This window comes from Phoenix dactylifera, chromosome 14, assembly GCF_009389715.1.
Source record: "Phoenix dactylifera cultivar Barhee BC4 chromosome 14, palm_55x_up_171113_PBpolish2nd_filt_p, whole genome shotgun sequence".
NCBI classification, from domain to species: Eukaryota; Viridiplantae; Streptophyta; class Magnoliopsida; order Arecales; family Arecaceae; genus Phoenix; species Phoenix dactylifera.
The window spans coordinates 16298775-16370863 of record NC_052405.1 but is presented as its reverse complement, the minus strand read 5'-3'; the positions used below and the strand labels follow the sequence as shown (position 1 = coordinate 16370863).

General features: G+C 38.5%; 4 protein-coding genes and 1 long non-coding RNA gene across 9 annotated transcripts in view; 2 read left to right on the top strand and 3 right to left on the bottom strand.

Moving 5' to 3' along the window:
* LOC103701551 (norbelladine 4'-O-methyltransferase-like) overlaps window positions 1–4636 on the top strand; it is a 9515-nt gene extending 4879 nt beyond the window's left edge. Inside the window, exon 5 of one of the 2 annotated variants that reach the window (XM_039133834.1) lies at window positions 4376–4636. In XM_039133834.1, coding sequence (XP_038989762.1) covers window positions 4376–4564 — 189 coding nt within the window. In that variant the 3' untranslated portion in view covers window positions 4565–4636. Of the gene's footprint in view, window positions 1–3465; window positions 3934–4375 lie in introns of those variants that run through there. The other variant, XM_039133833.1, reaches the window with a different exon arrangement.
* A 7411-nt stretch (window positions 4637–12047) lies between these two features.
* LOC103701550 (exocyst complex component EXO70B1) lies at window positions 12048–14585 on the bottom strand. The gene has a single exon (XM_008783666.4). It carries the CDS (start codon window positions 14349–14351, stop codon window positions 12303–12305), a length of 2049 nt encoding a protein of 682 aa, XP_008781888.1. The 5' UTR covers window positions 14352–14585; the 3' UTR covers window positions 12048–12302.
* A 25514-nt stretch (window positions 14586–40099) lies between these two features.
* On the top strand, window positions 40100–40905 carry LOC120113164. Its single transcript, XR_005514980.1, has 2 exons — window positions 40100–40505; window positions 40591–40905. It is a non-coding gene; the product is annotated as an uncharacterized LOC120113164 (long non-coding RNA).
* A 5358-nt stretch (window positions 40906–46263) lies between these two features.
* Window positions 46264–48125, bottom strand: LOC103706541 (cytochrome P450 94B3-like). Its single transcript, XM_008790673.4, has one exon. It carries the CDS (start codon window positions 47891–47893, stop codon window positions 46286–46288), a length of 1608 nt encoding a protein of 535 aa, XP_008788895.2. The 5' UTR covers window positions 47894–48125; the 3' UTR covers window positions 46264–46285.
* Window positions 48126–55623: 7498 nt separating this feature from the next.
* LOC103706511 (ATPase family AAA domain-containing protein FIGL1) lies at window positions 55624–71540 on the bottom strand. 4 transcript variants are annotated; one of them, XM_026804452.2, is made up of 14 exons: window positions 71209–71540; window positions 68664–68802; window positions 67406–67876; window positions 65830–66074; window positions 59621–59748; window positions 59391–59509; window positions 59224–59316; window positions 58067–58168; window positions 57886–57988; window positions 57486–57569; window positions 57310–57405; window positions 57087–57214; window positions 56828–56962; window positions 55624–56065 (listed from the first exon to the last, which is right to left on the bottom strand). In XM_026804452.2, exons 1-13 carry the CDS (start codon window positions 71496–71498, stop codon window positions 56861–56863), a joined length of 2100 nt encoding a protein of 699 aa, XP_026660253.1. In that variant the 5' UTR covers window positions 71499–71540; the 3' UTR covers window positions 55624–56065; window positions 56828–56860. The 4 variants fall into 4 exon arrangements, 3 of the variants coding, with proteins under 3 accessions (XP_026660253.1, XP_026660252.1, XP_008788859.1); XM_026804451.2 differs by lacking the exon at window positions 55624–56065 and adding an exon at window positions 56198–56702; XR_003385624.2 differs by lacking the exon at window positions 55624–56065 and having other exon boundaries at window positions 56198–56962; window positions 57486–57633.
* Window positions 71541–72089: the final 549 nt, after the last annotated feature.

Below are 72089 nucleotides of genomic sequence, written 5' to 3'. Positions count from 1 at the left end.
TCGAGCAAAGGAAAAATGTTTTATATGATAAATAGAGCTAAGCCAAAAAAATATAGATTAGCATAATTGCCAAATTTATTAAATCATTTTATGCCCACTTTTAAGGAGAGATCTATCAAAACAAAAGAGACCCATGAAATAAAATCTACATCTTCCTTTTGTTACAAATAGATATGCATGTTTGCATGAGTGAATAGGTATCTTGCTATCTTGCTATTGCTTTTGGATGACTGCCATGAAATGGGATGATTTTTAAGTAGATAGAATTATTATATAAGGGCTAGGACTCTTCTTTACTTTGTTTTTAAAAAAGGGTTAGAACTCTTATTTATGTTAACTTTGAGAAAAGATTATGACTCTTATTGATATCTCACTCTCATTATCTTAAACCAATCCCTTCAGTTGCAGTTAGATAATAGAGAAGACTATGCAATCCAACCAATTAAAGTTAAAAAATTTAGAAAAAACAATTGACTCCTAAATTTCTCAGTCTGTAGCTCATTCCAGTGTATCTATACTGTGTAAGTCCTAAAATAGGTTAAATCTGATGCATCCTCATTACAAAAGTATCATGGTGTAGCATAATGGTCTTCATAATATAATCTTAAAGGAGTGCTTGAAGTTACAAATACCATAATTTTTCTATTTTATATATTAATAATGAACCATTTAAATAAAGGCAATTATTTGGCTGTTATTTTATTATCATAGCTGTTATACAACAGGGATAATGACCTTTTAGACCATTTTCCATAGTGACTAAACAAAATAACCTGTTATGCATTTGATATTTTTTATTTTGCTAGTTGACCGAAAATAGGTTAACATTTTATATTGGGTTAACATCTCACATGCAGCTTGAATCATCCATTTGGAGACTATAACAGGTATAAGATGACATCGGAGTTGGGTAATTAATTAATAATTGGCTTGGACGGATTTGAATTGATGACCTTCAGTAAACTTGGTTTTGATATCTTATCATGTTAATCAATCTTCGATGATATGTAGAACTTGTTAGGCTTCTTGTTCCAAAGCCATTTGCATAAGAGCAAAACCAGAGCTTTATTTTTCCAATGAAAATTCTATCATTTCATTCTTTCCATAGGGTCCCCAATAGCAATTATCAATTGGTCCCAAACTGTGTTAATCATTTAGAAACTTGAGTTTGTAATCTTTTGCATGATATAATATGTTGTGAATTAGAGTGTTGCAACTCCAAAATTATATATGCTTATGTGGATGCTTGTTTTTCTAACTATACGTATTTACTCAAATTTAAAGGTTGTTTTCTTTGTAGAATGTTGGCACTTGTCAATATCCTTTGTCGATAATTAAATATATTTTAATTGATTGAAATTTTAAGTCAATAAAGCATACATATGGCATACATCAAGATATCGACTAGCCTACATACTTGCATAATTATGATCAAATTGATAATCTGATATCTTTTTTTGACTTTTGCATGTGTATTTCATGTGTCAAAAGACTAGTAACATAAAAATCATGGAGGAAGCATAGAGCCTCATTGCTGAAATTTAGAATGGTAGCACCACACAAAACAATATATTATTTTACTACTAAATACTCTCTAAATCTATACTGCTGAACTCACTTTTTATATAGACTCTGACACACAGCCATTCTCTTTCCACTTAAACACTACCAAGCCAAGTACCATTCTATTCACATGGTAAGCTCTTCACCACTTGTATCTCATTTGTCATTTACTTATCCAAGATTACATTCCCATCTTTATCCAATAAAGAGCTCAAAACATGGCCATATGACACCTCTAGTCTGCGGAGGTTCATATTGATAACAACCTTTCAACCACTGCACAGCCCAAACTAGATGACTTAATTCACCAAGCCATTATACCTTACCTACTCTTCCTAAAGAATGAATGTTGCTCTGGCTCAAATGGTGGGTTTGGTACACCTCTATATGCTATAATCAAAGGGTACTCTTGAGGTCATGCTACAACCGCCAATCGTTCCTATGACCACATGTCGTACCAACAGAAAACTCATCCACTTGTAAATTCTGTGTAATACGCACTCGTAAATGAAAAAATGATTGGTGTAAGAATTTTTCACTAATCAGGTGTGATCAGTCTCATCCGTGTAAGAATTTTGAATTCCCCTATGACTCAAGACAAGATCTTCTCAAACTTTTAATCTAAGTTTGAATTAGACTCCCAACATAAAGTCTATTTATTGTCAAAGAGTGCAAAATTAATTTATTTTCTAATCATTTTGTATTTTATTTATTCACTAAGTACTATCTTTACTTAAAGAGTGCATTACAAAAATCTCTCTCAGATTTGGAGTAAATACATTTACACACCCAGTAGTATGAAAAACCTACGCTTACGGCTTACCCCTTTGAGATTTATTTTTATCCAACACTTTAACCTATAACCTAATAGAACATTAGTCAAACTGTTAACTTTAAATGAGATCCAAATATTATGTTAGAAAAAAATTTATTATAGCAAAATAACTTTACGTGACATAACAACGACCCAAAGATTTAAGAAAATGTCTATATCCTCTTCCTTATTCAAGGACAATTTTAAAAAGGAATCGATTTCGTGAAAGATGGGATCAGTAAATGGAAAACTACTGATATTTCATCTTTGTGAGATCATCCACTCCACATCTTGAAAAGTAATTTGCACAGGCCATACTGCATAGTCCATTTCACTTATTTTTTTTTCTTCTAAAGATAAGTGCTGAGTATCTTTCATCATTGAATACGGGTATTGTTTTAAATGCCTCAATTATTGGCTTGTTTCTCAGCTTTCTTATCGCCATTTTTTTAATGGGAATAATCAGAAAGTCTATCAATGAGAATTCTTGAATTGCTCCTTCTTTCTTCCGCTTTCCCTCAATAGAGATTTTATAAAATAGATTTACGTAAGTTTTTCCTTTTGGATTCACTAACATCGTTAATTTAACAGGGTGTAAGTGTAAATTTTACAAACTACTGGGTGTAAGTATAATAAACATAAACCTCAGAGGGATTTGTGTGATTTACTCAGTTAAATTATACAAATAATAGCTGAAATGTAGGGGTCTATTTTGTCAAGCCTGGATCAAATTACTTTGAAATCATCTTATCTTAATACCACCACTATACAAAGTAAGCATAAAAATTACCATTCTCTTCGACACTCTTCATATATGCTTCGAGCTTTTGAAAAATATGTTGCCCTCATCTCTTGACAAGCAAGCATGTTGCTTCTATTCTGATTTGTATTTTGAATGTAAACCTTTGAAGAACCTAACAAAAGTGGAATGCTTGAATGGAAAACAATATTTTTGTCTAAAACTACAATGCCACCATATGGTTAAACTATCATTGGGTTTTCAAACAAGATAATTTGTAAGTGAAACTCTCTATATAGGAAGTTACTGCAATATGATCATGATAACGAAATTCCACTGACAACTGTAGGTAAAGGAAGGTGAGTTGTTTGATTATGCGTTTGTTGATGCTGACAAATTAAACTATGGAGAATACCATGAACGCTTGCTTAAACTCGTGAAGATTGGAGGAGTTATTGTCTATGATGATATTCTTTGGTCTGGTCGTGTGGTTGCTCCAGTGGGTACTCCAATTTCTGAGTTTGATGCCGAAGTCAGAGACTACTTTTTGAAGTTTAATGATTTTCTGGCTACTGACTCTCGGATTGAGATATCACAAGTTTGTGTTGGTAATGGACTCAACATCTGCAGGCGTCTTATCTAATTATGTGGTTTGATTATACTAAAAAACTTAAACTATTGGGTGGAGATCGACCCAAGCTTGTGAAGTAATGTGGGGCATCCCATGACATGTATCTTAATTTACATTGCACATATGAGCATACTCTGTTTTTTTTTTCTCTTGTTCCAACTTAGTATCAAAGCTCAGATTATTGGAGAATGTGAGTTCAAATCCCCCCCAAAGGAATTATTTATTTAGTCAACCAGGTTCTCATTTTGACCCAACCCATTTATCCCTTAGAGTGCGCATTCCAAGATGCATGCTAGAAGATGGATTTACTAAGCCTAATACGATCATAGCTTAAGTTTTTAGGGTAAACTAAGGTTGTTTACGTTGTTGCATTACTAGGAGCTTATATCTCTCCTCTTCTTCTTTGCTTAAGCTTAGAGCATACTCTGATGCTAGCTAGGCCAGTATATGTTATTAACTGCCACCGTATTATTAGTTATTGCCTTAGTGATTCTTGCATTTCTTGGAAGCTTAGAAAATAAATCTCTTATTTAGGTGATAAAGTAGAGTATGGTGCCATTGCAATAATAGTGTAATGGTTGCTTGATTGAAATAATCGCTTGTTGACATGGGTGATTGTTGTTGGCAGACCCACCTCACTACTTTGAGAACTCGAGTATTGTTCGAAGAGCCAACAGTTGGTTCTATGATGGTGCCAAGTATATTGAGATTGATTGTTATTTTACTTGACATGATTATATTACTCATACTCTCTCTATCATATATCTTCTCAGGAAAACAAATTCTGGATTTCTTTATGACGTTGTGCATAGCATAGAAATTCTCCTTCCATGTGCAAACTTTGATGTTACAGTTATACATATAATGCTGTGCATGATATTTGGTTGTATATTCACCTTGGTGGTGACAATATTCTTTTATGTACATGTGTGTATATGTACGTAGGGGTGCAAATGGATCGGGTCAGACGGAAGGTCGGGTGACCTCGACCCGACTCGGTTCCTTATTCGGACAGGACAAAACCAAGCATGTTTCAGCATATGAGTTGCATTAGTTATGCTATCAAAAGAAAATAGTGATTGATTCTTAATCAAAAGGTATAAATATTTGAACTGGCTGTAGGCCAGGTCTAAACCAAGTCTATCATGACCATGACAGAACTTGGTTCGATTTTGCCAAAAAAAAAAATTGAACATGGTCTAAATCATTGGCTCATTAGCCGAGTTAGTTCAAGTTACTTGAAAAGAGAAAATAGGCTATGGAGTTGACCAAAGTAGAAGGCCAGATGGGAAATAAAGAAATCACTGCTACTTTTTGAAGATATTTCTCACGCAATCATTGCTCACATCCATATAATGAAGCATATGACCAAAATGGCTGTTCATTTGTTTCGTCGAGGGGGAAAAGAAAGAAAGAAAAAAAAAAAAAAAAGAGGCTTTAGGTTTGAAAGGTAATCACCAATTTCATGTTCCATACAAAGACCATTATGGTAAAGAAAGGAGAAATCGTCCCTCTTATCTCTAATATCAACTCTAGTTGACAACTACCTCATGTGCACATAAAGACTAAAATAAGGTAAGATGAAAGGTTAATTAAATAAATAATTGACATGAAGGGGTTTCAATGTCATGACCACCAATAACTTAGGTGTTGATATCATCTTGCTTAATCGCTAAATCCTAATGCTTAAAATGATCAGATGTAGTAACTCAGCTCATGACTGCTAGGGGACACTACAGCATAAGCTTTTTTTGGAGCTGACCAGTTTTCCTAGTGAGAAAGCTAGAGTTTTAGATGGGAAAAGTATATGAGAACCTCTATGGGCATATATTTAGTTCTATATTAAGTGTGTTAAAGAGATCTTGGATACTTAAGTAGGACTGGAGATCCCAATTGATAACCTTCTAGCTAGTTCTTTTTTCAGATAAGGCCATGGATAATTATAAATTATATTAGAGCCAACTATCCCACAACCTATATAAGTAGGAGTTGCGTCAGAGGCCCTTTTGGAGCTAAACAAGAGCCTGTGTGGCATTTGTACTTGGATCCTTCTCCCGGTAACGACACTAGCCTAAATAGGCTGAGTATATGAGGATCCATGTGTATATATGTTTAGTCCCACATTGTATGTGGGTTGAGATCTTGGATACTTGAGCAAAGCCAAGGATTTCTAATTAATAATAATCTTCTAGCTCGCTCTTTTTAGGAGATACTATAGCATTATATAAGAAATGTCTATGCTAACTAACCAATTGAACTTAGAAGGTTAAATTTTGAGAGAATGAATCGATACCACATATTAGGCTTACTCTTTTTGGGGTGAAAGGAAACATAAGTTGTACATTGTATGCCAATCTCAATAATATAAGTTCAAAAGGATCTTGCTGAGGCCTCTTCCTTGCCCTAAATCATTCCTTCTCATGTCATTATTGACCATGGTTGAAGTTGTTGCTCCCCATCATCATTGCCAGTAGCCTCCAATTTACCACAATACAATATCCTCCGATCTATTACCATCTACCATGAGTAAGAAACCTATTGATGGAGAGAAAATAGGGATGAAAGAGTTTTGAATATGTAGTTTCATATCCATTGATCAATATCTCCGGACACATTGGTTTAAATTAGTCAAAACAATAACAATCAAAATACTATATATGTCATATCAATTAGTAGTAATACTTATATGTATTCTACCAATGATCCAACTAAGATGAAACCATGCCTTAGTTATAGGTGAATGAGTACTAACTATAAGGCTCTCCAAACCATAATCATAACAATCCACATTTTGGCCCCTCATTTGCCAAGAAGTCTTAATTAGGGCCATCTCTGATGCTAGGATTCTCTACATCCTTCTTCACAATCTCCTACTATGTTACTTTAGATCTTCTCATCTTTTTCTTATAATTTTCACCACAAACTATATTACTTCTTTTTACTAGAACTTTTTCATCGTTACACATGTCTACTATGTCGTTACACAGCTCCTACAACTTCTCTAATATATTCACTTCTTAATCTATCTTTTCTAGTTGTACCACATATTTATCCTAATATTCTTATTTTTCTCATATTTAATTTATTTTCATGAATTTTAGTTTTTGCCTAGAACTTTGAGCTATACAATATTTTACTATTATTCTACAAATTTTTCTTAAGTCTCTAAGATATGTGCCTATCATATAATATTCTAGTTCCACCTCTTCAGTTTACCCAACCAATATTGATACTATTGCATATATTTTTATCTATCTCTCTATTATTTTATATAGTAGATCTTACAGAAAAAACTGATCATTTTATAGTGATCCCCATCCAGACACATTATTATTGATAACAGTTGCATGTCGGTGGTTTTTTTCCATATACCACTTGAGCAACAAACGATACCACTTGGGCAAGTACTCTACCGTACAAAAGATCCTATTTCTATTGCAAGCTAATCTTCCTAGTGAGCTTAAAGAAGACCAAATCAATTCAGTTCATAATACTATTCAAAATTATAGGCATGCTGGGATTCGAGATAGGATCCTTCATGATATCAATAAGATTATCTGCAGCTTTATCTAGAAGAAGGGTGCACAGAGGAGAGATGTGCATTATATAAATTGGAACAATCTCTAGAATTACATAAATTGGAATAATCTCATCCATCCTAGATCTCATGATGGGCTTAGATGATATTTTGTATTTTGATATTCGGATGCTAGATGCTATTTAATATTTTCAATATGTAGTTGACTGCTTTGAGAGTCTGATTTAATATCTACTGGTATAAAACCATTTTCCATCATGAATAAGTAGGTAATCTGATGCAAAAAATCACCAAATAATATCAAATTGCTCTAAAAATTATTTTATGAGCAAAATAATGAGAAAAATCATTACATATTTTATTGAAATGAAATGAATAGATAGAAAAAAAGAACAGGGTCTCACCAAGTCAGGTCCTGGTTTGGATCACAGGTTGACCCAACCTATTAGGAAGCCTAAGATACAGCAACATCCAAGAACCGACAATGATTAACAAACTAAATCCAACCATCACGTGTCTATCGAATGCCAGAACCTGTTTCAAGTGATGAGAACAACCTGACCTAACCAAATCTTTTGCTTGATCTAAGAGTCTCAGCTATTCCTTAGTACTAAACCAGGTCACAGAAGAACGAAGTGTCACAGCTTTAAAACTTCATGGTAACGGTGTTGGAATTCCCAAGTCTGATTTGCTAATGTCCTGTTTGGACGCTGGAGCATTTCATCTGGCAATAAAAGATGCCTGGCAGATAAGAATTACTAGAGAGAAAATTAGGATCTCACATTTCGAAGCATGTATTAGCTTCTCATCCTAACCTGTGGCAAGCCTGATTAGGATTCATGATTAAAACTTTTACTTGATTGAGGATGGAATGGTATAATCCTAGGTTTTAGCTGAATCCAATGCATGAATTTTGTTACTTCATAACTACTCAAGAAGTATTGTTATTCTATATAATAGGTAGGGGAGGCAAAAATTGAACTGACCCTGACAATTTCTAACATCTAATGCACTAGGCCATCTAACCTCTGGTACATCATGAATGTCTATGGATCTCTGTCACCAATTGAACCTAAATTTCTAAAGGGCTTTCTTTAAGTATCTTATCCAAGCATATATATTGGATAGTTTAGTCTGAAAGAGTAATTCAATCCTCAGAAACCATGAGCAACATATGTGCGACATCGATCAAACCATATCATGAAGACTGATCATATGGTAGAAAAGACAACACATACACAACTACCTATGATGTGGAGCAAAACAATTTGATCGCGGACTCGCTAAGAGCTAGTAAATTGCACTTTTGCTAGCATAACTTTGTGTAGGCGCTAGGCATTGTTTGCCTTTTTAGATTATTTTCACCAATATCGCATTCACATTTTTAATACGACTGACAAAATCGATTACAAGACATCGATCTTTTAACTTTTAATTTTTCACTAGATGGTCATTTACCACGCAACAAGGAGATGGATCAAAAAGTAGCAGTAATATGGTACATGCCCCTTAGCATGCAAGGGGTTCTCCATCTGGTCCTGTCTAACAACATGCTACTGCATTAAACAGCTGATGTAACACTAACAAAGAGCAAGACTTCAGAGACACAGTTCAAACTCCAACAATGGAAACATAGTCCAAAGTCTCGTGTTCTGTTTCTAGTTGCATAATTGCATATGGCAGCTTCTTGATAGTTACTCCAAGAGCATCTTTGTCCTTGTACCAAGACAAAGTTAGTCTTCCAAGAATAACAACTAGGGTTAGACAAACTAGGATAAAAAGATTTTGCTTCAACAGTCAAGCCCTGAACCCACTTATTCAAAATACTCTCAACCAATTCATCATCTCCTTCATTAAGAATCAACCTTTGATGAAGCCATATATGATGATCAATGTTTACCATCAGTACAACCTCGTCAGGTTTAAACACCCAGGGGACTTAAACTAACATCAAGCATCCTTCCTAAATTGGAAACCAACTGGCTATTGCATTTTTTAATTTCCATCTGTCAGTAATAAATACATCAACTATATTGTCAATCCACATATACAAAACAGTACCATTCTAGTAATACAAATTGGGTCCCCTCAACAGATTAATCTTCCCAATTAAATAAATCATATTTTCCTTGTTGTCTAATTGACACCCAAATTGAACATCAGACCAACATAAGTTCTTATTTTGTTCCTTTAGATGCATGTCCTAAGCCATTCCATCTGGCCCAGCAGTCTACAGAATCTTACCATTACCTCAGATGTTCTAACCATTATTCAAGGCAATCCATGGAGTTGTTACAGTTATATTACTAATATGCTTTGTATGAAGCAGTGGTCCACAATATCCTCATCAAACCCACAAATTAGACAAGCACCATAATTACATCAAATTTTAGATTCCATTTTCAGTGCTGGGATTCTTCACCAAAGCATACTTTTGGATCTTGATAGAGACAGGAAGCACTTTAGATGAATACAAAACAGTCCCTTGAGAGAGAACCTAGGATGCTAATCAATTACTAAACTAGGTGGTTAAAATGGTAAAGTCAAAAGTATTTGTTTTAGCTGTTTCCTTTAAGTATTGAAAAAAACAACACATTCTTTTATTGCATGAACTTGATCTCTCGGCATCTAGTTTCACATAATATCCTATTAAATGTTAACAAAAAAACCTTAAATGAGGACTAAGAATGATGGTCAACAGTTGATGTGTACTGATGACATAAGGCATTTGAGGGTGAACGGCACTAAAGTTGCATCACTCGAATAATGAAAAATGTTTAATGTTAAAGAAATGTATAAATTAAGATATTGAAAAGGATAATTCTCTTTTTATTATCAAGCAAAAAAGTTCTCATTTCCTTAGCCAAAAAAAAGGGGCCTCCTCTTGCTTGGTACATTATTTATTTCCCCAAAAGCTTTGAGGATATAATAATGATATTCTTCTCAGTAAATAGCTGAACTACCAATTGAGGATACCCATCAAACCTTTCAAGATCTCAGCATTTTTCCCCTACCAACAAGCATTTATGTGGTTTTTACAGGTCTAGGCACTTACGTATCACCTTCCTAATTCCCAATGTCTTCCTAAACCAAGTAATAAAAGCATGATTAAAATCTCTAGTAATTTCATTTTCTTAAAAGATCGGAGAATCATAAATTGTCAAGTATTGTACCCATTAATTGGCTCCTCAATAAATGAAGCTAGGAAAAGAAGAGTGAAACAAAGAGCATTCATTTAAAAGAAATATCAAATGCCTGTAGCCCAAGAAATGTATCCTCACAACCACATGTTTTACTCCATATAATGCAAAAGGCTTAGTATCCAGCCATGCGAGATTGGCATGAAGCCTCTAATCATTCCATTTAAGTGGCTAGGATTACACATGGCCATAGCCTTTCCCACCCTTTCCTAACAACTCAGAGCTCCCCTATCTTTTTAGACACTCCATCATAATTGACTACAGCCTCTTGCTCAAAACTTTTACTGTCTTTGTCCAGTAACCATGAACTGCACCAGCCAAGAGTAGGGAAACTCTTAAAAATCAAGTTGCATAAATAATAGAGAAAAATCTGTATTTGCCTGCATGTCACAACTACTCATTCTTCTCTCAATATGCATCACTCTACAAACAAATGCAGCATTAAGTTGAAATAGCATTTAATATGCTTGAGGCCTAGCATACATGAACCATGTCCTTTATAGCCTAAAAACAAACCATTTAAAACAAATGACCTGCTTTTATTATTATTGTTGCCTTGTTGCACACAGGAATCTGTTTACGTGTTTTCAAGGCACACATGGTGCAACAAACTATTTTTATTATATAATATCACACTTAATTATATTGTTCTGACAACATATGTGGATATACGTCTACTTAAGCATCAAATAAGCAAAGAGAAAGACTATGATATGAGAACATTATAAATATCTAACATCTAAGACTATAAACTTGTCCCTTGTTATAGGGACTAAGTCTCCTTATTACAAGGCACAGTACCTTGCTCATAGAAAAGGCAGCTCCTTGTTTCCTAAGCAGGTGTCTGATGGAAATTGCAAGGTTCTTGTATTTTAAGGATTGATTATAACAATGCAAAATCAAGGCCTAAGTCTGATACCAACCAAAACATGATATTTTTCCTTTTGTTGCATCTTGGTTTATAAAGAATCTAGAACTAGCCTAGGCAATCGTAGCACTAGGTGGTGGTTTGTGAAGTGACATGGATGAAAAAGAACAGGTTTTCATGCATATTTAGTGAAAAGTCATCCGATAACTAAAGAGTAAGCATTGAGGTAAATTAGAATCAAACTCATCTTAGCAGATACATTAGAGGTGCAACTTACAGATATAAACAAGGAGATCTTTGAGGAAAACAACTTCCTTGATATTTATAAAAGATAAATTGTCAAATTTAACGATCATCTTCAATTTCCTATCATACTCAATATCTTTCTGCGAAAAAATAAAAAATTATCTGCACAATACTTCATAATCATGCTGGAAGTTACAGAGATAAAAAGTCAATAATAATTGGTCTGCATGAAAAAAGGAAAACAAAATAAAAATTAACAACGAATATAAGCTCTGAACTTAAGAGCTGACCATGCAGCAAATCAGCACGCAAAAGAAGAAGAAAAAGAAAAGGAAAAAGAAAAGAAAAGACAAATCAGCATGTTTTGGCATGCAAAAGGTACTACTCATTTCCGACAAGCTATAAGCATAACCCCAAATGGCCCAAATACGAGTTCACTGTCTTCATGTAATGTAGCAAAATTCAGAAAGATTCTTCATTGAGAAGTAATATACAAATGTATTATCATTACAGCACATATCAGAAGTCAAGGAGGCAGTATTTATAATTCTGTAACTACATCATAACATAATACAGTAACTCAAAAAGAGCAGAAGATAGACATAAAGTTACCATGCTTACATTCAGTGAGGTACCTGAGTTCCGCAAAGCCAAGACCCTCATAAAAAGTAGAGCTTACCAGAGACGAGAATCCTGTCAGCAACTAAGGCTTTCTCCTTGGATGGTTTGCTGGCCCAGGCAACCCTTCAAACAATTCCAGCAGCAGATTCTCCAAATCCTCAGGAGTGTACTTTATGTACTTTGCTGCATGACGCCCCTCCAGTTGACCTCCAAACCTTCCCATAAATGCGCGGTATGCAGGGATGACCTTTTCCGATATAGATATTCTCAGTTCTTCTCTAAGCTGGGGATCCGGAACCTTCCAAGTTGCCTGGACCCTGTATATTTCTTCAAATGCCAAGTTAAAACTCTTGAACCTTTCCTTGAGAGCCATCTTGGAAACACTATTAGAGCTCCCGCTCCCACTTCCAAATCCATCATCCTTTAGATAAGACAACACTTTGGTCCAGGAAGTTCTGAGGTAGCTCGTGTCATACTGCCGGATTTGGCCCCGTCTTTTACGTATCCAATGGTCTCCTAAAAGCCTCCGAAGCTCAGAATCCTTCACTTTCTGAACTATATAAAGTATATTGTTCATCAAAAATATGTACTGCATCGCAGCATCTTCATAAAGTTTCGATTTTTCTTCAAGATTAGACTCCAAATAAGAGATCAACAGCAGGAGACGCCTGCCCAATGGAGTCATACTCCCCAAATACCTGCTATCATCACTCTCACCCCATGCAGAACGATCCTGATCTGCACCACCCTCCATTCCACCGTCTTCCAGAAGCAAATTCAGTGCGTCACTATAGTCAACCAGCAGTCTCACATAATTCATCACATACCGTGTCAAGGGATGTATCTCACCGGACTGCATTGGCTTCCGAGATGACTCTCGCTGAACTGCATTCTCAAACTCCAAAAGAGTGCCCCTCACAGCATCTCCCAACCTCCTCAGAATCCCCTCAGCCTCGCCGCATATAAGCTCCCTCGAGTCTGCCGGGAACAAGGCCTGCAGGTCCGGCATCACATCAGCAAGAGCTTCATACATGTCCAGTATCCGGAAAAGCTTCTCCGATGACCGCTGACAGATAGTGATGGCATCCCCAAAGTTGAGCAGCTGCATGACACAACCCTTGGCGGTCTCTGCGAAGCACTGCTCCCTCAGCTCTTCACAGGAAGCGTAGATCTGGTCGCAGAGCCGCCTCTCCTCCATGAGAAGAACCCTGGCGACGATCTTAACAGCCTGAATCCACTTCTTCATCTTGTCATTGAGCATCCGCCACTCCATCCTCTGCACCTCCTCGATGCTCATCCGGTCGACACCGAGAATTATGAGGCACTCGTCGAGAATGTCACGCCGGACTGTGCAGTACACCTGGCGGAGCTCCCTCCCGTACTCGGCCCAGATCATGCGGTCGGCGATCTCTTTCAGGCTGGCAATGGCTTCCGGGCGGATCAGATCTACGCTGCGATCGTCCGAGAGGCTGCTTCCACTCCTGTCCTCGGGACTTCCCTCTTGCTGCTGTGGCTGCTGCTGTTCTTCTTCGACGGAGCCCTCCAAGTCCTCGATGTTCTCGCCGCTGTCGGAGGCGAAGGAGAGCGAGAGGCGGCGGATGGAGCCGTGGAGGCCGTCGGCGTTGAGGGGGACGGTGTTCTGGATCATGAGGTAACGGAACTCCTCCTCGAGGCGGAACATGGCGATCTGGAGCGCGCTCTCGGCGCGGTAGCGGAGGTCGCCGGCGGCGGAGGAGGGGGAGGAGGAGGGGGAAACCTGGGGGCCGGCGGCGAAGGAGATGACCTCGTCGACGGCGGCGAGGAAGTCGGCGATCTCCTCAGGTGGGGCCTCCCAGAGGAGGGAGTCGCAGGAGGAGGGGTCCCAGCGGAGGAGGACCTTCTCGGCGGCGTCGAGGCGGGCCTCGGCCTCGGAGGGCTCCGCATCGCCCGCGTCGCCGGCGGCGGCGGAGTGGGAGTCGTCGGTGGCGGGCGGGAAGAGGTCTTCGTTCATGACGGAGAGGCGGTTGTCGAAGCCGGAGAGGATGCGGATCATGTCCTCGGCGGCGTTCTTGGAGGTGGCGAGGCTCTTGACGATGTGCTGCGCCGCCGCGATCACCTTCTCCTGGCCGTCCACCCTTGCCGCCGCTGCCATGTGCCGCCTCCTCCGCCTCTGCGATCGGATAAACTCCGCCTTGGACTAGGGTTTTGCAGGGGTCCGACAACCGGATCGAAAAAGAGAAAGAGAGAGCGGGGGGCAAGAAAAGATTAGGGTTTGGATTAGGGGTAGGTTGGTGGAAGGGAGAAAGAGGAGAAAGATCGCGGATTCCACCGTCGAAGGAGTGCGATTTCTTTTTTGTCAGGCTTGAATGCTTCTTCGTTACGCCAAGTAGTGTCTCTCCCTCTCTTACCGTTGATTTATAATTTACTCCATGATTTTTACTGCGTTGCGAAAGATTTACCGCCCTTCCTCTCGATATATATATATATATATATGCCAAAGTTGACCACGTACACATCAGGTTAGACATGGGCCCAGCCCAAAGTTGTCGACTGAAGCAGGTTGTCGTTTGGGCCTGGACTAATAGAGTTTAGGTCAGGTTCAGGGTTTGATTTTTTTTTTTTTTTTTTTTTGGCAACAATTCAAAACCCTACTCAGAAAGAGCAGCACTCTCTTTTACAAATTTGCTCCAAAGACTCAGAAAGTAACGCTGCAAGTGGATTCGATTGATCCGTAATTCAACCTGATCCAACCCATTCAGGCCTGATCCAACCCGTTTTAAAGGATCCGTAGAGCCAATTCAAATTCTAAAATTAGACTCATTCTATTTTTTGGATTGAGTTTGAATTTACTAAATTCCGATCTAACCTAATTTGTTTGATTTCTGAGTTAATTTTAGATCTTCTGCTCAATAACACGACCTAATTTGAATTTGGTATACCGTTGGGACCCATAGGGGTGGTTAAGTCGTTTTCTACCCTCCCTACCTGACTCCATGACTCCATCTCTACTCTCTTCACTCCTGACTGAGTCCACATATGCTTCCATATTTGCCTCTTGCTTGATCTCCCAACTTCATCTAACAAAAGTTCATATGTATTTAATGCAGTCTCCACTGAGGAAGGCATAGGCTTCTTTTTTTTTGTTGCAGCTTCAGAGGGTACATAACCCTGTTACAGAAAGGAACAAAAAGGAACAGACACCTGATGAGACACTTCTATCATTAGCTCACTTCTTTCTTTGTATATGAATGTGACAACATAACTGTCTTCAGATAGAGAACTTGGTGTTGATAAGGCTACATGTCCGAACTGTGTTAATCCATGTGCTTGTTTGGAGTTTGTATTTGATTACACTATCAGCAACCAAATATTATGGAATTTTAGGCATATGATTTGCCCAGCAGAATCTTTTAAAGTTTAAAATCTCGTTTTTGTTGTGGGCGTGTTCATGAATCCTTTATATAAAATTCACTCAAATATTTAATCTTTCAAACAAGTTAAAGGAGATGGTTATTATGGAACCCAATCCGAACCTGGCCTAATTCCAAATTTTTTTGGTTTGGACGGGTTATACATCGATCTAACCCAACCCGAATGATCCGTTAGGTCAAAATTTTTGGTGTGGACCTGACGCGACCTAACTCAATTCTCTATTGGGTTGGGTTCGAATCCAACATTAAGATCCAAACAAGAAATCAAGTCGGATTGGGTCACTCATGCCCCAGTCTGATCTGACCTATTTGCATTCCTACTTGAAAGTCTTGTAGGAATGAAAATGGATCAGATATCAAACTATCCAAATCTATATCTTCTTTTGATTTAGCAAGTACACATGCATATTTGTATTTGTTTCAAATAAATTGGATATAAATTAAATATTGATAAATACAAGTAAGTCGGACAGTTAAACTCTATAGCTACCAAATCAAAAATATTGTTGAATGGAAGGTTCATTAAATTGATAAGTCACTTATTTTCCTTAAAAATTTATAAGAGCTATAAAAATTAAATAAGAATAAAAACAGATTCGGATATTCGGATATGGATAGGATAATTTTCCATTCATATCTATTTGTCATTGGTGGACTCATACATGTATAGATATCAGTCAGATGCTCAAATTTGTATCCATTTCAGATATAAAATAGATTCAAACAAAAATTATTCGATCCAATTTCACCCTAAAATACTGATTTATAAAGGCAGGCCATGGAAGAGAGATAGTTTTAGCCCACTAAAAGCCCATCGGACTGACAAATAAGAGACCCACTAAGTAGCCTCCATGAATCACCAACAATTCTAGAAAGGAGCAAGTGCCCATCTATTTCTATCCTCATACATCTTCTACCTATTCTAATTCACCATTTAATTGTCTCCTCTAGCCAGTGTATCCAAAGAAAAAAACCTGCAAGCAATATGGAAGCTTCTCCCTCTTAGCCAACAGCATTGATTATGATCAAGTTCATACCTAAATCTAATTTTTCATTCATGCCTTTGATTGTTCTCTTTTCTCTTAATATCATCATCAACAACAAGAAGAACAATGAATAACAACAACAACAACAACAATAACTGCTACTAATAATACTCCCTACGTCTTGACTAAACCCAGAATGTCTAGTGGTTTTGGCCGAATCACTTGCTGCACCCAACTAGTGGAGAGAATCGAAATCATATGGCTCCACCTCCTTGGAAAGGATCATATATATAACAAGAAATTGAGTGGAATATTGTAGGATTTGATCTTAAGCTCTTAGCCCAGACCATGGTTATTTTAGCACTATCATGGCTATTCCATGGTTATGGAATATATATTCACTGTTGACATATGAATCCACCACTATTTTAACCTAAAAGAAACTCCAAAACCCCTACTATACGTTTTATTGCTGCATTGTGCAGTTGCCTTTAACACTTATAACAACATTTAATGGCTTCTAATGACTAAATAATCTTATTACAAAAATTGCACACTAAATATTATTTTATACAATATTATTACAATTGAAAGCATAGTTCTGAAAATCTAATATAAAAATACAAAATTACATGCATAATAACAGTATCAGACCGCTATGTATATATGGAGTCCACAAAACAATGAAGCACTAAATTCATGAGCTAGAACCAAAATATTTACTCTACTAAATTCTAGATCATCTCATGCTTTTTGGCTGGACCAAGTCACAGAAAGTAGGTCAAGATTTTGGATCCAAGAAAGACCATGAAGAAATCCCTACTAAAGACACCACCTACAGGTACTGATACAGCTCTGGAAGCAAGGTCTAGTTCCAGATATGCTCCCTTGATGAGTGACCACTCCAAGGAGTCACAGATCCCTTACCAGATGGAAATCATGGTGTCATTGATGGCTACAATGGTATCAACTGGGACTAAGGAAGTGAAGGAGAAGAGGAAACGATCTCTGCCTAAACATCTGGAGATTCATCGAGCATCTAGGTTCGAGTCCCCACCTCAAACAAAGGCGTTGGTCTTAGAGGAATCTAGCTGCCAAGGTGCTAATATTTCAAAGCAGCAAAGTTCTTGTAAAGAGGTCAGGAAGCTAGTTGGAGTGGCTGTAGCAAGTCAATTGGCTATGTAACAACTTAGGATCTCACCCAAAATGGCTAGCCGGAAGTTACTATTTGGGTTCCTTGATCCTGTATAAATACCCAAGATCTACCCAGCGAATAACCAATGTGGAACTAAACACACGCTCGCACAGGTCCTCACATACTCCCCCCGTTCAAGCCTCAACGTCCTCATCAGGCTAAAGGTTCAAATCTATTCAAATCTAATCACAAACACCATGATCGGCCCGTGATCAGCCCCAATGGATCCGTGCTGCAGTGTCCTCTAGTCCACATAGGTTATGGACCAGGTCCGCTCTAATACCATTTGTAACAACTTAGGATCTCACCCAAAATGGCTAGCCGGAAGGTATTATTTGGGTTCCTTGATCCTGTATAAGTACCCAAGATCTACCCAGCGAATAACCAATGTGGGACTAAACACACGCCCGTACGGGTCCTCACAGACTATCTAGAGCCAATGGTGGAAGCTGCCCAGACTACTGATCAAGATAATAATTAAAACTCATAAAACCTATTTCATGCAACTGCAGCATAAGCTTGGATGCATCTCAGCTCATGAAGGTGGGTCCAAGCACATTTCAGAAAAGAAATCCTCGACTAATAGTAGAGTTGCGAAGTTGGATGTCAGTCTATTTTTGACATCTTGCACAGTTGATCAATCGCATCAAATAGTATCTAAATCATGAATATTTTAACATGCATGGAATTATATGGGAGCAGCAAAAGCCCCCTCTGTAAATTATACTAGATCTCTAATTCAGCAAAATAATTCTGATATTTGTTGCTTGTTGGAGACTAGACTTTCTGAACAAACTCTAAATTGAGTTCACAGGTTCATGGGACAGGTGTGGAACAGCTATATGATTTCTTATCTGGGCCTTTCTAGAGGTATAATTGTGACCTGGTGCAAGGAAATGGGTAGTATCAATTTCACACATGTAAATAGGTAGGTGGCATTTGGAATGATATCTTAGGACCATAAGCCTACATGGATCTTGGGGGCTGCCTTAGCTAGTACTTTGTAGGCTTGAGCATAGAGGACTATGGGTGGAAGCAAGGTCAGTTATGTCCTTAAAATTGCCATTAATTCTCATAGGGGACTTTAATTGCATAGTGAATGCTGAAGATAACAAGGGGGATGCCTTTTCATGTGGATCGGAATATCCGAGAGTTTAGGTTTTTCCTTCGTCGGACTGGTCTCATTGATCTAGGATTTCAAGGACTAAATTTCACTTGATGCAACAACAGACTACGTCTGGCTAGAGTTTGGGAAAGACTGGACCGTGCCTTTGCTTCAGATCACTAGCTAAGCCTTTTCTCATAATCTAAAGTTTCTCATCTTACCATATTTGCTTCGACCATTGCCCTATTATGTTATCTGTATCGAACAGTAATTCTCGAGGAGCCGTGCTCTTTAGTTTTAAGAAAATGTGGTCGTACACAGAAGGTATTCATGATGTCGTGTGACAAGCATGAAGCATGGCATTATGAAGGCAACACCAGAAGAGCTATCACATGGTAGAAGAGTCACATTGGTAATATATTTAGAAGGGAGAAGCAATTATATGATCAAATCTATCAACTACAAATGTTGAAAGGGCAGCAAGCTGGACTTACATAGCAACAACACTTGCATCTCCTGCCACTTCTACAGGTATACCATAAAAATCTCTACCTGCAAGAGATGTTTTGAAGACAAAAATCTCGAGCCACTTGGTTGAAGAAAGGGGATATGAACATATGATTTTTTTCATAGGTCCACCATTCTCCACTGATTGGCAGAATAGAATATCAATGTTATAGAATCATCATGGAGATAAGGTAGAAGATCAAAATTGAATTTGCAATCTATTACCTCACTATGTTCAACAACAATAGGCAAGTCAACTTGATGTGGAGGAAATGGATCTTCCTATGATTTCATCGATGGTCTCAGATGATCAAAATGATAATTTAACAAAATCCATGACAGCGGATGAAATCAAAGAAGCCATTAAAAGTATGAACCTATACAAGGCTCCTAGGCAGGATGGTTTTCCAATGTTCTTCTTTCAACATTTTTGGTATTTAATCAAACAAGAGGTAATTCAAGCCATTCAATATTTTTTTGGCCTTGCTATGATGCCCGAGTTATGGAAAAGAACCTACATCACCCTCATGCTGTGATGTCTGGCCACTCGAAGTTCTACCCAAACTCAAATCCATAGACTTCTTTCAACGAAAGAAAATAAAGGGGTTTGGAAATATCTCGGAATTCCTTTGTCAAGAAGACCTCTAAGCTTGGCGGATTTTATCTTTCTTAAGAAAAGGATGGCAGCTAGGATTGCAAACCGGCAATGGAAGGCTCTATCACTGGCACTACAAAAACACTTGCTTTTTTCTGGCGCTTTTTAAAACCTATACTGACGCTTATAAGCTTCGGTAATTTTTCCACCGATGTTTTTTAAAACGTCGCAAAAGCATCATCTATCCCTCTCTATTGCTTATCATGCATTCATGTGCTCATGGTTATCCTTAATAAGTTCGAAAAAAATATCGGGCTTTTCTTTGGGGCCACTCTATAGAACAAAGGGGCCTCCATCTTATTGCATGGGAAACTGTATGTACACCAAAGAATCAAGGAGGGATTGGAATACCTTCACTAGATAGTAGAAGGAAAGCCTTTTTATGTAAGCTAGCTGCCCAAATCATTACTAAGTCCAATTCCCTTTGGGCCAAAGTAGTTTCAACTAAGTATTGTTTTACTAGATCTTGGTCATCATCCTATATTAAACAACGATATTGTTCTACCATTTAGAAGAAATCTGTGATTGTGGGCCTATTATCTACGATCGATTTCCCTTAAAGATATATACATTTAAAGTGCCTGTGAGGGTCAAATTCTTTTGGTAGAAATTGTTATGAAATAAATTACCATGTAAAGATGTGTTAATTAGAAAGGGAATCACTGGTGATGAGCATATGTATTGTGAGTTATGTGGTTATTGGATGCTCTTTTGCTTCGAGTTGTTGGCGGCAGTTGAAATGTGCCTGGTCTTGTGAATATTCAGTGAGGATCCATGCGGGCTAATACCTTCCAGCTAGCCATTTTGGATGAAGTTCTGGATTGTTACATCTTCTGTCTGCAACTGAGTAAAGGAGTACTGAACTTAGCTAGCAATTGTAGCTTGGCTGATTTGGACAGCTCAAGATGAGAGGATCCTTCAAAAATATCACATAGTCCCCTACCTAGTTAGTAAGAAGTGCCTATTCCTATCTTTTGCACTTAGATACATACTGCAGAATCTCTAACTTATTTTCAAGACTCCGTTGAGGAACTGAGATAGCTGTTAGCTGCTTAACAATGGCAGCTCATCTAATCACAGTATGTTCTGACTGCCCCCTTCTTTGGAACCTTAAAAGTAAATTGTGATGCTGCTGTAACCACAAACAAAGCAGCTGCTAGATTTATAATTCGTGACGGCCATAGTACATCATACCAGCTCCAACCGGACATATACTGTAACATACTGGTTTGGTACCGGTAATCGGTACGGATGTCGGTGTGCCAAAAAAAATTCGTATCATACTGTACCGATACTGTGCTAGTGTAGCACCGGTACGGAATCCGGTACCGAGACGGCGAATCTTGGTGACAACAAGAGCTACTTTATAAGAGCTGGTGGCAAGGCTTTGTTGTCCTATTCAATTCCTTATGTCTCGTTGTTTGGATGGAGGCTTCATACTACTGTAATTAATTTTAAAGCTCCAGAAGTGTGGCTGGAATGTAACCCTATAATTGTAATATCTTGGATTGCTAATTTTCTGAAGGCACTGTGGCATTAGTTTGATCTATTATCTTCGATTTCTCATATCATACTTTAGTTATTCTACATACGTATAGCCTGAAGGCATTGTGATATCAGTTAATTTGAAGGTTTCTATTGCAATGGAGTGCTTGTTAAGGCTTTATTTGGCAAAACTTTTAGAGGGCTCGAAAGCACTTTTTGGCCTTCCAAAAGCACTTTTGGATAATATAGTGGTGTTTGATAAAAAATCGGAAAACTGTTTTGGCTTTGCCAAAATATTGAAAATGTCTACTCGAGAAAAACTCTATTTTGGAGCTTCTTCTGAAAAGTGTATTGTGACTAATGTCGGAAAACTATTTTGGTTTTAATAAAATTTTTTGATTACTAAAATACCCACCAACAAATCTCACGACTACATCTTATATCATGTCATACCATAATATATTATTATACTATAAATATAATAAAATATAATAATAAATTAGTATTATATTATAATAGGATAATATATTATATTATTCTAGTAATACATAATTATAGTATAATATATTCTTATATTTTAGTATAGGCATAATATAACATAATATTACAATCATAATTTTATATTATTATTATAGTATTAATTATATTATGATAGTGTAAGATATTTTTATTATAATAATATTATAATATACTATTAGTAATATAAAAGATAATATATAATATTATATTATATGAATATTTAATAATAATATTATATTATTATTAAATATATAATAATATTTAATAATAATATAATATTATTAAAATAGAATATAATATAATCTATTATTAGATTAGATTCTAGTCCATTATATTATATTACATTGCTATATTATTTTACATTGCTATATTATATTACAATTATATTATATTATATTATATTATATTATATATTATGTTATAATTATAATCATATTATATTGTAATAATATTATACTATTAATAATACATTACTATATCATATCATATCATATCATATTATGTTATATTATTATGCTATAGTATTCAATATTATATTACACTATATTATAATAATATTATATAAAATAATAATATTTTAATATAATAATATATAATATTATGTTGTATTCTACTCTACTATGCAATACCATACAATATCCACTAAAATATTTTCTCATTTTGGTTACCAAACATCAAATAGCTTTTAATAAAAACTCTACTTCCGAAAAGTTCTATTTCTAAAAGCTCTAAAAGCTTTACCGCCAACAGCAATTTCAAACAAAACCTAACATATATTTCATACTGCTTATTTGATGCTATCACTGGTGATTCAGCAATATTAATTTTATATGCATAGTAACAGATCAACGTGTATATCGGCTCCAGTTCATAAGGTGAGGGTCCAGTGACTCCATTTCTCTTTGCATTAGAAAAAAGGAATCACTCCATTACTCAACCCCCAAGGTGCCACTTTGGGAACTTCTCTTTCTCCCATCCTGTCCTCGTGTTTGACAATGCCATAAAGAGAGATACGTATCTTGTTGCAATAACAATCTCAAACAAGACTTATTGTGCTCATCATTAGCTTCCCAAGTCAAAGCGTTCCCATGGATGGTGATGGCATTTTTGTTCTCCATCTCAAAAATTAACATGTGTTGAAACTCCTAAACCTAGTTTTCAATTGTGTGAGTAAGATGCGGCGCCGACCAATTTTATATATAGTCCTTTGCCCAATTGACCTCTCCTCTTAAGCTCTAGCTACTAGATCTTTCATCTAAATCATTGTACAACTTATGATAGCCTTGAGTCTTGTTCGATCTAGACCTCGAATCTTCTATCCGATTGCATAGCACCAAATTGGTTCGAGCCAAGATACCATCGATTAAGCATGCGTCTAGAAATAGTCACCATCATGACAATGAGGCTTCATACTTGTGGGCTAGCTTGCACCATGTAGACCACTCTCTTTGGTGATGTTGACATGGCTACTCTAAGATGAATAAAGTGAATGGACCCAAGTTGATGTAATGTTTAGCCTGATGGAATGGAATGGCCACCTTGAAAGGAAGCTCAAGGTATAACCTATGCTTGAATTGTAGTAGTTGCCCCACCTCAAGAAGTAGATGTAGAAATTTACATTATGGTGAAAATGTTTTCTATGTGAATTTAAAGCAGAGCTAAGAGATATACCATAATTTAATTGAAAGACACTGAGAATCACCTTCCTGTGTGGCTGAAATAAAATTTGATGGTGTTGTTAACAATAAAGGTGCTCCTGCTGCATTTTCAATTAGTACAAATACATATACATATATTGATCTAAAAATTATCTCCATATTTGTTTTAAATAGATACGAACATAAATTAGATATTAATAATATGGACATGGAGTCAAATATAAATTGGATATTTAAATTTTATGAACCATCCAATCAAAAATATTATTTTATGGAAGTAAATTAAGTTAAATACACTATTAAGGTTGTTACTTATTTTTCTCTAGAATCCGTGTGAGTTCCATAAGACTAGGATTGCAAAGGAAACTGGATATTCGGGCATGATGTTGTCTTAATTCTTCTTTCTACAAATAGATCTAAATCCAAGAATATGCTGAAAAAAATGTGTTTAAATTCCTCAAGATCTAAACTCTTTGTGGTTGTTCGAACCCACAAAGAGTTTGATGACCGGTAGATACCATCTAAATGCACTATGCCCGTTGCATAAATAGGCCCATTTATATCCCTTGATAACCATATAACTAGAAAATAAGAAGATGTGTATAACCAACTGATCAATAATTTGATAACCATTATATTATATTATATTTCTATATTCTAGTATAATATTATTATATTATATTATATATTATATTATATTATAATTATAATCATATAGTAATATTGTACTATTAATAATACATTACTGTATTAGTATACTATAGTATTCAATATTATATTACACTATATTATAATGATATTATATTAAATAATAATATTTTTAATCTATAATAATATAATATTATATTATATTATACTTTATTATGCAATACCATCCAATATCCACCACAATATTTTCTTATTTTAGTTACCAAACATCAAATAGCTTTTAATAAAAACTCTACTTTTCAAAAATTCTACTGCCAACAGAAATTCCAAACCGAGCAAAGCATATATTTGGTACTTCTGATGCTATCACTGGTGATTCAGCAGTACTAATTTTATATGCATAGTTACAGTTCAACGTGTATGTGGGCTCTAGCTCATAAGGTGTGGGTCCAGTGAGTCCATTTCTCTGCATTAGAAAGAAGGAAAGAAAAACTCATCCAATCACTCCATTACTAAAAGACTCCCAACTTGCCTTTTTGGGACCTTCTCTTTCTCCCATAAAGAGAGACACATATCTTGTTGCAATAACAATCTCAAACAAAACTTCTTGTGCTCATCGTTAGCATCCCAAGTCAAATTGTTCTCATAGATGCTGATAGCATTTTTGTTCTCCAATCTCAAAAAAAAACATGTGCTGAAACTCCTAAACTTAGTTTTCAATTGTGATGAATCTAAGATGCGGCGCCGACCAATTTTATATATAGTCCTTTGCCCAATTGACCTCTCCTCTTAAGCTCTAGCTACTAGATCTTTCATCTAAATCATTGTAGAACTTATGATAGCCTTGAGTCTTGTTCGATCTAGACTGCGAATCTTCTATCCGATTGCGTAGCACCAAATTGGTTCGAGCCAAGATACCATCGATTAAGCATGCGTCTAGAACTAGTCACCATCATGACAATGAGGCTTCATGCTTGTGGGCTAGCTTGCACCTTGTACACCAATCTCTTTGGTGATGTTGACACGTTTACTCTAAGATGAATAAAGTGAATGGACCCAAGTTGATGTAATGTTTAGCCTGATGGAATGGAATGACCACCTTGAAAGGAAGCTGAAGGTATACCCTATGCTTGAATTGTAGTAGCTGCCCCACCCCAATAAGTAGATGTAGAAATTTACATTATGGTGAAAATGGATTTTATATGAGTTTAAAGCATAGCTAGGAGATATACCATAATTTAATTGAAAGACACTGAGAATCACCTTCCTGTGTGGCTGAAATAAAATTTGATGGTGTTGGTAACGATGAAGGTGCTGCTACTGCGTTTTCAATTCGGACAAATACAAATACATATATTGATCTAAAAGTTATTTTCATATTTATTTTAGATAGATAAGAACATAAATTAGATATCAATAATATGGACATGGAGTCAAATATAAATCGGATAGTTAAATTTTATGAACCATCCAATCAAAAATATTATTTTATGGAAGTAAATTAAGTTAAATACACTATTAAGGATTGCAAAGGAAATTGGATATTCGGGCATGATGTTGTCTTAATTCTTCTTTCTACAGATGGATCTAAATCTAAGAATACGTTGAAAAAAATGTGTTTAAATTTCTAAAGATCTAAACTCTTTGTGGTTGTTCACACCCACAAAGAGTTTGATGAGTAGTAGATACCATCTAAATGCACTATGCCCATTGCATAAGCCCATTTTTAGCCCTTGATAACCATATAACTAGAAAATAAGATGTGTATAGCCAACTTATCAATGATTTGATAAATGAATTACCTATGGCCTTGTTAGAACCAAAAATAAAAAATATAAAAAAAAAGAATAAAGAAACTGCTCAACTATTCAAACCCCCATATTCTTTCGATCTTCGTATGTACTCTCATTCCCATACGATCAATCTTCTTGCTTTTATACGAGGGCGAAGATAACATGTAGTACTATCATGAGTCATGAGAGCCACAAACAGAATATGTTTTGCTAATTAATCAATAGCTTCAATAGACGGCAAGCATGGTGATAGATGGTGACAGCATTTTTGTGACATCCACCTCAAAATTATCATGCCCTAAAACCAGCCCCTATGCTTAATTTCAGGGTGTGATCAAACCGGAATGCGGCGCCGACTAATTTCATAGTCCTTAAGCCTAATTGACATCTTCTTGACTTCTACTCTTCCATCCAAATCATCAAAGATTTTTGCGATAACCTTTATACAACTGCATGGGAGCAAAATAATGGTTCAAGCTAAGAAAACACCCTTTAGCATGTGCTCGAATTAGTCACCAACATGGAGGCCGGCCTCCATGCTTTTGATGAGGCTGGCTCCATGTACCCCACACTCTTTGATGATGTTGATAAGGTCACACTAAAACATATGGAGTGAATGGGCCAAATTAAGTCAATGTAAAGAAGTCTATTCTCAAAAGGCCTATTAGAATAATCATAGTTGCACCTTGCAAAATACGAATGAAAATTCCCATTCAGCTCATGAGGTCAATGGTAGTAATCTATATATCTATTTCAAGAGCAAAGAGAACAATGCCCACCCAAAATATCATTTGAAATTGTTAACCTATGACTTCTGAGCACAAAGAATTGCCGGTGTTATTGCCAATACGCTCAGCTATAATGCCTAATGATTTCTTCAATAACTCTCTCAAAGTATTTTTTGTGAGTAAAATGAAGTGATATTGTATATTTTTGGAATAAAGGAGGAGAAGGATTTATATAGAGAGTTTGAAACTTTGTATTTATGAGAATACTAAAAACATACATGCACTTATAAATTCTAAAAATAACTCCCCCCACTAAATACATTTTCTAAAATGGTTCATGAATTATTTCCATTTATTTCTCCATGAACCCTTCATCTCCCCAAATACATGAATCTTTCATCTCTCCAAATACATGAACCCTTCATCTCCCCAAATACATGAACCATTCATGAATCACTAAATACATGAACCTCATAAATGATATAAATATTAAACTTTAATATTAAAATGCACCAACATTCCCCCACTCATTTTAATATTAAAACCAAAGTTTGAAGAGATTACTAGGCAAAGAGAGATCATTATGCATCATTAAGGTGTGCTCTACATTAAACCTTTACTTAGTGAAACAACAATCTCTAAGTGGTCTCAGAAATGAACTAAGACTGCTTAAGGGATCTAAAGAATTACTGCTCACACATAATAGTCCAGGTGTTGACATAAGCTTTATTAGCTAGCACGTTACGACCATGTGCTATTCCAGTTTCATGAGCATTTTTGAGAATAAGCCCAATTCTCATAGGAACTAGCCCTACTTCCATGCTCACATAGGTGAAATCTGTCAAGGATGCCCCCATAATACGGACACGCCACTCATACGAGCTACATATTTTCATTAAGAGTTTTGAAAAACTCAACCTCCACAACATTACAAGATAAATGAACCTACACCATAGGGATGGAAAAAAAATTGTGCATTTCTTTTCCCATTAAACCTAGTTCCCAGGATCTCTGGTCCCCAAGTTGGGTATCCTCACATCTGGTTCTTGATTGTATAGGCTTCAGTCCCATCCCCGTCGATGTATTCCAAACCTTTTCTCTTGACAATGCCTAAGGTCAATGAATCTGCAAGATTATCACAAGATTTAATGTAATCCACATTAATTATGCAGCTACTCAAATAAGATCTCACAATACTGTGTTTTCTCCTGATAGGCCTAGATTTACCATTATAATAATGGTTTTTCACTCTACCAAGTGCAGCAGTGCTATCACAATAATTATCATAGGTGGAACTGGTTTCTCCCAAAGAGGAATTTCATGCAATAAATCTCTCAACTAGTTTGCTTCCTCACTAGCTAAAGCTAAAGCTATAAGTTCAGCCTCTATGGTAGAGTTAGCAATCATAGTTTGCAGCTTAGATTTCCAACATATAGCACCACCACCCAATGTAAAAATATAACTAGTGGTAGAGAGAGAATCACTTGATAATGTGTCCCAATATGCATCACTAAAACCTTCAAGTACAGCATGATACTTTTTTATAAAACAATCCATAATTTTTTGTACCAGATAAATATTTCATAACTTACTCAGTGGCATGCCAATGTTCTCTTCCTGGCTTGCTAATAAACTTGTTAAATACTCCCACTGCATATGCAATGTCAGGTCTAGTACAATCAGTCGCATAACGCAAGCTCCCAATAATACTAGCATACTCCTTTTGGTTAATCACATCAATCTCATTTTCCACAAAAAATAAATGAATATTAGCATCAAAAGGAGTAGCAACATGCTTGCAATCAAAATAGTTATACTTTCTCAAAATTATTTCAATATAATGCAATTGATTAAGAAAAATTCCATTACAAGTTTTTGAGATTTTCATTTCCAAAATAAAATTAGCCTCACCAAGATCTTTCATTTGAAAATGGCTACAAAGCATATTTTTTGTTTCATTTAGAACATTCAAACTTGAGCCAAAATCAATAAATCATCCACATAGAGGCTAGCAATAACATATGTATTTTTCCATTTATTTGGTTTATAGCCATTCTTAATCATGCAGAAATCAAATTTTTCATGCAACTGCTTAGGAGCTTGTTTTAAGCCATATAGGAATTTGTCAGTCTTGGAATTAATCCCAAACTACTCATGATTCCCACTGTTTACATGGCATAAACGAGAATGCCAAAAATTCACATAAGAAAGCATATAAATAGAACTAGATGATGCTTTATTATTCTCAATATTCAACTTAAACATCCCATCACAAACATATTCTTTGCCCACAAATATCCCATTTTTGGTAATTATATATTGATCAGGTTCCATAGTCTATTTGAAGCCAGTCTTGTTAAGTAAAAAACTCGACATCAAATTCTTCCTCATAGACGGAGTGTGAAGCACATCTTTCAAGAGTAGCACACATTCAAAGGTGAATTTCAGCTCAACCTCACCACTCCCAAGGACCTTTGTTTGGCTAGAATCACCAAGCATAATGGTCTTCTCATCCATGAAGAGAGTGTAGTTTTTGAACCAATTTTTGTCATAGCAAACATGCTTATTAGCACCAGAGTCTGCCCACCACCCGTAAACACATTGAACCATGTAGGTGTATGTAATCATTGCTACAAGAGGTTCCTCGGTTACATTAGCCTAAGGAACAGGCCAATGTTTTTAGAATCTACAAGTTCAACCAATATGCCCACTTTTGCCACAAATAAAACATGCATCAAAAAAATGGTTTTGTGAAGGGGGTATTTGGTTCTTATTTTTCTGATTCGTGTTTTTCCTACTATGAGATTTGCCATGAAATTTCATTTTTTTTTTCTTTAGCTTCAAGTGACTATTTTTAGAAAAATGATCACTAGGCAAAGCATTATTTAAAGTAATTAAATTTATCTTGATGGTTGAATATTCATTACCCTCTTATGTAATTAGTGCATCTTGGCCTCGAGCTTCCTCCTCCACTCGGATGCAAGTGATCAAGGTCTCTAGGGACGTCTCCTTCTACTGTGGTGCATAGATTTCTGAAATTTCCTTCATGATGGGGGTAGCTTGTCAATAATACCAGCCATAATCAAGTTGTCCCCAATCTTGATGCCTTCAGATCTAATCTCTGCAACGATCATTTGGAAATCTTGTGCTTGCTTAGCAACTGATTTTTCATCCACCATTTGAAAGTGAAAAAATTGGTTTGCTGCATATTTCTTTGCGCTAACTTTTTCAGTATTATCCTTGTTCTGTAAAGCTTTCCAAATGCTCTCTCTGGTATATTTGTCCACTTTCTCTTGATGAGCTTGATACTTTTCATCCATCATCTCATCGATTGAGATCTTGGGTGAATTTTTCTTAGTCAGAATGTAGGAAACGTTGAGAAGACTCAAATAGAACAACATTTTATTTTTCCATCTCTTGAAGTGGGCTCCCTTGAAACAGAAGGGCTTGTTAAGATCTCCAATGTTACCATCGTGCTTCTTAGGGATTGGCTCCATTTCCTTGATTCTCCATAAAATTATTGGGGAAAATACAATAAGAGGACGAAACCAATCGAACTGAGGCACGAAAAATTTTGCTCTCTTTCAGGAGATTCAAGCCCTCTGTGGTTGGCAAAGCCTAGAACCTAGTGCAGCAGAAAATACTATGACTTGTCTCCTCCAGGATACAATAACCCAATGATCATCATACGGTAAGGACCAACTCATACGGGAGGCTTTTGGGGAGGCACTGGCTGAGCGAGTTCTGGTTGTGCCGATCACCATCGAGGAGAGGGCTAATAGGACGGTCTGGAGCAGTTTTGATAGACCGAGGGTGAGCACCCAGAACTTTCGAGGGCTGATGGCGAGGCCCCGATGCGGCAGATGGAGGGAGCTTGGATCTGCAGCTGCGTATCCACCCCCAGGTTGCCATGTTCATTTAGAAGGTGGCTTGGAGGTGCCTACCAACCGGGGGTGTACTGGCGAGCAGAGGGATGAGGGTGTCCCCCGCCTATGGGGTTTGCGCAGCGACGGAGGAAACCATTTTCCATGCCCTCTTCTGCTATCCGCGTGCGGCCTAGGTTTGGCAGTGCGCGGGGCTCATCCTCGACATCGGGCGAGGCAAGTCCCCATTGGAGGTTTTTCTCTTACGGCTGCAGACGTCTGCGAGGAGGCCAGACATAGTGGATTGGGTGGTCCAGTATGCCTATTTGGCCTACCATACTTGGTTGGATAGGAATGCCCGGGTCTTCGAGAACAGATGGCTACATCCGAGGGTGGTGGCAGCCAGAGCCCTGCTTCATGCATCGGAGTTCATCAACAGTGAACTATCCTATTCCCCTAAGGCAGTTAGGGACATCTAGGGCTCCTATCCAGCTGTGTCAGTGACCAAGTTTGCCTTTGTTTCCTAGGATCCCCCACCTCCTTGCTTTCTCAAGGTGAATTTTGATGGCAGTGATGCTGAGCGAGGCTAGAGAGGGGTGTAGGCTTTATCATTAGGGATCACTACTGCAGATTTGTGATGGCTGGCGGTCGACGAATCTTCGACACCTCTATCATTGGAGCGGAGCTGTGGGCGGCATGGGAGGGACTCTCCTATGCGAGGCATGCTCTGGGGGCGGAGTACATCCACCTAGAGAGCGACTCGGCCTTGGTGATCGAGGAGATTTGCGGGTGACTCTCCGAGTCGGATGGCCAGTACTTGTTCCTTGACATATGACGGATGGCAGAAAATTGTGGCTCCTTCAAAACCATGCATGTGTACTTGGAGGCCAACACAGCTGCTGACTGGGTGGCCTCCTATGCGGCGCATCACTCGGAAGATTTTCTTTGGGTGAATCAGACGGATGTTCCCTACTCGTTTAGCCAATTTCTTTTTTCTAATTTTCTTGGATGTACTCATATACATTTGGTGGGAGAAGTCAGTGTACCTCAAAAAAAAAAAGAACACCCTTCTTTGCCAAGAACTCTCTCAAAATATTTTTTGTGAGTAAAATGAAGTGATATTATATATTTTTGGAATGAAGGAGGTGATGCCGGACCAAATTTTAAATGGAAGAAGGAGAAGAGGGGAAGAGAAGGAGGAAGAAGAAGAGAAGAAGGAGAAGGGAGGAGAAGAGAAGAAGAGGAAACGTGGGGGAAAGAAATCTTTAATTCTTCATTAAAACCCTAATCAACATAAAGTTCCCTTTAAATAGGGCCCCATAAGAACAATTAAAATAAACCCCTTACATAAAATAATTCCCCACAAATAAGCCCTAAAATGCAAATAAGCCCAGAATAAAATAAACCCCAAATAAATCCTAAAACACAAATAAACCCAGAAATAACAATAAGCAAATATGCAAATAAAATGGGGATCTAGCTGATGTCCCCATCAACTCCTCCCAGGTGAGAAAAACTCGACCCCGTCGAGTGTAAATCGGGTCGGCTGTCGTACTGCTCCAGAAGGTCCGGGTCAAGGCGCTGCAACTCAGCTCGCGAAATCCACGACACATCTGATTCGGGTCGACCTTTCCACCGAACAAGGTAACGTTGGTAGCTTCCTCTCCTGGTAGATATAACCTGCTCATCTAATATATGTTCTATGTGTTCTCTGCGTGCATGAAACTGTGGAGGTGGAGGCTCACTAGCAGGTGCTAGAGCAGGGTGATCAACAACAGTGGATGTATCAACAAAAGGGTCAGAAGGAATGAATGTTGATTTCTTGTAGGAGACTAAATCTTCAATATTAAATGTCGCACTAATCCCATAGTCTTCAGGAAGATCTACAACATACGCATTCGAACTGATTTTCTTTAGGACTTTGAACGGTCCCGCACTACGAGATTGCAACTTTTTGAACGTCCCCGAAGAAAGTCGTTCAGGTCTAATTCTTACCATGACTGAATCACCTACATTTAATTCTTTATAACGGCGGTGCAAATCAGCAAAGGATTTATATTTTAAGTTATTAGAGTGAATAAGTTTGCTGATCTCCTGATGCAATGAATGCAGGTGTGAAGCAAATGATTGTGCAGACTCAGAGACTCGATGTTGATGAGACATGGGAATCAAGTCTATGGGTTGCCTAAGTTTATAGCCATTCACCACTTCAAAAGGACTCATGCCTATGGTCCTATTGACCGAACTATTATATGCAAACTCGGCAGTTGGTAACACGAGATTCCAAGTCCTAGTATGCTCACCTACCAGACATCTGAGAAGACTCCCTAGACTTCGGTTGACAACTTCGGTCTGGCCATCAGTTTGGGGATGATAGGCAGAGGAAAATTTTAATTTGGTACCCATCATGTGCCAAAGAGTTTTCCAAAAGTAGCTCATAAATTTAACATCCCTATCGGACACAATAGATTTAGGAAGACCATGGAGTCTAACGACTTCGTCAAAATAGAGTTTCGCAATCCTAGAAGCATCAGAAGTCTTAGAACATGGAAGAAAATGAGCCATTTTAGAGAATCGGTCCACTACTACAAAAATGGAATCGTGTTTGGTCGAGGTACGTGGAAGCCCTAACACAAAATCCATGCTAACATCTTGCCATGGACAATCAGGAACAGGTAGTGGAGTGTAAAGCCCAGTGTTCTGTTTACGTTGTTTGGCTAATTGACATGTGCGGCACTGAGCGACGATCTTGGCCACGTCTCTCTTGAGACTCGGCCAGAAGAAACGTTTTTCCACCATCTCAATGGTTTTGTCTCTCCCGAAATGCCCAGACAGTCCTCCAGCGTGTACTTCCCATACTAGAAAATCTCTCAAAGAAGTTCGAGGGATACACAAACGGTCGGAGCGAAAAGATAATCATCGTGTAAAAAGAAATCATCTTGCTCTCTCTCTACTCCATCTCGTAAGGTCAGGTATACATTACTAAAATCGGGACAGGTGGTATATTATTCCCTGATCCTTTCAAAACTAATTACTTCAGTGCTCATCATGGATAGGAGGAAGATCCGTCGACTGAGCGCATCAGCAGCCTTATTCTCAACTCCAGCTTTATGTTTCAGCACAAAAGTATAGGCTTGTAGAAACTCAATCCATCGGCCATGTCGAAGGTTTAATTTCTTTTGAGAATTGAGATACTTTAAAGCCTCATGGTCTGAATACAGAACAAATTCTTGCGGTAGCAAATAGTGTCGCCAATGTCGCAAAGTTTGCACTACCGCATAAAATTCCTTATCATAGGTGGAATAACGCAACCTGCCATCACTTAACTTTTCGCTAAAGAACGCGACAGGGTGACCTTCTTGGCTTAACACACCACCTATGCCAACGCCAGAGGCATCACATGCGACCTCGAATACCTTAGTGAAATCGGGGAGGCGCAAGACATGTGCTTCAGTCATCCTATGCTTAATATCTTTAAATGCTTGGGATGCCGACTTAGTCCAGATAAAGTCTCCTTTCTTCATGCAATCTGTGATGGGAGACATTATTGAACTAAAATTTCTAATGAAGCGACGATAGAAAGTAGCCAGACCATGAAAACTACGTACTTCTGCTAAGGTCTTGGGCTCAGGCCAATCGACTATCGCGCTTACTTTTTCTGGATCAGCGGAGACACCCTTGGAAGACACTATGAATCCTAAGAAAGTGACGTGATCAGTCAGGAAGGCACACTTCTTAGGGTTTACAAAGAAGCTTTCTTTCCGCAGGACTTCACAAACCTGCCTCAGGTGTGAGAGATGGAGCTCTTGAGTTTGACTATAAATGAGGATGTCATCAAAGTATACAACGACAAATTTGTTCAAGAAAGGTCGAAAGATCTGTGTCATCACCCTCATAAAAGTACTTGGAGCATTTGTTAATCCGAAAGGCATTACTAACCATTCGTAGAGTCCATCTTTGGTTTTGAATGCAGTTTTCCATTCATCCCCAGGACGAATCCGAATCTGGTGGTACCCACTCTTTAGGTCGATCTTGGAAAAAACTGTAGCACCAGACATATAGTCTAAAAGGTCGTCCAGCCTAGGAATAGGAAAACGATACTTAACCGTGATTTTATTGATAACACGGCTATCGACGCACATCCTCCAAGAGCCATCTTTCTTGGGAGTGAGGAGTGCAGGTACAGCACAGGGACTCAAACTCTCACGAATATAACCTCGAGTGACTAATTCGTCAACTTGGCATTTCAGTTCAGTGTGCTCGTTTGGATTGAGTCTATGGTGGGGAAGATTTGGCAGTAACGCTCCAGGAATGAGATCAATTACGTGCTGGATATCACGCATTGGAGGGAGTGCCTCTGGAAGATCAGTGGGGAAGACAGAGTGAAACTCCTCCAACAGAGGAACTACGGCGGCCGGATGTTCGGCATTTGACTCCACATTGATAACTCTAGCCACAAGGGCGAACACAGGTGAATGGCTTTCGATATCTTTCATTACCTCTTTCGAAGTAATGATGTGAAGTGACTCATCTTTTTGTGGTGTAGCACCCTTCTTCTCAGGGCCGGGCTCTCTAGGAGGCAATGAATTCAGTATAATTTTCCGATCCTGGAACATAAAACTACACGAATTTGACCGACCATGAAGTGTGACGTCCCTATCGTATAACCAAGGTCTTCCTAGAATGACTTGACCTACGTCCATCGGGAGGCAGTCGCACCAAATCTCGTCTTTATAAGATAGGAATTGAATCGGGACAAGGCATCTTTCTGAAACTGAAATGGACGTCTTATCTACCCAGGCTACTTTATATGGATTAGGATGAGGGGTAGATTTCAGGCCAAGGCGAGAAACAACTCCAGACGCAATGGCATTGATGCAACTCCCGCTATCAAATAAGATTTTGCATGTTTTACCATTGATCTTGATAAGTGTATAAAACAGGGAGGTTCTTCGCCAGTCTTGTTCGGTCTTTATTTGGGCTAGTGTGCACCTAACCACATGGAGCCTATGGTTTTGGTCATTCCTATCAGTGGGCTCATTTTGGTATTCAGTCTGAACAAACTCTAACCCAGTCTTTTCGTCTCCAAAGTCATCTACAAAATCCTCAATGTTTGGTTCATAGACTTCTTCGACACATTCAGTATCCTGGGTTCCTGCTTCCAATTCAGTCATTAAATAGGTCTTGGCGTTACATTGGGACGCAATATGGCCAAACTTTTGGCACCTGAAACACTGGGTTTGGTTTCTTAAGGGCGGGTTGGACCCTAATATGCCTTTTTCTTTATCAGTTGATGTACTTTGAACAGGCACCGGGAACGTCCTAGTCGGTGTTTGGCTAGAACCGGGCTGGGAAGGATGATTGGAGAGTGGTCTAGGTTGTGGGAGATAGCTTTGACTAGGTCGGGCTCCTGGGGGTAAGAACCGAGAGTCGGTACGTCTCACCACAGGGACTCGTAAAAAACTATCCACATCTTGAGCCAATTGGTATGCCTGGCCAAGGGTAGTAATCTCTCGGAGGATCAATTCTTTCTGGATCTCCTCGCGGAGTCCTGCTCGAAACCTAGAAAGAGTAACAGTCTCCTCTTCGATTACACCGCACCTCATGTGAAACTCCTCAAATCGTGCAATGTAATCGGCAACAGTTGAGGTTCCTTGAGTTAGTTTCTGCCACCTATCCATAAGACGTTGTCGGTAAGAGAATGGCAGATACTTCTCATTCAGTTTTTCTTTCATATCCTCCCAAGTGGTGATACGTGGAAGCCTTTGGGTCTCACGCCGATGTTCAACGTTATGCCAGTACCAGTGAGCTTGCCCAATAAGCTTCATTTTGGCAAACCGTACTCTTCTATCATCGGTCATATCGTACCACTCAAAATAATTATCCATGGCTGCTCTCCAATCAAGGTACACGCTCGGCTCTAATTGACCAGCAAATGTGGGGGCTTCTACTTGCACGGTACGAAGTAGTCGCTCGTCAAGATCGCGCTGGTGATCAGGATGATGTTGGTTCCTAGGGGGATGGGGAAAAGCTACAGGCGGTGTGGTCAAACCAAACTCGGGATAAGCTGCGATTGGGGATGATGGTTCCGGAGTCCTAGGGTGTTGTACTAGAGCACGGATCTCACGTTTGAATTCGTCATGATCAGCTCGTATTGCAGCTAATTGTTCCAGAATATCTTGTATAACTCTGGGGTCCATGGTGGATAAAGGGGTCTGAGAGTCAGTGAGGAGGTACTCTCTACCACTACGGGTGGGCATACAGGAACTACTCTAGTTGGTGATATGATATGCAATGCTACTAATGAACCCTAATTGTCCAAATGTAATGCAGGACAACCTACTGATGCAACCCACTAATGCAACCTACTATGAATTCGGAAATCAGCAACTTTTCACAAAAATAACTTAAAATTAAATGTTACTAATTTGTACTTTGGTTATTTCAGAATTAAAGTAGAAAATTAGTCACTATAAGAAGTTAGGTTGCAAACACGTTTTACAGTCATTCAAAGTCTGAAAGTAATCTGATCTATGGATGTTGATGATGTCCTGACACTAAAGTGTGCTAATTTAATATTTAGATTTAATTGGTAGGTAGGACGGGTGTGGTGGAAAATGTTCTAGGTTTTGCAGTTTGACAAGAAAATAAGTTTCAAAATAGGGCTGTCATGCAAGAGAACTAGAACATATTTAGATAAGCAAGCCCAAAGGAGGAAGAACCTATTACCTGTGGCGGATACAGCCAATCAGAATCATGTACTCATGGGCTGGGGCGACGATCGGGGGCGCGGTGAGTCGGCTCGTCGGATGGCGTGAATCTGATCGAGTTACAGCAACTGGAGACCTGCTGAACCTGTCAACTTTGGGGTATACTGTATGGTGTGGCTAGCGGGCCTGTAAATGAGGGAGGCTTGTGAGTTGACCCTTGAATCAGTGGCGGGCCCTGCAGTCAGTTGGGCCGCAGGTGCTACGGTGGATCGGGCGCAGGAATGGGGCGCGGTTCAGAGAGAGGGAAGGAAAAAAAGGGGGGGGGGCGCGATGGAGCTCGAGTGAAGGAAGAAACTGGGGACCGAAAGGGGAGTGGAGAGAAAAGGGAAAGGTGGAGGCGGTGGTCTGGTGCAGCGGCAAGCGGAGGTGGGCGTAGCGGCGGGGCAGTCGGACCGTGAGGAGGAGAGGACGGCGGAAGGAGGGCGGCGGGCGGCCTGTGGAGTCGGCCGGTGGTGAGGAAAATGGGAGGGGATGTACGATGAGGCCGTCGGCGTCAGCTCGGGCCCCGGCGGCTCGGGCGGTGGACGAAGGAGGAGAAGGAGGATGGAACGGATCTCGGCGGCGGCAGGAAGCGGCACGGGCGGAGGCGGCGACGGCGGAGCGACACGGGCGGCACGGGCACAGGGGCGGCGCGGGCTCGGGTGACGGAGGAGATGGCGTCGGCGGCAGAGACGGCACGGCAGAGGCGGCGAGGAGGAAAAGGCGGAGTGGCCGGTGGTGGCGCTGCAGGCTGAGCTCGGCGACGGCGGCGAAGGAGGCGGTGGAAACCCTAGGGTTTCCTCTTCGGCAGAACAGAGGTTAGTTTTTTTTTTTAGGAACACGTGCAGGTCACGTGATCCGAAGGGATTTTTTTTTCTTTTTTTTTTTTTTTTTGAACCTTAACGGGTTCGGGTTATCGGTTTCGGGTTTCGAATGAAACCCGCTCCGATAACTGTGAAACTCAGCACGTGCGGGTCACGTGCCAATTTTTTTTTTTTTTTTTAACTTACTGGATGTGGACCCGGGCTATCGGGTTTTGGGGTAACGGGTTTAGAACTTACCTGTTACCACCCGTCTTCAACCTCCCGAACCTCCCGACCGAAACGGAAGGATGACCCAGGCTGCTCGGCGGTCGTTGCGGAGCGACTGAGGGGACCGGCGGCGCAGCCAATAGCCACGGGGCTCTGATCGGCAGCGGCTGCAGTCGGGAAGGAAGACACAGCGGCGGTTGCGGCCGGAACGGAGGGCGAATCGACGGTTGCAGGCGGGGCGGCTGACGCAGTGGTGACTCCGGTTTCGAGGGACAAAGCTGCAAGGAGGGCGGTGACGTTCTTCTTCTTTCCGGCGGCGGGAACCACTCGTGGCCCTTCGACACGCTCCGGCGTCCGTGGTCGACGTACGGCGTAGTATTCGTGCGGCCACAGGAAACCGGGGACCCGTCGGCGCTCGGCCATACACCGGCTGACAGTGTTTGCCGGCGGTGGGGAAAGCGGCGGCGACTGTTGGATCAAGTCAGAGAGACGCGAAGGAGAGTCTGGTGCAGGGGCTGTGGCTCTTTCTTCTCCCTCGGCTGCAGAACCCTTTTTTTTTTTCTCTAGTGAAAACCGACAGAAGGGGAGGGGGGGTGAAAACTGAGAGAGCCTGGTGAAAACCGAGAAAGAGGGAATGGCCCTGTTCTTCTTGAAGCACCGTGAGAACCGAGGGAAATGAAGGCTGTTGTTGGATCGGGGCTTTGGCAGCAGGGGCAAAACCAGCCTTGCTCTGATACCAAGTTGATGCCGGACCAAATTTTAAATAGAAGAAGGAGAAGAGGGGAAGAGAAGGAGGAAGAAGAAGAGAAGAAGGAGAAGGGAGGAGAAGAGAAGAAGAGGAAACGTGGGGGAAAGAAATCTTTAATTCTTCATTAAAACCCTAATCAACATAAAGTTCCCTTTAAATAGGGCCCCATAAGAACAATTAAAATAAACCCCTTACATAAAATAATTCCCCACAAATAAGCCCTAAAATGCAAATAAGCCCAGAATAAAATAAACCCCAAATAAATCCTAAAACACAAATAAACCCAGAAATAACAATAAGCAAATATGCAAATAAAATGGGGACCTAGCTGATGTCCCCATCAGGAGGAGAAGGGCTTATATAGAGAATTTGAAATTTTGAATTTATGAGAATAATAAAAACATACATGCACTTATAAATTCTAAAAATAACTCTCCCGACTAAATAATTTTCCAAAATGATTCATGAATAATTCCTATGTATTTTTTTATGAACCCTCATCTCCTACTACAGGAAAAAGGGCTTATCCCGACTTTTTACTGCCGACGCTTAGTATAAGCGTCGACAATTTTAGCTCAAGGGCGAAAATCTGCCGACACTTTGAAGAAGCGTCAACGGATACGGCGAGTGGACGACGCTTCAGGGGCCATTCCCTCCCCTCCCCCCCAGCCCGGCGCCAACACAAATATAAAATCTAATCCCCCTAAGCCCTAACCCCTGCAGCCAGCCGTCCCTCAACCCGCCCCCCCCCCCCCCCCCCCCCCCCCCCATCCCCACCTCCCCCACACCCCCCGCGGGCGATCCCTAACCCCTCCTCCTCCTCCTCCCTAACCCAAATCCAACAAATCCCTCTCCCTCTCTCTTCGTCGCTCGCTTTCAAAAGTGATAACCCCTCCAGCCGCCGCACCCCCCTCTCCCCCCCCCCAACAAATCCCTAACCCTCTCTAGATTCAAGAAGCCATCTCCTTCCCCGACCAAGTACTCCTCAAATCCTCCTCTTCCCTCCCCATTTCCGACCTCCTCTGCCTCTATTACTCTTCCTCCCTCTCCATCACCGTAGGCGGCAGCCTCATCCTCGGTCCCCTCCTCTTTTCCCTGCTTCTCTTTGTGGCGTCGAGAAGCAGCGCATAAAGAACGTCTTCAGCGATGATGCCTTCGCCCGCCTCTTTGCCGTCGTTGAGTCCGACATCGACGATGCCCTCCAGGTCCTCCTCCTCTTTCGCCCTTCCAGGGCTTCCTTTTCCTGATGTTCCCTTAGTGGCCCATTTTTTTCTTTTCCCTGTTGTGTAGAAATTGGAGATGGCAGCCGGGGAGAAAAACAGGGCAGCGGCGGTGGCAATGAATGCCGAGATCCGGCGCATCAAGGCCCGGTTGATGAAGGAGTTGCGCATCTAGCCGGCCGGATCTCCGGCGAACTCCACCTTCCTCACCGCTGTCCTCCTCGCTTGCTACGGATGCGGTGGTTAATTCAGATCCATGTCCTGCAGTGTTCTTCTCTCTGAGCTGTTTTTCTCCCTTCTAGTTGATGCTGTTCATCTTGGTTTTACCCACTATAGTTGTCTTCCCTATTAAGTAGTTGTATCACAATCACAGAATTACTCTTCAGATATCTCTGTTGTATAAAATTTTTGGGTAGCTTGTTTCAGCCTCCCTTTAGTTTAAAAAAAAAAAAAAAAAAAAAATATTTGTGGATTTTGCAATGCACCATATCTAAGCGTCGCTAAAAACACCTTTTAGCAACTCTTTTCATAAGCATCGGCAATTTTTTTTCCACTTTAGCATAGCCGACGCTTTGGCGACGCTTTTAAAAGCGTCGGAAGAAATTACCGACGCTTATAAGCGCCGATAAAAGTCTTAAAAAGCATCGCCAAATCTTATTTTTCTTGTAGTGTCCCCAAATGGATGCGTGTTCCCAAATGCATGAACCCTCCATGTTCCCAAATGCGTGAACCTCATAAATAATATGAATATTAAATTTTAATATTAAAATGCACCAATAGGAGCCATAAGAGAGATACAACTAAAGAAGGAATTGCTTCCGTAGACGGCATGTGCTAGTGTTCATACTTGAAAAAATAAATAAATCAGTCAATAAATAAATAATAATCTTTTAATATATATATATTTAGGTCAACCAGTCGGCGCAGTGGACTTATTGGTTGTGACCCTTGAGATTCACTTCTCAAGAAAAGCCCTGCACCGAGAGCCCGCGACTTAAAAATTTCAGACCTTTTTCTGTCCATCTGCTAGCCGTAATGCGCTCCTGCTTCTGCCTTATTCTCTCTCTCTCTCTCTCTCCATAGCACACACTCTCTCGCTTCTTTTTTTTATGACTCTCTCCCTCTTCCTTCCAGTTCCATCGTTTACTCATCTTTTCTTACAATATGGGGAGCATTCACGTGTGGATCCCTTTCTCACGTGCAAAGATTTCAGAATGATAGAAGGCATCAACTTCTGCGTCTAAATCATACAATTAATAAATGAAAAGAGCGACAAAAATAAGAAACAAGTAAATAAGAAACTAGAAGGCTTTTAGAGTATTATTTCTTTTTAAACTTAAGTTGCATGAGTTTTTTAATTAGTAGATCAGGAGTATGGATGGGTATGCAATATATATATATATATATAGCAAAGGCCAATGGCTTTTTTCTTTTGTTTTTTCATCACAAAATGATCTACTGTTTTTGCAAAACAGAAAAAAAAAAAAACATATCCAAGTGGCCAATAGTAAAATAATTTTCTACAAGTTCTGATTTTTTTTGATTTAATGTCATTTCTTAATATGCTTTTATATAGTTATGGTCTCATTGCAATTCTTGAAATTCATGAATCAGCTGAGTATTTTAAAGTCGGATCAAACCACTGACACCATGAATCAAGTTGACTTTGCTAATAAAGTATGCCTGAGGTTACTCTCCTCAAGAGAAATGTTACTAATACAAGCCATACAGCTGACCGAGGAACTGTTCTTTACAAGGTAGAAGTACAATATGGTTTGCATGGAACTGCTAAAACCTCTGATCACTTGGTTAAGTTTGGCTTATAATTGATTCCGTACTAGAGTTGAATTTAAGAAGCTTTGATATTTTCCTATTAATAACGGTTATTATGGCTGGGTTAATATATTGTTAATATAAGGACTCTGGTACTAAGTACAGCCAATCAAGTTGATGTGTTTCATCATTATATATTTAAAAATAGTCAACAACTCCTCCCCATCGCATCTTCAGCCAATTCAAGCAGATGTTTGCTGGGGAACACAGGGCTCTCCTGCCAGATATTATCCGGTTCCGGAGCTTCACGCAAGCATCCTTCATCCCCTCCCGGTTTTATTTTCCACCCAAAACGCGTCTGTAGGATTAGGAGACACTCGCCTCATATGTCCAGGCTCTAGAACGAGTCTTTCCGATGTGGGACTATTGGCCTCACACCCTTCCCACTATCAGACAAGAGTCATCCTCGGCCTGATACCAAATGTCACGCCCCTGCCAACGCGAAGCACGTGAGGCATCTAGTGTCACAAAAGGGGGCAAATACGGAGCTCTCCTACTAGATATTGTCTGGTTCCGGGGCTTCACGCAAGCGTCCTTCATCCCTTTCCGATTTTGGTTTCCTCTCAAAACGCGTCTACAGGATTAGGAGACACCCGCCTCATATGTCCAGGCTCTGGAACGAGTCTTATGTGAGAACCCGTGCGGGCGTGTGTTTAGTCCCACATCAGTTATTCGCTGGGTAGATCTTGGGTACTTATATAGGATCAAGGAACTCAAATAATGCCTTCCGGCTAGCCATTTTGGATGAGGTACTGGGTTGTTACATATCTAGTAATGGTAAATGTTTGTGAATCTGATTCTTTAAGAGCTTGTAAGAGCTTGAGACTGAGTTTTTTCCTTTGAATGTACCTTAAAAAAAAAAAAAAAAAAAAAGACTCCTCCCCATGCCATAAAAACAAGCTTGATCTACTTTGGGATCACTTCAGGTGTTACCTCGTAAACGTACCAATGATAGTTTCAAAGGACAATATGCAGATCAGGAGTTTTGTTGGTCAGAATTGTAACTCCAAAGTATGTCTATCTGAATATCTCCTCTGCCTACGTACTTCTCCAATTGTTCTCATCCACTAGGATGAGTTGAAAGTTCCCTGCTAGGAATGACAAAGATGGCAGTTCACCTTATAAATGTTATTCTCGCACCAAACTCGAGAACTTTTTACAAGGCTACTCCTTTTATTCTCAAAGAAATAGCCGTATCAACTTATCTTTATTTCTTTTTTATCTTTTTTTTTAAAAAAATGGAAACATTAGGGCATTTGGACTATCCTACCAAGATTTTCCTCTAGAGGCTGGTGCTAGTTTACAAGCCTTTGGCACAATGGGTGATTCCACTACAGAAAAATCGGTCTTTTTCGGTGCGACCTGTCATGTCGAAGCTCAGGTGCTCGCTGAATTATTGGGCCTGGAGCGTTATGATCAAGTAAGGGATTATGACGTTGAAGTTACCCCCACTCAGTTGTCTGCAGTAGGCATGTATACAAGAAATGCTGGAGAAAGTAGTAGCAATGCAAAAGTTAGTAGACTTCAGACAATAATTGATGATATGAAGGATCGTCATCGGGTAGAGTTGGCGGAGCTGAAGCAGAACCAACAAACTTTGCAGTCTCAGCTTGAGCATATTTGTTACAGCGATTTCTCTCTCCTCAGGTAAATAACTATATATATTTGATGACTTTACATAATTATTACTTATTTTGCATGAGTTAATGATTTTCATATTCCTAATTTCTAAAGTTTCTTTTTTTTTTATAGATTTCTGATACTTCAACAGCTCGTAGAGATGATGATGGTGCTGAATCCGGTCCCTGATACTTTTTAAACTGTTATTGAAGGAGTTTTATATGTATCTTTCTTATATTTTTCCAATGTACATTGTAATTCTAAACTTATTATGTAAATTTAATCATATATGATAATATGAATATTTCGAATGATATGAATATTTGTGTTGATATAAATATAATGCAGGTTCATATTGCTATAATGTGATTTATGATATGCATTTTTTTTTTAGTATTTTTTTTCAAAAAAAAATTCACTCCCGACGCTTTAAAGCGTCATTAAAAAACAGCTTTGGCACCGGGCCGACACTTTAAAGCGTCGGTAAAAACACCCAGCTAGCATGCTTTCGCCGATGCTTTTAAAGTGTCGGTAAAAACCCTCACTGTTACGCTTTCGCCAACGCCTTAAAAGTGTCGGTAAAAACTTCTTCGTCAACGCTTATAAGCATCGAAAAGTTTCCCGCCACTACGCCGGCACGCCCAAGTATTAGTTTATGCCAACGTTTATAAGCGTCGGAGCAACCACGTACGCCAACACTTTAAAAGGTATCGGAAAATCCTTGGTTTTGCCAACGCTTTACTCTTGCGTCGACAAAAACTTTCCCCACTCAGTTATCGCCGACGCTTTTGCGACGCTTCCTTTAGCGTCAGCAGGTATTTTACCGACGCTAATAAGCATCGGTAAAGGCTATAAAAAATGCCAGTAAAAGATACTCCTGTAGTGTTCTCCATCCACTATTCAAAAAGATAAAAATAGGGTTGAGAGCCCAGCAGATAATCTAATTAGTTTTGTGTAATGTAGTTTTATATTTTGCTTAACTAAAAGTTATTTATTGCATGCATGCATATATAACATAAGTATAAATATAGGCATAATACAACTTTAGGATTTAGAGCAATTTGGCCATTTTGAAGAGAGTAAGAGAAAATAAGGTAAATGGTAAAATGAGACAGAGGTTTAAATACAAACATTTCTTGGAAAAAATTTTGATGTTTTTTTTTTCTATCCTTGGAGCTCCATTCAAAGGACTCACTATTTTCAACCAACGTAAAATACTTTATCTTAAAATCAGATTGTATATAGTCTTTTTTAGTTTAAATGGCTATAAGAAGGCTTGGGCCTGTAAAGTATAGTTGTTGCTTTTGTATTTTGGTTCTCTACAAATTAGTAAAATACCACAACAAAGCTGATGTTGAAGGCAACAATTTTCACGAAGTTTTTGCTATTTTTTATTTTTATTTTTATTTTTATTTTTTTAAAAAAATATCAAATCTTTGTCACCAAAATCTCTAAGAACTTGTTTGGTTCATAAAAAAAATATGGGAAAAAGTAGGGTTAACAAAAAAATGAGAAATGTCTCATATTTAGCAGGAATTTTTAAAGAAGAGAAATAAAAAAAATAGCTTTTTTCATAGAAATAAGATTTTGGCATATCATAAAAAGAAAAATTCATATGGGATATGAGAAAATCTTTTCGTTTTTTTAAAAGAAAGAGACACAGAAAAATCCAATCCCCACATGTTAGGAATTAAGGTACATTTTTTTTTCAAAAATGTCCTTAAGCTTCTAAATAAAATAGGATAAGATATTTCCTTTATTAAGAGTATAGTAGGTATTTTATATATTTTTTCTAAACAGATAGATGTTCAACCAAAACATAAGCTACTTTGGAGTGTGCTACTTTCCTATAATCAATCAAATATATAAAAAATCATTTTTTTCAGACATCATATACTTAATTTTTTTCTAGCGAACCAAATACAAGCCCTAAAAATTTATTTAAAAAAATAAAAATCATAAAAAATATTATACATGTTGTTCTTTGTATTTAGTTTTTCTTCTTAAATTTAGTTGATTTTTTTTGCTAGCTTTTGTTAGCAGAACATACAATCAAAGCAAATACCAAACGAGCGTGAAACATCTTATGATACTACAGCGAACTTAAAAGAAAACATTCAACCACAAATGATTCCTACCGTTCTATCAATAAATTAAATATATGAACTATGGTATCAATATATATTATTTACCTAACTTCCAACTTTTTTACATTAAAAAAAAAAAGAAGAAGCAGAAGAAGAAGAAATATGAAAATAGGGTCCATGATATGCCAAAAAAAACTCAAAAAAAACAAAGGGCTGGGTGCCACATTAGCTATTAACTATTGTTTCCAATCTGTCACAACCTCCTCCCCTCAAGCGACCAGTAGAATCCAACTCCCTTCTCTCCCGCACCACCATTTTTAATCCACCGGCCATGTGGGCTGTCAGCAGCGGCACCAACACCGGCGGCCGCTGCTCCCCGCCAGCCCTCCTCAGCTCAAAGTGGCGGAGCACCGCCGCGGCGATGTACTTCATCTGAACAAACGCCATCTCCTTCCCCAAGCACACCCTCGGCCCGGCCTGGAACACCGCGAACTTGTACGCCGACACCCTCGCCAGCTCCCTCCCCTCCGCCTCCAGCCACCGCCTCGGCTCGAACTCCATCCAGTCCTTCCCCCACAGCCTCTCCATCCTTCCCATCCCGTAGGGGAAGTACGTCACGCGGTCGCCCCTCCTCACCTCCGTCCCGTCGGGAAGCACGTCGTCCCTCGCCGCATGCTTCGAGTCCCACGCCACCGGCGGGTACAGCCTCATGCTCTCGCACAAGCAGGCTTCCAAGAACTTCATCTCCTTCAGCTCCTGATACCGATCCAATCCTTGTCCTCGATCGGCTCGATCCGCTGCTTCCCTGACAACCTCTCGCTCGATCTCGGGTTGGCGCGATATCAGCCAGAAGAACCACGTCAGCGCGGCCGACGTCGTGTCCCTCCCGGCCATCACGAAGCTGATGACCATGTCGCGGATCACCTCATCACTGTGGCCACCGGATATCAGCCTCGACAGGAGGTCGCTGCGCTCCGCCCCCTTGCCGGCGGCAGCCTCTTCCTTTCTTCGTCGAATCAGCCCCATCACCGACTCGTGGATAAGCCTGACCGAGGCTCGAAGTCGCCCCTCGGAGCCGACCCCGAGCGTTCGCTTGACTTTCCACACCGCGGAGACCAGGGCGGCCCCCCGGCGAGCGCATATCCCGGAGGCAACCTCGAAGGCGGCTGCGAGGTCCGACATGGGCAGAGAGGGGTCAAGGAAGCCTGGATCGGTCCCAAGCGCGACTTTGCAGACGGTATCGAATGCAAACCGCCGGAGCAAGTCCTGCATGTCGACCGTCCGGCGGTCCTTGCATGCCGACGACAGGATCGGCAGCAACCTCTCGTTAGTCTCAGCGTCGAGGGTCTTGACAACAAATTCACGGAGGGATCTCGTGGTGAATTCATGGCTGGCCAGCTTGCGCTGCGTGTGCCAGAGCTCGCCGTCGGCGTTGAAGATGCCGCACCCAAGGAGATCGCCGAGGATGTCAGTGAACGGCTTGCCCTTGGGATAATTATCGAAGTTGGTCTTAAGCATGTACTCAACGTTGTCGGCGTTCGCCGTCACGACGGTCCGCCGCGCTCCAAGTCTCTCCAGCACGATCGTCTGCGTCGGCGACGCCGCAAGGAGCTCGGTGAACCAATCGAGCAGGCGGCGCCGGTTCCTGTAGAAGGGGATCAAGCATCCAATGAATGGGTGCATTTCTGGGCCATGACAGGTAAAACAACGTCCATTAGACCATATGAACCTTGCAACGAATACGCGCAAGATGAGGAAGAAGGAGAAGAAGAACATAAATAGTAGAAGGGAGGGAGGGAGGAAAAAAGTAAGGACAGAAAAGGAAGAGGCCATGGTGATGATGATGGAGAAAGAAGAAGAAGGAGAAGAACAATGGTTTTGAAGAGTCTAATAATAATATAAGTTGCAGGGTTGGGGATTTCAGGGTTTTCAGGTTTCAGTTGAGTGGTTTAGGATACATAGAAGGTTATATTTATAGGGAAGTGTGAGGGGGGAGGTAATAATTGAGCACATGGTTTCACAGATTTCAAGTATGTGGTGCGAAGCAACAAATGAAATATGAGGAGAAAGTACAAGGTCGTTACCGGGACGGTGCTCGCCTGGTTTGGTGTCGGCGGACGAAAGGCGGCCACGGCCTTTTAAGCGTTTTCGGCGTAAACGCGCGCTAAATCGCCGCGCAGCTCACGCGGACGGAGGAAAAGTTTGGAGCGCGGCAACGAAGGTTGGTGCAATAGAGCCAGGGATCGATGAGAAATAGAGCACGTGATCCTTTTGGTTGCACATTGTAAATTCTTTTTTTTGTTTGTTTTTTTGGTTACTTTACACCCTTGTCATGCTTGCAGCCGATTTTTATATTTATTTATTTATTTAGTTCAATGGTTGTAGTCCATTACTACCAAGATGTTAGCAAGTTTGCTAGGGCTTTGTCGAAGAGGGGCACCTCTAGACCGGCCAATTTTATCTTTATATATATATATATATATATATATATATATATATATATATATATATATATATATATATATATATATATATATATATATATATATATATATATATATATATATATATATATATATATATGTAACAATGCAGGATCTCATCCAAAATAGCTAGTCGGAAAGTATTATTTGGGTTCCTTAATCCTATATAAGTACCCAGTGAATAACCGACGTGAGACTAAACACACGCTCATGCGGATTCTCACATACTTTTTCTATTCAAGTTTTAATGTCTTCGTCAGGCTAAGGGTTCAAATCCATTCAGATTTAATCACAACACTACAATCGGCCCGTAGTTAGCCCCAATAGATCCGTGCTGCAGTGTCCCCTAGTCCACATAGATTATGGGTTGGGTCTGCTTTGATACCATTTGTAACAACCTGACCTCACCCAAAATAGCCAGCCAGAAGGTATTATTTGGGTTCCTTAATTCTGTATAAGTACTCAAGATCTACCCAGTGAATAACCGATGTGGGACTAAATATATGCTCGCACGAGTCCTCACAATATATATGTATGTATGTATGTGTATATGTCCATGCGTGCTTGAGAGTATGGGCGCATATTTAACAAGCTTCAAATCTTTTGGGAAGAATAAGCATTAATTCTGACTTGACATTATCTAATTCAAAAGCCACACATGCTAAGTATTGAAAGATATGATTAATAATTATTAGTTTAGCTGGTTGGTATAACTTCCTCTCCAAGTGAGAAATCTCAGGTTCAAAGCTAAGTCATACTGAAAAATTATCATATTTTTAAAAGTGTTGGAATATATATTTGTTTTTAAAATTACTAATTATATTTTGTTTTAGTGCAAGATGTGGTTGTTGTTGTAGAAATCTTAGGGCTACTACTAAGGCCTACAAAATTGGTTCCAACCTAGGTTTGATGACAACTTGTAGATGGGCAGCGTTTGACTCAAGATTTATAAATAAATGAATAAATTAATAATTATAATAATTTTGTTATATATATATATATATATATATAAAGAGAGAAAAAGAGATATTGGAGTTCATTGTAGGTTGGGCCTCTAGCCTAAACTATAGTCATGTTTAGTCGGATTTTGGACTATATTTAATTAAAATTTGACATTTTCCATATCTGGCCTATAATCAGCTCAAAGAGAGATGAATTTGCTCATCTCAAAAAAAAAGAATATCCAGTTCTCTTAGTTCCAAAATCAATAATCAGGTGTGCAAATTGAAAATTCACAATATTTATCATGATTTATACTACTAAAAAATACTTAAAAACCAATATCAAATTTCTTGGTGGTTTATCAAGAATACACAAAAATAGATGGCTAAAATATTATAAGAATATATTTTCCTATGATCTAACTACTAAAATTGATTGATTTTCAATATATATATAAACATATACAGATCAAATCAATAAGGTGGATTCTTAATTTAAATATTTTATCATATATTTTAGCATACTAGCAGAATATAATTTGCTCACTTTTTATTTACTTGATATAAAATTAAAGGATCATTAAAATATATGAATTTTGGTTTGTAGATGTTTTTAGTAGTATACATCATGATCAAGGCATAAATCTTCAATTTAAATATCCGATCATTAATTCTGGACTAGGGAGAAGCACGCACCCTCTTGTGTGGGTTCCCACATGTTAGCTGCTCGAACTTATATAAATGTACCGTAAATGATATGTATATAGATGAGTATATATCGACGCGCATAGATACACCAAAGTGGTAGCCTGGTGGTAAGGGGGCTTGGACTCCACCTGAGTTAATGTCCGGGTTCGAAACGCACGGGCGTTGATTAAATCAGGGGACCGCATGCTCCACGCCCGGATGGCTCTGTGTGGATATGCTTTCTTTTCATTAGTACTGAGATCGCGCTGGGGTGACGTACTCACACATGGATGGCCCAGTAGGGTTTTCCATGAGTTGGAGAGAGCACACGGAAACTTGCGACCCGCATCGAACATTTTCTAGTTGAAGGGGGCCCAGTGGGGGCTGCTACGCGGGTGGGGTTCTGCCTCTCCCCCTCCCCTCCTATTTTTTACCAATATATATATATATATATATATATATATATATATATATATATATATATATATATATATATATATATATATATATATATATATATATATATATATATATATATATGCGCACAGCATTATGTTGTGTGCATTTAAAATTAACCGAACAAAATGCACAGATCATCCAAACTGAACTTGGAAAAAAACTGGTGTTTGTAGGAAATTTTTGTACCTCCTCAAAACATAAAAAGCTACAATATCTTGCACATAGATTTAACCGACTCATTACCATCAATTTATCTCACCCAAAATGTTGCCACGTGCACCGTACGGAATCTGCTGTGAAAAATAATTGACGACAATTCAAAGAGCCCACCTTGAAGCACTGCGTGTGTGCTCAGCGGGCAAAAAAGAGAAAAAAAAAAAACGTCAATTATTTTGTGTGTTTAGAAATTATTGGTAGCATAACTGAGAGCTCCCTGACGTACAAAAACGTCTTTATGCCCTCCATTTCTTAAGATTCATTGAAAAGTTGATAACCTAATATTTTTCGACCGGAGATCCTCTGCAGTGGATGGTTTGCACCGTAAAATGTTGTGCAGCACTCAATAACTGCCATCAAGGGATGGACGGCTATCAATAACGGCATATTGTGTATGCTACGTGAGATCTTCTTTTTTGATAGCCATTCATCTCTTGATATTTTTCGACCAGAGATCTCCTGTAGTGGATGGTTTGCACCGTAAAATGCTGTACAGTACTCAATGACGGCCATGAAGAGATGGACAGCTGTCAACAGCAGTATATCATGTATGGTATGTAAGATCTTATTTGGTCGCCATTTATCTGTCGATGGAGGGCACTGAATGCTGCACAGTATTCTTCAGTGCAAACCACGCACCGCACCGCAAAGGATCGGCGCTCACAAGAAAACAATGGAAAGAGGATAAGGACTGGGTTTTGTTCTCCCTTCCATCTCGACCCACTGTGGTGGCGGTTTGTTACGTATTGTGGAGAAACTAAAGGCCAATATACTGCTCCGTCGACAAGCTCGGTGTTCAGACAAAGCACATGCATGGCAAAACCATATGTGAGGTATAGGATTCACTTCCAGTCTCTTCGGTGCGACACCTTATCTTCTCTTTCTTTCCCCTTCCTTTCTTTTTCTTCAAATGCTGACACTTGTGATGTAGACTAGGGTCATGGCAAGCAATCATTAGTTGTTGTGAGATACTAAGCTCCAAAATACTTTAATGTCCCAACTTCCTTTTTGATGGTTTGAAATGGGAAGGATTGGGACTCCTCAAAGCCACATACTACTTTCAAAGCCGAAACCTGCTTTGGTTTGGAATGGGAAGATAAACTGGAGGTGGAGTATTGACTCACAGTGCTGCATCTAGAAGGGTAAGATTTTGGACATCTCTTGAAGAGATTGGTTATCTCAAATGAAATTCTCACATGGGAGTCGTGAAAAATATGTGGAAGAGGAGAAAGAGCAGAGCACGGTAGTGAGGAAGCTTTTGAAATATTTGAGCATGAAAGGTTAAGTTGGAATTGAAACGTAGGCTTCTCTGTTGCTTTCTTCAGTGATTGATGCAGATGTGTGTGATGGAGAGAGTGGGAAGAGGGATAGGCAAGAGACGTCACGACTTTCCTGCTCTGAAAAGAGTGTAGGTTTGGAATTGGCAACCTAAAGCAATAAGGTGGGGCTTGGATACATAAAATGGAGTACATGCACTTGTAGTTGCTGCATTTTTTTTATAGTATTTAGTTCTAGTGAAGTAACATAAAATCTCATATCTGTTTGATTTTACATGAGAATTGTAACTGTATATTTGATTATATTATCAAGTATTAATTATATCTCCATCAACTATTATCCTTGTTGGAATTTAAACTCATCATAAAGATGTCTTTAAATTCTTTTCCGGTTGCAGTAATTTGTCCACAAGAGCACTGCAAAAAGACTCCCAGAAGCAGTTTGTCTTACAGGATTCTGATCAACTTATACAAATCCAAATCCCAGAAAAAAAAAAAAAAAATCAAATTGTAGGTATTCAAATGAGTTTGGAATTTGAAATGCGAGAAAATGTTAAAAAGAATTTGACATGTTAGATGTGAGTTGGTAAAGCAAGCTTCCATCTGAACTATATTAGCGCTGCTTCTAATGCATGTGAGGAATTTGAAGGTCGAAAACTTCCCACTTTAATTACAATTAGGGTACATGCATGTGCTGAGGAACTCCAGCCACGCAAGGGGAAGGAAGAAAACCTATCAAGAGAGTTTTAAGTCGATAAAACATAGAGATTGCTTGCAATGCGATATGTGGGAGGGTAGAGAGAAGGCCAGATTGACAGGGAATGAAGAAAAAGAAGGGTGATGCACATTTAGCCACGCAAGGAGGAAAAACTAGACCCATGATGGCAGAAGTTGGAAGAAATGGATGAGATTACTTGAGATTGGTAGTGATGCAACATGTTCGAAGGAAGAGAGATCGAGAAGGAAGGGAGAAAACTGGCTGGCTAAAACTTGAAAGTTGTGGATCAGATTCGGATGATCATTATCGCAAATTCCTTACCATGCTTATGGAAACAGATCATGGCAAAATAAATTTCTCAACAAAGTTTATCTAAGAAAAGCTCATGTAGTTTACTAAGACAGATTGATAAATCCAAAAGGAAAAAGCTATAGATCACCAGCTACTGATAATTGCAAAGTTCACCATGTGTTGCGAAGGTCGGTGATTAGCTGAGCTCAATCGGTGCCCAACCTATGCCACTAACCCCATCATATTCAGCACCAATCATCAACTGCGACATCCCCGGTGAACTCAGCAGTGATCATTAGCAGATGATCGGTAGCCACAATCCAAAATCTAGGCTGTTGCTTTCTAAAAGTACTAATGATAAAAATGGTTGCTTGATATATGGGTTAGATCCTCTCGAAACCCTTATATTGATCCCCAAAGTACAAGCATGTATAATGAAGAAACAAAATTTTCAGATCGAAAAGAAAAAAAGAAAGAGCCAAATAAATTTCATTCCCAAAATAAAGGGTAGTTAAACCCATCAAATTTTGCTACTCAATTCTAGCATCCCAATCAAATCTAAGCCCTTGACCTTTTGTAATCAGTCGCTAACCTAAGTGTCGTAAGAAAATGGAAAGCCTCCCATGAACTAGACATACATAAAAAAGGCACTAGACGAGGAGCACTTGAACTGGTAAAATCTACTGTTTCCTGGTACATAACCTGCATTATGGTTTGAATTTGTTCTAGCAGGAAATTGTTGCATCCACTTGCAAAGCTACTTAAATTGCAGTAGATATGATGGGTCAATGAAGGTATAAGTAGGAACTAGCTATTCTGTATGCAAACAAAACATTAAGCCAAAAATTTTGACAGCAGAAAATTGTCATGGTTCAATTTCATAGCTGATGGAAGCCAATCTCAAATTAAATAGAATTAAGGTGAACTGCCAATGCATTGCTCTGTTTGAATTGGAAAGAAATGTTAAAATGATATAACTTGTGATAGTGTAAAAATTTGCATGTCAGGTAGATTTGTGTAACCATGACAGCATGCTCAAAGGGTTTTTGAATTTTAGTTTAAGAAAATACGTTGGAACGCACCATGTAGGTTGCGTGAAATTCCCATCCCGAGAAGAAAAATTAACTTCATGGCTATTCAACAATCTATGACACTAATGCAAAAAAATGATCATACATACAATTTTGGACTTATAATAGTCATGAAGAAAACCAGCAAATCATTAGGGTGGCATTAACATATTCCGTTCATCGATATAAAGCAAGAAACAAAAGCAAGGATAACAAAATTTCCTAACTTAATTCCAAAATTTACATATAATTCATTTTTATGCATAATAAAATTATTATCAGAAGAAAAAAATACTGTGACAATTTCTTTGTAAGAGATAGCCAAGCATGAAAATGAAACCATATTTTAAATCTCCTTTTTATTTATTTGCTAGGTATTTCAACCTTAGGTTTTCTTTGTAATGCCCTACACCTTTTCATTAGACTTGTGAAGTCATGGAGAATGCAAGTCATAGGAAGTTTCGGCTACCATAACAATAAGCAAAAGCATGGAACCTGAGTCAAACTATTCTTCAACAATTAGCGACATACTCATCACAAGGACTGGCAAACTTTTCTTTTTCTTCATTGATTTATCTTCATGAGAATGAGAAAATTTCAAAACTAAAGCTATTGTCAAACTTATCAAAATAATATCCAAAAATCACTTTGCAGGAAGCTCACCACTGACAAGCCATTGACACCTATACTTTGCAGGAAGCTTCTCAAGATCCTCACAGAATAATGACTCATCAAAAATGATGACCACAACTAGTTTGACAATTACGAGTATAAATCAGCATCCTCCTGCGATCAAAATCATTACTTTCTTAATTAATATCCATGTACTCTTGTACTCAAAAGGTTTTGAGATTGCGCCAACTTCAACCATGACCAACAATATTTAATTTACTATAAGGGTGTAGCTTTAAGGATCGGATAATCCCCCAATGCATATGAAGTTCTATGTCAAACTTTCAACATCACATCAGCATCCGAGTTGATCACCAAAATATTTGAAGGCATAGGCAAGAGAGTTGTCCATCATGAAATCTACAAAGATGGAACCTACTTTATCAGGGTTTAAGTCCGTGCAATCAACAGGCAACCCCTAAACCTATCTTATACCCACAAAGAGTCGAGATGAATAAAGGATAAGGCCAGCTTCAATATAGGGCCAAGATTGATCACTAGGTCAAATCCTACAAACTAAAGGCCAAATCACAATCACCTCAGACTTTGACATTGCCTACCACTAGTTATTGCTGCATAGTTAGCTTAGAGGATAACTAGATCTTAGGTAAATCAATTTTATGAATTGTTTTAAGCTAGTAATTGACTTCACATTTAACAAAATCAACATGAATTTCGACTTATTTTTTTTTTGAATCATCATTAAATTGACGACTGCCATAATGAAGAAAGAAATACCTGGAACAAGATTCCCTCAAAATCAGCTAATTGCATTCTCTTTTTTTTCAAATGCCACCAGCAAATCTTGCACTCAAAATCTGTAGTTTTTGAAAAACATTCTTGACCTAGCTGAACCCATTCACAACTAAAAAACAAAAGCAGCAAAAACTTCTACTTTGACGCAAATGGCTCGCTCCTCATCATGACCCGGACAAGCTATAATCTTGAACCTTAATCATAAGATGTGTAGACATATGCCTGAAGCTCTATGATGGTGATCTTTGATGACCTCATGAATGTAGAGCAATCAATACTAAACAGCTATCATCGATTCCTTGGACAACAAACTGCTTTCTTGTTGCATGGTCACAATGAAAAAGCATTGGAACCAATACAAGGATTAGCCATCTGATCAATTATAGCAATTAACTCATGCTGTATTAGTTTTACATTCACTGATCAGTACCAAACCTGCAAACAATAGAATATAAAGCTCAGATAGCAACTGAACTAATTTTCAATCTATGAAGGAAAATATAATACCCACAGACACTCCTGATTGGAAATGAAAGAAACAACAAACAAAATTTACAAAAACCCAGCTAAAAATGTCAAAATTGTTAGTGTATATAGTTTCTCGCAAAATTATTTGCATCCACACCCTTGTTTATATGAAGAACCACTGAATCACGGAACTCCGGAACATAATGTGAGTCCTCCCAACTCGGAAATGTTACAGAAAAGGAGAAAACCAAAAAATCACTTTGCTCAAATTGTTATCTTTGCACAAGATTAAGTATCCTTGACCTCAAACTGCAACTGAGGTCTTTTTACACCAGTGCTCATGACCAGTTAGCTGAGCCATCTATTCAGAATGCAGGGCCATAATATCTAATAGCAGCCTATCTTACAATTTTTTACAACCTAGTATAGAGAAGAACAGAAGAGCTTTAAGTACATTTGCTTGTTGTAGTTTGCAAACACCAGTATCCATAAACTCCATCTAGACTTGCTCGAGACTTGTAGCCTTCATGCCCCTAAAACCTAAGCTTTAGACCTAGGCCACTACTGGGTAAATATTAGCCTTTTCATTCTGGAGTTCTGTTTCCTAAGATCAAATTGCACAAATAAGTTATTCTGTTTTGTTATACTGAAAGTATTAGAAGAGATATGAGATCACTGATATGATGAGAAAAAACATTAAGGTCCGGTACTAGGGCCTAAAGCTGCTACCTACAGTTCCCGTTGCACATATTGATTAGATGATTAGATTGATAAGCTCCCAAATTGCCTGTTCCACTCCTCGTAAGTACCCAATTCATTCAAGGAAACAGAAGGCCTCACCTCCTGTAGTGCATTCTCAAAGTCCTGATGGAAGCAATAAAATCAGATCAGCTTGTTCAGACACAGTTTAAATTAATAGAACAATCATAGGTAAAGCAGCAAAAGAAAAAGGGATAAAGTATACAGTCATAAATCAGATCACGTTTACCTGAAGAGTTACGGGTCGCATATCCTCCTTTTTCAGCTTTGTAATCTCAATACCTTGTAGCAGGGCTTCTCTAAGTGGGCCCATAGATGCCTCTTTCACTAGATTCTTCATGTCTGAACCTGAATAACCTGAAAAAGCAAGACGTCATTTGCAAAAACAAGATAAGGATATTTTAACAAGATGATGTAGGTAATGAGTTGCATGGTAAAATGATGATAGGTACCTTCCGTTAATTTGCAGATAGCAACAGTATCTTCCTCTGAAAGCTTGAACAGCCCATCCTTCTCCAAAAGATTACGGACAATCCAAGCTCTTGCTTCTTTAACACCAAGAAAACAGTGGATTCGCAATGTTAGAATAAATAAATAAATAAAATGAAAACACCAAAAAAGGTCTCACCTGAGGAAGGAAGAGGTATATATAATCGCTTTGTTAGACGCCTGCGTGCTGCTTCATCAAGCTCCTGAGGTCTGTTGGTAGCACCTATTTTTATGACAAAAAAAGTCACTATCTCTAAAACAGCAATCATCGTACTTTCTTTCCCCTCCTGCAGTAGGTTTAAGTTATTGATAAAGAATAGGATAATAAATGTAAAAAATATACTCCAAGTAAACAATGCAGAATAACACTGAGACAGGATAAATCAGCTACACTTCATTGTAGTCTATAGCAGCTTAACAAAAGCTCCAAGCCTACATCCAGCATACAGGAACATTCATAACCATATCTTTTATTAACTCTGGTCTTAATAAATCTCTATTAAACCAATAAAGATAATATGAGAAGTCCATCGGTTTACCTATAAGAAGAATTTGTTCATTTCCACTGTCAAAGCCTTCCATTTCGATTAGGAATTGTGTTTTAAGTCTTCTACTTGATTCATGTTCACCATCTGACTTCCGCTGCATTTATACAAAGCACTGTCAGCTAACTAGCAATCTGTGATTGAGACTTCATGAGACAAGGTTAACAGCCAATACCTGAGAGAGAAGTGAGTCTATTTCATCCACAAATATCACTGCAGGCTCGCGACAGCTGGCAACCCCAAAGAGTGCCCTCACTAGCTTTTCACCCTCACCAATCTACAGCCACCAGTCATATTAAATACTTCAATGCAAATGATAATATTTTGTAGATCCATATTCTGATTGCACATAAAAGATACTAAACCCAGTATCAAAGAAACACTAACAAATTAGCATGAATGGCCTTCATTTTTGTTCTATAGTTTAACACCAACTCCCATATAACAATCAATTCCTATGCTCAAGCATCCATCTTTTTAAATATCTTGATTAATGTCAACAAAGAAACAATAGCTACAGATACAATCACTCAAGAAACAATAGTTTATGTAGTAAATTTGTGAGTCACCAATGGAATAGGAAAAAATCGCCATAGTGTTCTTTTTTTCCATCTCAATGTGATATGACAAACTGGCTTGGAACTTTGGCTCATTATTTTGGTTTCTAGAACAAATATTAGTTTTGTTACAACAAAACCATGCAAATATACTTGCATGCACATGTCACCATGCTTTTGTGTGCCTGAGTGTGTGTGGGAGGTGTGCATTTCTGTGCGTGTGTTCACATGTGAAGATGTGCTCACAAGCAGGCATGCGCAAGCTAGCAAGCACACAAATAATGTGGTGTATAAATAGATAGATATATATATATGTTGCCACTGAAATTGTATCCAAAGTCCAGGAAGTTGCCACATTCAGTTTTTATTCATGTCAAAATATGATGCTGGTGTTTATTTCAAGCATATTACAGCAGTATACAATGTTTTAACATGCAAATGGCATTTGTAGAGCTAAAGCCTGCATATATAAAATGTCGTGTTTTCTGGATGTGATAAAAAAAAATATTGTATTGTACTTCATTCTTTTTTGAATGTTATTCTTTTGCAAAATTAAGTTTATAAGAAGATTCATAATTTATAACAATTTAGCTTTTTTCCCTAATGTAAGTGCACAGAGCTAAGACAAATCAGCTTTCTTCAGATTCCTAGTTTTGACAACATCTTTTTGATGGACCAAGATACCTCTGCATATCTGCAACAGCTTGTAAAAGTTTACAACCACAAATGTTCTTATATGACACACACATACAAAAAGTGCTAGTGGAATACATACCCACTTGCTTGTTAATGAACTGGCAGATATGTAGAAAAATGTTGCTTTGGCCTCTCCAGCAATGGCTTTCCCAATCATTGTTTTGCCAGTTCCCTAGGATCAAAATGTTTATTCAGTTAAACCTGAACCAGTCATGGTAGGATTTTGCTATATTCTAGAGTACTTACAGGGGGACCGAATAGAAGCAGACCCCTCCCAGGAGAGCGACAACCACGAAATATATCAGGACGCAATAGAGGCCATATAACCATCTCTGTGACACATTTCTTGGCATGCTCCAAGCCAGCTACATCATAAGCACAATGATGATAAGATCCCTAGAAGAGCGTGTCCTGAATATACAAAAGTTATTGAATCTGTAAATGTAAAGTTGTGTTTTGAAATTGCACAAATTTACCTATGTCATCCCAACGAACATTAGGATCTTTGTCCATTATCTCATTGCTAACATGTTCAATAAGACGAGGTTCCAGATTTCTTAGCTTCTCAGGAAGTTCACCATCAGGACCACACAACATTTCCAGGCTGACATCAAAAACTCAAGGATCAGCATATTTTGAAATTAAACTGAAGGATACTTTGTATACAAAAATTTTAATATTAAACATTTAGAATATTTAAAATGGGTATCTTAGTGCACGAGGCTCCCACCGCTGAGGGTTTAGAGAGGATCAAATGTACACGGTCTTAAACCCTATGCGCAAAGAGACTGTTTCCATATTTTGAGCCCATGCATCTAGATCATAATGGAGCAACTTTATTGTTGCACTGAGGCCCACCCTCAAACACTAGGACTATCTGGAACTAAAATATATGGGTGACAAAAATCCCTACCCAAAACCCAACTCAATCCGACCCTCTTTGAGTAAAGTTTGGGTCAAGAGTTTTTTAATTGGGGTCCACTATGGGTCAAATTTTCTAACCATAACTTTACATGGGTTGGTTATGGGTCAAAGTTTTGACCCAACTTAGGTTATGAGAGTAGAGTTCTGTTTGGGTCGAAAGAGTAATTAGTCTTTTTCTTGATTTATTTAAATCATTTTGGAAATTAACCACCAAGAATTGTAAATAATGGATTTGATAGGTTAGCACAGCTTATTAAGGATCAAGTCTTACAAATAGATTAAATTAGAGTCAAATAGGTGACCCGAAATGACCCATGGATGGGTATGAGTCAAGAGGTCTTGACCCATTGTTAGGTCAGGTTGGGTATGGGTCAAGGTTTTGTATGTTGGTGCCCTTACTTGACCCGACCCATTGTCACCCCTACAAAATATATGCATAGAGTCAAATCTTTTTGATATATATATATATATATATATATATATATATCAAACCCATCAATTGGAACTTCAATGAAGTCCATATCTCTATAAATTATACTGAAAATTTTAAGTAAAAAAGGGCCCTGAACCAATATACTTTTCTCTCATAGACATAACATGAGCTATTATGAAGTAAGGTAACACTTTTATCGTTTTGGAATGAGTTTGCATGTTTGAAAAGGAAAAGGATAGGTATATTGGGATAGGCAATTGAAGAGATTCCATGGTACACTGGCTGATATGTCTCCCTTGACAATACCTAAAGAGTATCAAAATATTCATTTCTGACCAGCTGAAATTTCATTAGTATTAGAAAGATAATACAAGCAACAATGTGGGATAGATAACCTTCCTAAAAAAATATAATTTAAGAACCTAGATTCAAGACCCCAATTTAGAAGAACAAGCTTCCTCGCCAAATAATATAAAGGTAGTAAAACTTGTAAGACATGCAAACATGAAAACTTCAATAATAGGTTTCTGTTTTTTTATGACAGTGCATTCAGTGCTTCTTCCAAAAAACAAATAATAAAAACCTTTTATTAAATATTCACATGTCAAACTATATACAGTACTTGAAGAACTGAAAGGTGATATCACTGAAGGAATAGAGTACTGTAACTGCTTGATTCAGATATATAAAATGAAGTGACTAGATTAAGATGAAACCTTTAGGTTTATACTTTAAATTTCTTAGCCTATTTATCTTTGAATACAGTTATAGACATTCATTTCAGGGATTGTACTTGAGGTTCGCATATCCATATCAGCATATTACTTATATTCCGGAGAAGCCGTGACCTAACAAAGTTTCGGATGTCACAACCTCCAATGTGCTCATTTAAAAAATTTATTATGGCCTAAAATTGTTGTGACAAGAACAGGGGACCTCTCTCTCTCTCTCCCTAACAAACACATAAATATATTTTATATATACTCTAAGTATAGTTTAATGGTTAGGCTTTTTCAGGTTCAAATCAATGAACCATAAGGCAACACCATCAACACAAAACTAGGATATTACCGATTCAGTTTATTTCTTGATTATTACCTTTTATACATGCATGTTGGATTCCCTATCTATTGTTTAATCTAAGCTTTCTGAGCTTAAATATTGCCCTGCCATCATGGTTTTAATCAGGTCTATGTTTTCCTTCTCAACACCTAAGATTGTAATCATCATCATTATCATTGGCATCCAATCATTTTCCATCAAAATACGGTCGGCTTTTGAAGGCAAGCCAAAGTAATGAAGACTCATGGAAAGACTGAGAGCAATTCTCCAACTTGTTGTCACCCCCGGCTCAATCATCCAAGAAGTTGTGTCGAAGGCTTCCAAAGTAACTTTAGACGAGAGAGGTATCTACCACAAAATCTAGAAGGCCAGTTGGCAGGTAAGAACACCAACTTACTGGTTGCAATTTAAACACATGCACAAAAAGTGGAACCCTCTGATGCAAAAGGAGGAGGGAGTGGATGACTTTTTATGAGGCAAAAGTCCAGAGCCAAAAGGTCGACTTGAAAGACAACCACATCTAAACTAGAAATTAGGTCAACACTAGTTGCAAAATAAATCAAATGGAAGGATGAATTGACGCTGCCAGGGGTGCATAAGACTGCTAGTCATTGATAAACAAGGCAAATTAACTTCAGATCTGCTGCTGATCTGATGTTAGCACCAATTTCTTCTGAAAATACTGCTGTTATTACCTTCAGGTTAATGCAAGACAAGGATAAAGTGGTATCTGAAATGATATTGATCAAAGTAAATATTGATACCCAAGATTTACTTCTTGTTTTCTGCTTTAGACAGTGGTAAAACAGGTATATTGCAACAAAAGATAAAGAGGAGAGGAAAAAAAAATTCAAGTAGAGAGGTAGAGGAGAGGTTAAGGGGCTGTGACTGGGAAGACTTGGCATGAAAGAAGACAAAGAAAATGAACAAAAGAAGGAATGACATAAATAAGGAAAGTGGAAAAAATACTGTCGCATTTCATTTTTTTCAATAAATCCTCTGAATACTAATCAATCATCAACCTAAACAGTCAGTCATCAACACCTGTTGAAACCTAAACAACTACTTTCCTACCCCAACTAGGACTTTTCAACTAGGATTCTTCTCTCTAGAGGTTCTAAAGTTTAGGACGTGCACCTGGATCATAAGTACATTATACTAACATAAAACCATCTTCTACTTACTCACTCAGAGCAGGGTCTTATCATATAACAATATTATTTAAAGAGGGGACTAGCCGACTAGGGGAACATTCAAAGCAAATGCTTCATGCATAAAAAGGAAAGATGTTTATTGAATTTAAAGAGGATATTTTCATGTGATTTTTCATTAACATCCATTCATTCTGGTTTCTCTTTGTAGGGTCCTTGCAATTCCTCTACGTCACCTCCATATATTACATCTCAATACGCATTAATATTTGCAATTACCATTAAAAATGACTTTTCGAGAGCTCCCTAACTACTCTGTATGTAGCATATGGATATGCCAGTGGCAGTATGGCAAATCCTAAATAAAAGGGGATATGAATATAGCAGGGATATAACAATAAATAGATACATTTTTTACATATATAACTGTATACGATAAACATTAAAGCTTGCTTGGTTTATTAAAAATACTAGAGTTCTAGGTCTCCCCACTCTCCCTTCATAGGCCCTTCTGTTAATCAGGCAAAATATAATGGTGCATGCTAAAGGAAGAATTTATTTAGAGCATGTTTGTTTGCAAGGAATCTGTGGAAAAGGAAAATAAAAAATAAAATTATTTTCATGAGAGGAAAAAATTTCCTGAAATGTAGCAATAACTTTGTAAATTTGTTACTTTTTCCAAAGAAAACAGGTTTTCCATACAATTTTCTTTGCAGCCACAAACGAACCATTACCAAAAAACAGTTCTGGATCTGGTTGTTGTTTGCCTGGCCCAATTCCACCCATATATAATAGTATTTGGGATGTGTACAGAACGTATCTTAAACATATCTTAGCTGTATCTAATAGTAATTCTTTTTGGGAAAGAAAATAATATGTGGTTATTAACAGTAACTATCCAAGACTTACAAGCCATATTCTAGGTATAGTCGTGTCCAATACATATTGGATACGGAAAAAGCTATTCTAGGGAAGTATGATGTGCTTCATAGCCACTCTTGACTTAAGAAAAGGATTTTTCTTAGGTAATAAAACTCCTAATAAATTAGACTAATATATCAGGCTAGGTGTTATGCCATCTACCTGAATGATGATATCAACTCTAAAATCAAAGGAATACAAATGGAGCTTCTAAAATTCATTCAGAGTTTCCTAACTTTGAAGATATTATATCAACCTTCATGGGATATAGTTGTTCATGTACACGAGATGTCTTGTAATATGTTTTTTTAGAAAGGCAACCAAGTGGTAAACTAAAAGGATAAGTTTAACAAGTCAAAAAAGGATTCAGAAAGTGGTCTCTGTCCCAGTTTTGAGACTAGCAGAGTGGTTTTGACAGACATTTCAGTGTTTCACTAAAAACTTTTCTTAAAGAAAAAACCTTAAAGCATTTTAAATATCAAAAATTGTAAACAAAGGAAAATTTGAAAAAGAAGAAAGAGTAAATGTAATGTCTGAAAAATGTTAGGCACTATGTTACAGAATGACAGATAGTCTGGAGATACTTGAGCGGGCACAACGATGTCTTAGTACTAAACTTGAATGAAAATGCAAAAGATAAGTTTACCATAAGAAGACTACATACGATAACAATAAGAATGACTATAAAAAAGTATTGTCTCCTATTGTTAGTTTTTTACTTGCTGAAAGTCCAGAATTTTTTTCCCTTATATAAAGTTGTTAAGCAAAAATCAGTGCAGTTTCAAACCAAAGAATTTGCAGACACGATACTTGGGATCAAACCCTTGAACTAAAGTAAGGCTTACTTTCTCAATTGACAAATTATTATTTATAGCAAAGAAACAGTTTCTTATTTAGCAAAAGAAAAGTAGCATTAGCTTAAGCATGGAACATGTTTAAAATTTTCCATTTCCAAATGTGACTATCAAGACATTAATTCAGTAATATTAAGAAATTAAATCATGGTTGTCTAATCAATCAACAATACTATCATGAGCTTATATCCCACCACCTAGTTCTCCTAAAAAGTTGAGCCTCCTTTGCACTACAAAATATGTTACCGTCAAGCATACAATCAAAGTTTAATTAATACCACATAATGGATAATCCACACATTCGACAATGGACTGCAATGAAAGAAAAGAATAAAAATAATTTCTGAAGATATGGCTAAACATGGGCTATGGTAATGTATGTTTAGCTGATATAATAAAGTTGATCATTTGATACATCAGTATGAGATTGTAGTTGATATACTGAACTAGTCAAGAATGACTGGATCAGAAACAATTTCAGTCATGACACTGTCCTGGTCAATGATTGGACAAGAGACAAGGCCCCAAGAGATCCACAAAAAGGTTATTCTAAAACAAAGATCTAACATGCTATTAAGAAAGAAAGCTATAGGAAAGAAAAACCAAAGTCCCTTATGCTGACGGTATGGATCATCTAAGCATGATAAATGGAGAGCGAGACACTAAATGAAAAGGCTTATTTAGTAGAAGATCTGGATTGATATCTTGTGGACACATAAGAAGTTTACTGAGAATATTAAATATGATATAGGCTCTTCGACTATTCAAATCAACATCAACAACTTCATTACATTGTTGATAACAAATAATTGATATCAACAATTAAAACGTACCTAATTATGACAATAGGTCCATAGAAAAATAACTGGTGCATTTTGGATCAAGAAGAGGAATATGAGTACTTAAATCATTTGTCAGCATATCTGATTCACAAATATCTGAACCATCCAACAGATAAAACTCATATTGAAGTGATTATATCAGTAAAAGGAACTAATCTGACTTAGATAGAATGGTTAACCAACCACCCTTATGGAACAAACCCAACTTAAAAGTATATGCATGAAAGTAAATGGATTAGATCTTATTTCAAACTAACCATCCAACAAAACCTTTTTATATCTAAGAAGTTCACAAATAAACGGATTAGATCTTATTTCAAATTATTAACTGGATTATCCACATAAGCTGATTCAAATGATCATAATTGTATTCAGAAAATAATTAAAGAAAGGCCTCTCAACAATTTCGTGAAAGTAACACAGGTAAATCTAAATGTTTAGAAAAGAGTACTTTTCAACTGTGACTTGTAAATCATTGAAAAGCTTTCTGATACAAACCATTTTCTTGCTGAATCCTCCAGGGTATCATCGCATTTCCCCGAAATCCTAGAGCTTATCATATTACCTGAATTTCCTCCACTGGATCTGATTGGGGGGACAAAATTACCTCGCAAACCACGACGAGAACCACCATACCTCATGCCATAGTTTCTAAGGTTTCCTGATGGATTATTATCACTTTGTGGGGATACAGAAGCGTTTGGAGGTCCTGTAAGACCATGCCTTTGCCTAGCATCCATTTCCTACAAACAAAATGAAGGTTCAAATGAATGTGCAGGTATGTATCTTGTTTTTGAGGCTTAACAATAAGATAGATACTTAAGTTTTAGCTTCATAAACTTTGATATTTTCAACACAAGACTGATAGCATTTATCAACTCGGATGCGATGTAGAAAACTGACTATACTCATTTAATTCTCAACTTGATTGGTCAAACCAAAGCAGAGGAATCATATGAAACATTCAAGCTTTCAAAATTTAAGTGTTGTGCTAACTCATTTAGTTATGACATATATGGCTTTAATAATTCGAGATTTGTTAGCTATAGGAGGTCAAGAAAATCATAACAAGGAACAAAATAAAAGCAGTACCAATGTCAGTAACGTTGCATGCTGCCACAATACTGAGACCAGCTTAATGCTATAAAATGCAAGCTAATGATAAGAACCAGCCAAGAAAACAGAAAGCATGGCAAAGAGGCACCTTGAGAGAAAGTGATGTTTATGAGTAAAGAAGTATTCTTGTGAAATTAGAAACAATGACCAAGTAAGTTTCCTAGTGAACCACAGGCGAACCAAGAGAACTCATCCCCGTTACACCAAGGAACTATAGATGTTATGTGATGAATTAAATGTTTTGGAGAAATGTGAGATATATTTTATGTGATATTTTATGCAATAGCAGAACCTCACAGAATAATAATATAGTTTATTCCTTGCACCAATCTTTGCACCAACCTAGATAAATAAATATTATCCCATGTATATATTTGGCATGGTTAGTTAGGACCCAAAAACATATGAATGACTTCCCTTATTTCCCCCCTGGAGTATTTGAAATATTTACTCTTGATATTTAGAACATGCACATAATATAATATGATAGCATCCAGCAAGCTATTTATTTTAGACCCATACCTAACTGACCTTATAGATATTTGGCTGCATAACATCCCACAATAGCTTGGGGATAGCAGTATAACATATTGTAGCCTTCACTGTTATTCTATAAACTTTCATGAATGCTTCCTAATGGTTTATGAGAGTGGAAAGAATTTAGGATAAAACTGAAGTAGCAGAGATTATGAAGGTTAAAACAAAAAAGAAAAAAAAATAGGAACAGATGGTCTGAGAACAAGGATGGAATATGGAACAACAGAAAAATAACCCCCCACCAACACACACACCCCAAAAAAAAAGTGACAACATGAAGATGAATGTTACAATTGATGGAAGTTCACCATATGTGAAGGGTTAGACAATCAGATCAGTAATATTTAAGTATCCTTTGCGATCACAAAACAAAGTTATCGCATCAGTATTAAGAAGCCTCTTTGAGTAATTGAAGAAATACCAATTTTGTCCTTGCAGTTACAAAACCATTGCCATAGTTATCCATGCTGGCTTCCTCATTGCTTGATGGAGATTTTGCACTTTCACATATTGGACTTGTAAACTCTGTTTGACGGCGTTTTGCTTTCAGAGTCATCCCATAAGGCCTTTCTGCCTCTTCAACTTGTATATAAGAAGGTCGACCTTGGCTCTTCCAATAATTATGGTTGCTTCTGCATTCATTATCAACATCAATGCACTCCTGTGTGGTGCTGCCTTCGGAGTTCTGTAGTTTCTTGTTACAAATATTATTTGGTTTCATGTCCTTGCTGCCATATATTGATGTTATCTTTGTTTGTGTCATGAGCTTTGATGCCCTGATGCTCAATTTTTCATGTTGTCTGTCTTGTTGATTCTTTAAAGATTGGTGTGCTTCCTGGTTAGCAGAGCCTTGAAGAGCTAGCAAATTGCCATGTGACGACGCATTGTTTATCTGAAGACAGAAAAGGCAATTTAATCACTGGCATGAATATTAGTAACAATAGAGTAGAAGCTTCATTTCTAGGCTTCTAATCATGTTTTCTTGAAAGTAAGACTTCAGGAAAAGGAAGTAAATGTTAATTTTGGGGAAACAAGACAACATGCATGTAACTGAATGTTACAGAAATACAAAATGGTTTTCTTAATAAGTATGTTATGTACCATAATCATCAAGCCTTGTCCCAAATATCTGGGGTTTTAGCTTTCTTGATCCTCATTCATCAAAATTCCTATTTAGAGCAACCTCTAACATTAAAATTAGTTAACCCTGATACTCAAACATATCAAAATCTGAATCCGTTCACAGCTTTACCCAATGACTGCTGAACCGAGACGAACCGGCTAGTTCAACCCCAACCGACTTGGTCTCCAACCCGATTGGATCTGGCCAGAACCTGCCGGAATCGGTTGGAACATCCAGTTCCGTCCGGTTTGAACCGATACCGAAACATACCGGTCATCCGGTTTTGTCCTGTTCGAACCGGTACCGAACCGTACCGGACGCCGACCAGTATAAGTCTCGGTACCGGTTCGGCAAACCTTGATTTTACCGGCTTTTTTTAACTCGCTATGAACTTAGCATTAACCTTGACCTTTTCATCTGAGCTTCTCACACAAGTCCATTGTGTGAAACACTGAAAACAACATGTAAGTATCAAAAACTCTCTTTCTATAAGTTATAAATAGTTTCCAATATGAGTTCTAATGTAAATGAAGATAAGAGTTATGAAATCCCATACCAATTGATCAACATCACTTTTATTGGACTTCTGAAGGAAAGATCGAAAGTACTTTGACTGCTTAATCTTCTCGATGTCAACATCTCCTCTCTTCACAAAGACATGGCCTACATCTCTTCTTGACTGTTCAAATGCCCGGCTGAATTCATAAGTTATCATATCTTAGAATTTGTATGAGGGGGAGGAAAACTCTAAAAGCAGAAAATACAAAACTCGAAGCAAGGGCCATCATTGAACTGAATGACATTTTCAAAGTGCAACATAACATCAGTTTCACTGGTATAAGCAGAAATAAAATGAGCTAGAGATATATACTATGTCAATATGGCTCTCCATTAGCGAAATGAAGCATCACTTATTCTATTAAGTGCCTAGATGGCAAAGGTAAACTAACACATGGAACAATGTGTTACTTCTTGTCTTAACATTCTGATATAGTATTACAGCAATACATCTACTATACATCCCTCTTTTGTATTAATGATCAACGGCATTTCTCTCAGTTGGGATGATTATGAACAGCTGATTCTAATAAGAAGTCAACAGTTTGTCAGATATCACTGAATAGATCCCTAGTTAAGTATATATGAAGAATTAATGCACACCTATTAAAGTGCAGCATATGATTCTTATACGCAAACTGCTACAAAGAACATAAACAAGATGGAATTTGTTTGAGCCAGCTTTCATCCTCACGCATGTGAGATTTCACATCTGATTTGGTTTCATAAGATGATAAATTATTGTAAATGATTGTGAAATCAAATTTCAGATCTGATTTGTAATCCACAAATTCATAGTATGAATAATTGTGGGATCAGATTTATGTTATGCACTACGCTCAGAACGTTCCCTGATCAACATTTCATTTACCTCAGTATGCAAATTGAAAAAATACAGAGCTCTAGGCTGCAAATGAGCTCATTTGGATAACCAACTTGTTCAAGACTTGTTCAAGCATAAGCCACATTCACAAGCTTGGATTATAACCATTGCAAGCCTCCAAATCACCAGTTTGCAAAATTAAGCTAGGACTCGACTCAAGAATTAAGTAGTTCAAGTCAACAAAATACTAAGAATGAACAGGTATATTTGACTTGGAACCTATCCAAGCACACTCTCAATACAACCCAGCTGATCCCAAACAGACTTACGTTGTGTCTGGTTGGGGTTATAAGAGGGAGGATGGATGAGGTTGGAAGGATGGATGGCTTCTATCTGTTGTTTGGTTCAAAAAACTCTTAGGAAGGATGGATCAAAAGGAGGAATTGTCCGTCCGTCCATCCTGCTCCACCAATTTGCATCCTCCCAAATTGGGAAGATGCAAGAAAGGATGGATGGAGCATATGAGGGGTAGGCTTCTATGTTGACAAAATTGCCCCACACTTTTTCACTCTTTTACCAAAAAAGACTCACGCCACACCTTTTTATTTTACCTATACTACTAACCCTATACTATTAAATTTTATTACTAATTATTTTAATTTTAGTGCATAATTTCCATAATTATAAGTAAATAATTAGAATTGTCCTCTATTTTTCTTATCTATATGCACTATTTTCAACAAACTATTTATATAAAACTAATTAACTATTTAAATTAAATTATAAATTAATTAGTTATTTATATAATTAATATATATAAATAAATTAATTCATATATAATTAATTTATAGAATTATTTATTTAATTAAATTAAATTCAAATTAAATATTTATATAATTTTTATATAATTATAAACTACAAAGATTATAAGTTTATATGTTGCCTTGCTTCTTTAATATAAATAAGTATTATAAATTGATAATAATAAATACTTTTTTATCAAATGGTAGTTTAGTAAAAATTTTATTCAAATATCATTCATCCTTCTTTTTATTCCTCCTATACCAAACAGAGGAGGGAATCATTCCCATCTATCCTTCCATGTTTTACCAAACGCATAGAAGGATGGATGGATCCATCCTCTCCCTCATCCATCCTCTGTACGAAACAAAGGGTTAAGCTCCACTTATCTCATTTCCAGACCAAAAGAACTCTATCAAGCCATATACACACAAGAATGACCTCGCCTTCATTCCAAAACACAAGTCCAAATAATTTTATCCATATCTGGCATCATCCACTAACACCAACTCGTCACTAATTTCCTGTGTCTATTTCTCACATTATATACTATGCAGATTATACCAAGCCAAAAGGCTCCAGTTTTTCTAACATCTCAAAGAAAAAGAATAAAAGAATCGGAGAGACAGTGGATTTGCTACTTTTTCCTTACATTCATTATGTATCATGCATATTATATCAAGTCGAAAAGGCTCCATTTTACCTAACATTTCACAAAGTAAAAAAAGGTGACGCAGGATTCAGCTACAAAAAAACGCTTCATAACTGATTCTTGATCAATTAAAAAAAGAAAAAGATCAATTAGAACGACATGCATCAAAATATCCAACAAAATAGAACGACCTCAAATCCATACATCATCTTGTCATATAAAGGAAAAAATTAGATAAAGAGAGAGGGGGTAGGAATAAGGAGGTACCGATCGGAGTCGGGTGCGAGGGCGCGGGAGGCGGCGGCGACCATCGAGGAGGCCTGGGCGAGGACCGGAGCGACGAAGGCTGCGTCGACGGGGGTATGGGTGCGGGAGTGGAGGAAGCCAAGGAGGCGTAGGGCGAGGGTGTGGGCGGCAGCGGGATCGCCGCGCTCGAGGGCGAGATCGCCGCCGAAGAGGAGGGAATGCATCCTCTTGAGGTTCTCATCCGCCTCCTTCCTCCAGTAGCTCCCCATGGCTGCTCCTCCTCCTCCTCCACCTCTCTCCTCATCCTCCATTTCTTTTGATTCTCCCCCCTTCCGTTCCAGTTCGGGCCAGGGGTTTTGTTTCAGCGCGGGCTCTGGGGGGTTCTATATACACCCCCCCTATTGCGGGTGGTTCTATATACACCCCCCCTATTGCTCAGGACACCCCCCAAAAATTAAAAAAAAATTAAATACTCTCTACACCCCCCCATTTGCTAAGGACACCCTTAAAAAATTAAAAATTCCTAAATTACCCCCCACCCTCCCCACCCCCTCACCTAAATTGCTCTCTACACCCCCCAAACCCCCCCCCCCACCCCGCTCTTCCCCTCCAAAACACCTCGCCAACGCCCAAAACCCCCCCGTTCCCCCTTCTCCCTCTCGTCGCCGGCATTCTCCCGATCTCCGACCACCTCGCCGGCTTCTCCCGGAACCACCTCGCCGGCTTCTCCCGAAATTTTTTTTTTTCACGGTTCGTGCTCCGTTCGGCACTGGATCGCCGAACAAAAGGCTTCTGTTCGGCTAAACAGTGCCGGACAGAAGCCTTCTGTTCGGCATTCTGTTCGGCTGCACAGAGCCGGACAGAACCCTTCTGTTCGGCTGCACAGTGCCGGACAGAAGCCT

Bases quoted from the DNA above. Each gene is read 5' to 3' on its own strand.
- LOC103706511 (XM_026804452.2), bottom strand. From the start codon at position 71,498: ATGGAGGATGAGGAGAGAGGTGGAGGAGGAGGAGGAGCAGCCATGGGG. The intron at 66,075-67,405 runs GTATTTCTTCAA...TTTTGTTTGTAG, and splicing joins TAACTGCAAGGACAAAATTG to GAAATGGATGCTAGGCAAAG. The intron at 57,989-58,066 runs GTATTGGCTGTT...GTATAAATGCAG, and splicing joins TAGACTCACTTCTCTCTCAG to CGGAAGTCAGATGGTGAACA.
- LOC103701550 (XM_008783666.4), bottom strand. From the start codon at position 14,351: ATGGCAGCGGCGGCAAGGGTGGACGGCCAGGAGAAGGTGATCGCGGCG.
- LOC103706541 (XM_008790673.4), bottom strand. From the start codon at position 47,893: ATGGCCTCTTCCTTTTCTGTCCTTACTTTTTTCCTCCCTCCCTCCCTT.